Source organism: Oncorhynchus mykiss, chromosome 10 (genome assembly GCF_013265735.2).
Source record: "Oncorhynchus mykiss isolate Arlee chromosome 10, USDA_OmykA_1.1, whole genome shotgun sequence".
Taxonomy (NCBI): Eukaryota; Metazoa; Chordata; class Actinopteri; order Salmoniformes; family Salmonidae; genus Oncorhynchus; species Oncorhynchus mykiss.
This window is the reverse complement of record NC_048574.1, coordinates 15,468,335-15,538,958: the sequence shown is the minus strand read 5'-3', so window position 1 is coordinate 15,538,958 and position 70,624 is coordinate 15,468,335. Positions and strand designations below refer to the sequence as shown.

Genomic DNA, 70,624 nt, shown 5'->3' with positions numbered 1-70,624 from the left:
TGGCGGCACGAAGGTGGCATAGGAAGTGGTGAAAAAGTTCTAAATTCCCCAACTTTATGCAAATCACCAGCAGCGACCAGCGGGCGATGATCAATCATATGGAGTGGTTCCCATGACGAATTTGACTCTCTGCGACCCAATGTAACAGTATAACTTTAGTCCATCCCCTCGCCGGGCTCGAACCAGGGACCCTCTGCACACATATCGCTCCACAAAAGCCACGGCAGTACTTCAGGGTCTCAGAGCCAGTGACGTCACCGATTGAAACGCTATTAGCGCGCCTCACCGCTAACTAGCTAGCCATTTCACATCGGTTACACCAAGGCTGGAGACTTTCTTCAGCAAAGATGGCTGACAAAAATACTAGGATGGAAGCAAATATAAGTAATTATGTCATAACGAATCATGCAAAAACGGTACAATTGAGAGGAATATGTTAGTTAATGTAGAGACAAATGATTATGCATATTTGTCTTTGTTAATTTACGAAAATCGCTATTTAGCAAGCTAGTTGACTAGCTAACATTATCCGGCTAGCTTTATGGGTGTTGTGACATCAGTATGAAATTGTAATTCTGGTTGTTTAATGTTTTAGGGACTCCTTAAACAACCAGCAAACCAGGCTGACAAACAGTGGATGTAAAGAATCTAGCTAGCTAAAGCATTTACTGCAAATTGAATGTACAATTTTGTAGGCTTGCCTTGATATTTGCCATGCAATGCAGCTGAAGTAACGTAGCTAGCCAACTATTTTCTTGCTTATTGCGTAGCCGATCTGTGTATGGACCCTAAAACGTTTGGTATACATATTAGTTCAGAACCTAGCTACAGAACCTCAGCTATCATAGCCAGTTATATCAACTTCAAAACAGTCTGAATGACATTAATCCTATGGATTGAGTAGAATATATTATAACTTTGTGCCAAGGACACAAGTCATATATACATGTAGTTATTACCATGCATGAGATGGCAAATAAAGGTGCAGTTCAGGTATGAATGTCTGAGATTCAATCATATCCAATACCAGGAGTATCAAATTCCAGTCTTTGAATGATGCAGTGTCTTTATGTATGTATTACAATTATACACTTCAACAGTGTATACCAATCCTGGTCCAGGGACATCAATGGTTACACATTGTAACTATGTAAAAGACTAGAAACATGATTTGACTAGTTAAAGGCTGATTTGTCATTCATGTATAAAGAAATAGAATAAAAAAAACAGTACACTGCACTTCTTATGCATCATGTAAATACTCTAAAACCAGTTAATCTCAAAATCTAATTTCCTTAATCTGCATTGATCTGATAAACACAGGATAGGTGTAGTATTTCATCAAATGAGAGAATTAATTTCAACCAGTAGAGAATGTGAAACACTTTATTGAAAGAAGTTCATTGTCCAAGTGTTATAAATACATAATACATGCATTAAAAATATTATAATTGTAATATTATATTATAAATACAAATTAAATCTGTACTTCAATGCACATCTGGTGTGCATTATAAAAACAGAGGAAGAAAGCAGAGGTGATGAGAGAGTAAAATACAGAAAGGGAAAGAGGGGCAGGGAAGACAGCATATGATTAATGATTCATAATATACCATAATATTCTCTCAGTTCATCACAATTACATAATAGTGTCTCTAGTGGTGTCTCCTAACCAGCCTTGGGCTCCCAGTCGGCCCGAAGGTTATCTTAAGAGTGGGTGAGGTGGCGATGACGGTACTGGGGGTTGGCATCCTCTCTCACATCAAAACATACCTACAGACAAGAGACAGATGGATAGAGCAATAGCATGCTTAAGCCTTGTGTTTTTTTTATTTTAACACGGTCAATCAACATAATCTTCAGGAGGTGAAATGCAAAACTGACCTTGGATCATAAACTCTTGGACTACTACATCTCTATCTGTATTTCATTGTAAAGCATCTCTTTAATAATACTTCCTGTTGACCCGAACAAGTGACCTCTCACTTCTGATCATGCTGTGCCCTCTATGTAGCCAGTAGGGTTGGGTAGATTACTTTCTAAATGTAATCTGGTACAGTTACTAGTTACCTGTCCAAAACTGTAATCAGTAATGTAACTTTTGCATTACCCAAACTCAGTAACGTAATCTGATTACATTCGGTTACTTTTAGATTACTTTCCCCGTAAGAGGCATTAGAAGAAGACAAACATGTATGTTACCAATTCAACAACATTATTGCATGATAAATCAATGTTAAAGTTTACATAACTGGCCATATATGGATGTTAAATTTTACTTTATGTGTTGGTTGTGTAGGCTTCTTCTAACCCATCGCTTTCTACAACATATTATTAAAGTAGATCTTTACATTAAAAACCAAAGTCTATTAGAATTCCAGTCATTCCAATAAATGTTATACACCTTGATTTTAGGACTTGGAAATATGGGAGTATAGATTAGACAAATTGTTTTACCTGAGCATAATCCCAGAACTAAATATTTATTAGCCAGCCCTACTCTGTTGTTTATGATTTTGTTGTCATGGAGGACTGATTGGGCTCATTGATTCAAGTTAAAAAATAAATGCTGCGCTCATGGAATGGTATGCTTTGAGCACTACTGAAAAGAGCTATTTACATGTGAAAAATGAATGCCATATGCTGCATTCGCTGTAGGCCTATTGTTTACCTTTTAGTTGGTGACACTTTGATAATATGCAGCTTTTTAAAGGGCAAATCCACAGATGAAACAATAACAAAACAGTCACCCCTGTAAAAAGCTTAGGGATTGGCCTGGAGAAATGTAACCACTCTCAGATGAATAGACAGAGATATGGATGCAAGGATTGACCATCCATGATATCAAAATTATTGTTTTAACCAATGTTTACATATTTATTTACAAACATTGGATAAAAACAAGCTTATATTTTGGGTTCTCATGAAGTGTGACAGTTGAACTAAGCTCATGAGGCATTTATCAGTTATATTCCTCAAGAATCAATGGATGTACACTACCGTTCAAAAGTTTGGGGTCACTTAGAAATATCCTTGTTTTTTAAAGAAAAGCACATTTTTGTCCATTAAAATAACATCAAATTGATCAGAAATACAGTGTAGACATTGTTAATGTTGTAAATGACTATTGTAGCTGGAAACTGCTATTTTTTTTATGGAATATCTACATAAGCGTACAGAGGCCCATTATCAGCAACCATCACTCCTGTGTTCCAATGGCACATTGTGTTAGCTAATCCAAGTTTATACTTTTAAAAGGCTAATTGATCATTAGAAAACCCTTTTGCAATTATGTTAGCAAAGCTAAAAACTGTTGTTCTGATTAAAGAAGCAATAAAACTGTCCTTCTTTAGATTAGTTGAGTATCTGGAGCATCAGCATTTGTGGGTTCGATTACAGGCTCAAAATGTCCAAAAACAAAGAACTTTGTTCTGAAACTCGTCAGTATATTCTTGTTCTGAGAAATGAAGGCTATTCCATGTGAGAAATTGCAAAGAACAGCACAGAACAGCGCAAACTGGCTCTAACCAGAACAGAAAGAGGAGTAGGATGCCTCGGTGCACAACCGAGCAAGAGGACAAGTACATTAGTGTCTAGTTGGAGAAACAGATGCCTCACAAGTCCTCAACTGGCAGCTTCATTAAATAGTACCCGCAAAACATCAGTCTCAACTTCAACAGTGAAGAGGCGACTCCGGGATGCTGGCCTTCTAAGCAGATTTGCAAAGAAAAAGACACCAATAATAAGAAGAGACTTGCTTGGGCCAAGAAACACAAGCAATGGACATAAGAACGGTGGAAATCTGTCCTTTGGTCTAATGAGTCCAAATTAGAGATTTTTGGTTTCAACTGCTGTGTCTTTGCGAGATGAAGACTAAGTGAACGGATGATCTCTGCATGTGTGGTTCCCACCGTGAAGCATGGAGGAGGAGGTGATGGTGTGGGGGTGCTTTGCTGGTGACACTGTCTGTGATTTATTTAGAATTCAAGGCACACTTAACCAGCATGGCTACCACAGCATTCAGCAGCGATCCCATCTGATTTGTGCTTAGTGGGACTATCATTTATTCTTCAACAGGACAATGACTCAAAACACACCTCAAGGCTGTGTAAGGGCTATTTGACCAATAAGGAGAGTGATGGAGGGCTGCATCAGATGACCTGGCCTCCACAATCACCCGACCTCAACTCAATTGAGATGGTTTGGGATGAGTTGGACCGCAGAGTGAAGGAAAAGCAGTCAACAAGTTCTCTTCTTCAAGACTGTTGGAAAAGCATTCCAGATGAAGCTGGTTGAGAAAATGCCAAGAATGTGCAAAGCTGTTATCAAGGCAAAGGGTGGCTACTTTGAAGAATCTAAAATCTATTTTTATATTTGTTTAACAGTTTTTTGGTTACTACATGATTCTATATGTGTTATTTCATAGTTTTGATGTCTTCACTAATATTCTACAATGTAGAAAATAGTACAAATAAAGTAAAACCCTTGAATGAGTAGGTGTGTCCAAACCTTTGACCGGTACTGTATATATAACTTCTAAGTTATAAAATGGATGCAGCAACTACAGATTGCTCTTTTAATCTTTTAAGTCTATCAAAAGTGTACGAGTTTGAGCATGTGTCCATAACATGCTGACCAGACCGGACACATCGCGTGCGTGAGCGTCACAAAATAAATGTAGAAATCCATGTTATTCAATTATTGCACCCACACTGCCTGCGCGAGCCAATGAGTCTGCGATGCCAAGGGCTAAAATAGAACTCCTTTCTATTTCTGACGCAGATCGCACTGAAAGTCCTGCCTCTCCCATCTCCTCATTGGTTTATAGAAGCAGGTACCCACGTGCCATCTCCTCATTGGTTATAGCCATGTGGGTGATTGAAAGACGAACTGTTTTGCCGGTCGTCGTGGTAATACTATGAAAGTTTAGATGCCGATCACCATATAAGTTCAAAGATGAAAAAGCCTGGAAGGAGGAGAGATGACTTGAAACGATTCAGTTGGCCGTTTTATGTGTGGATTAATTGTCGGAGTTGAGGACCTTGTGCATTTCAGGTAAAGTAATAACTCAATGTTTATATCCCAGTACAATTTAGCTAGCAAGTTCACACTAACTAACTAGTTCACACACCATACATGTTTAATGCTTTTCGACCTGTCCCCAAATGAATGTCATTGGTTCAGAGTTTATTTTGATATTTTAACCTGCGTGTCGTGATCGCGTTTGGTGTGGGGGGACAAAATACATTTCTGCACTATAGCGCACGATGGTGCGCGCGCACAGCCAATTTGGGTTCCGAGTTAGGCCTATGTATAATTGTTTTTTATCAGCATGAATTAGATTGAGCAATAAAAGCCCCACTTTTATTTCATAGGCTGGGATACGCACAATGCAGCTGTTGCAAAAGCGTATTTTTCAATGGCTGTCCACTGGTTTCAAAAACAATGATTGAGAGGCAGCTTAAACTTCTTGAATTCAACCATTATTGGGTTGAAATATACATTTAGATTTGTTAACAGCCATCCACAACAACCACAATCCATGAGGCACAAATAGCTAAATGAGAGAGCAGCAATCTGATTCACATCAATGCACTATGTGGATATCAATAATAAGTGATATCCGTATCACAGTAGACTACACTACTACTGTTATCCTTACCACCAAGCGTTTATTCAAATTGGATAATCTTTGGATGCCGACAGCAGTCACACCATTGGAAGACATAGCTTGGACTGTAGCCTACAAAAGCCTATTCCTGCTCTTTTCCCTGGATCCATTAAACCCATTTAGTGTGTCATCATAGTGGTCTCTGACTTGTGGTCAGACTCGCTAATTTGGAACAAACTTAAACTTTCACCTTTTTTCAATGCTGATTTGAATGTCATTGAGAAAACAGAGGATTGTCAGAGGAGTTTCTGAATTTAAAAGTAATTGTCAACGAGATCAACTAGTTTTTCAGAAGTATCTGTAATCTGATTAAAATATTTTTGCTGGTAATGTAACAGATTTTTTGGATTCCCTTACATGTAACGGATTACATGTAATCCGTTACTCCCCAACCCTGGTAGCCAGTTCAGATGCTGGAGGGGTTCACCAACACAGCTGATATAACCTAGAGGATTTAGGGAGAAGGGGAGAGAGGGATGAAGTGAAGGAGAGAGACTGTTATTGAGAAAATAAGGTAGAGACAGGGTTCAACAGGAATCTGTGTGTGTGGCCTCAACTGGTGTCCACACTAAGTGGCTGCAGAGTACTTTATGCTGAATAACGTGTAGTTTTAGAAATAATGAAGTGTCTTACTATTCTCAATGGTTGGCCCTCTTGTCTATTCTTTGAAGGTTGAAGGAGCAACAATTGTACACCTGAGCCTGCTTACTGCACAACACAAGCCATCAATCAGATTGATACATGAGTGTGTAGGTGTGGGTTATAAGGTGTCTAATTGTTCTTCAATATGGGTAAATTAAAATAGCCTGTTTTTTTTTTTTACAGACATCACACCCTTACCTAAACACCCTCACCTGAGAAGTAGAAATCAAAGGGAGAGAAACTGTGAATTAAATAAATGCAGTTGCTATTAAATAAATGCATAGCTAAGTAGATGGAAGAACACTCTTATTGCAATGTGGATGGCTCTTAAAAGAGCCTTTGGTTCTGCATAGTTTAGTCTATGGTGTTGCCAGGGAACAGCACCCTCTTCGAAGAAGATCTCCCGCACACAGAATGCCTCTCTTGCTGCGTTGTTGGACCCCATCCTTGAAACATCCTGCAGAGTAGCAGATTCTCCTCTGGCACACGGCGGCGAGCTGCAAATCTACTCCTGGTCCTCGTGTCCATCCTCATGAAGTTATGCAGGACACAGGTAGCCTTCACACACCTGAATTCCCTCAGGAGGCAGTCCCAGATGGCCCTGGTCACCCAACCTTGCAGTGCCCTACACGGTAACTTTAGGGAATCGTTTTGAAGGAATATCCAGTTACAAGGCATCTGTAGGATTATGGAAGATAATGTCATTATTAGACTTTACATCACCAGGTCATTGTGGACTACTAAAGTATAATATCCCTCATAAAAAATCATGATAACATTGGATAGATAGATGCATGTGCATACACATGTGCATGTGTAGCAAGTGACAATAGCACGGATCATATCAAGGATGGCGTCACAAATGAATAAATAAATACTACTTGAAGCTTGATGATGACTTGATAATTTGAAACAGCTGCGTAGTGCTAAGGCAAAACAAAAATGTGCACCCCTTTGAGTTCCCAGGACCAGGATTGAGAACCACTGCTCTTCATTGGGACCTCTTCATCTGCAGGCAGGCTTTCACAGCTCTCTGTATCTGAGGACAGACAACCCCACAAGAAACAAGACTTCATTATACTCAAATTAGACGGCACTGAATATTATGTTACTATTATCTCCGGCCTCACTTCTATGGACTGGAACTACACAAAAGTACCTGTCTTATCCAGAATAACCCACTCTCTCACTTTGACAGTTGGAGTTGCTATCCTTTCACCCTCCTCTATGGCTGTTAGCTAGCTACCTACAAATGCATTTTGAGTTTTTGTTTTTACAGTGATAAATACATCAAGATAACTTCATATTAGCTAGCTATCTGGTGATATGTAATTCACTTAGCTCGCTATCTATACAGTATGTAAAGTTGGCTAGCTAGCTAGCTACGTTAGCAGCTCATTTGAGTTAGCCTGCACTGTAGCTAGTTAGCTAATAATACATTGTTTTTTTTACATTTTCGAAATGTATTAACTTACTTGAATAGGTTCTCCCAGACATGTGGATGATTGGAAACAGGGCAGCAAAGTTTGTTTGTCACCAGAGCGTTTTAGAGGATATTACTATTTACCTGTGAATAAATTCATTAAATGATGATTGGATTAAACTATTTACCCATTTAATAACCAGACCTTAATACAAACGAGTTATGCTGAATTCTTGACCCACAATCGAACGTGCTGCTATATGCTGCCAGCATGCCCACAAGCGAGCCACACAGGGCGGCCTAAACGGTACGCGGCAATTTACCGCGTGCTAGTGTTCAAACCAAAACGCATGTCTGGGTTCATAGCTCACTTGCTCCTCTCCGTGGCCTCTCTCTCTACATTCACTGGGTCCTCTTTACATTTACAGAGCTGCTATCCCATTGGTATCCCATTGGTATCTACGGCACCCCCTCACCACCCTTAAGCAGACCGGAAGTGTGAAGAAAAGAATTCAATGAGTGTCAGTGAAAATCAGTGAGTTCATGACAACTGGGAAGTCAGGAATAAACAAACTCCGACTGGGAAAATACGTTTTGAACAGTCATCCAACTCGGAATTTTAAATCCAGCCTATTTCTAGAGCTACAACCTGAAGACCACTGATGACATCATGATTCAACCTTGTTTTTTTTCCCAGTTGTTTTGAAAGAACCATAAATCCAGAGAATGCCAGACTTTGATGACAACCTTTGCCCACGAAGAACCGCCACTCCACCTTCTTGTTCAAGTGAGCACAGCTCAACAAGGTGAGTTCAAAAATGTATTGTATGCTGCTGCATAAATGATGCAATATGCCAGGGAGATATGTAAACTGTAGCTAAGAAAGTAATACTAAGTGTATGTTGTGTAGTAAGATGTTAGTAGCCCATGTGCCTCACCCTTATAATTTGGTCTACTTACCCCTCTTCATTTTGTCTACTGTTCTGACTTGGTGGTGCACATGTAGCCTATAGCCTGTTTTAGAGAAAGGTATGAATATTGAATATTGTAAGAGCTTTCATTGTCTGCTAATATGCCCCTTTATTTATTTTACGGTTCTGAATTGGTGTGGGAGGGAGAACACTATAAGAACGGCCCATATTCAGAATTATGTCGCTGTACATTTCAAAAGTGCTAAACAAATAGTTATATTGACTACATCCGTAATAGCTCACTCATTAATGTCTTAATCAGAATTCCGGATGGCCTCTTATCCGTTTGTCATCCCCTTATGCCATAGTTAGTACATCTCAATTGTCATTAGAAACCACATTTGTTTAAGCAAGTCAGCCATATCTGCTATGTTTTTTTAAAAGGCAGTAAATAAGGCTGAATGAACTGTTTCGCTGCCAGACAAGGCTCTACTGATTGCCAGGTGTAGCAGTGGTAAGATGTTGGGACTGCTGTTGGGACAGCTTTATGTAGACTCTTTGGTATGTGAGTCGCCATTTAACTCGGTCTGGTTTTCTCCCGCCCAATCTAGCTAATGTTCCTGTCAGTGGGCTAATCTAGCTAGCTCCCTGTCAAGTCTCACCGTATTCATAGTTGGTTGGTCTATTTTTTTCAGTAGCTATCTCCTTGGTTTCATACTGTTTCTTTCCTACACCACTATTCATAGCTGGTTGGTTTAAATAAACATATTTATTTTCCATTCAGTACCTCCTTGGTTTTATACTGTTACCAACCCCTACACCAGTATTCATGGCTGGTTGGTTATACTGTTACTAACCCCTACACCAGTATTCATGGCTGGTTGGTTATGCTGTTACTAAACCCTACACCAGTATTCAGAGCTGGTTGGTTATACTGTTACTAACCCCTACACCAGTATTCATGGCTGGTTGGTTATACTGTTACTAACCCCTACACCAGTATTCATGGCTGTTTGGTTATACTGTTACTAAACCCTACACCAGTATTCAGAGCTGGTTGGTTATACTGTTACTAACCCCTACACCAGTATTCGTAACTGGTTGATATACTTTTGGTTGGTATACTTGTCTCTATTGCCTCAATTTATCAGTTACACCTATCTGTAGCAGTTTGGTTTCTTTAGACTCACACAGGTTTCTATACTGAACAAAAACATATACGCAACATGTACAAATTTCAACAATTTTACTGATTGACAGTTCATACTGCATATGGCAATCAGTCAATTTAAATAAATGAATCTATGGATTTCACAGGACTGGGAATACAGAAATGCATCTGTTGAAAATAAAGTAGGGGCCTGCGACACATCTCCTTCGCATGAGTTGATCAGGCTGTTGTTTGTGGCATATGGAATGTTGTTCCACTCCTCTTCAATGGCTGTTCAAAGTTACTGGATATTGGCGGGAACTGGAACACGCTGTCGTACACGTAAATCCAGAGAATCTCAAACATGCTCAATGGGTGACATGTCTGGTGAGCATGCAGGCCTTGGAAGAACTGGGCCATTTTCAGCTTCCAGAAAATGGGGGAAGATCCGCGCGACATGGATTATCATGCTGAAATATGAATGGCACAACAATGGACCTTCAAATCGATTAAAATGCAATTGTGTTCGTTGGCCGTAGCTTATGCCTGCCCATAACATAACCACACCGCCACCATGGAGCACTCTGTTCACAATGTTGACATAGGGCAAAACGCTCGCCCACATGACGCCATACAGGTGGTCTGAGGTTGTGAGGCTGGTTGGACATACTGCCATATTCTCTAAAATGACGTTGGAGGCGGCTTATGATAGAGAAATTAACATTTATTTATCTGGCAACAGCTCTGGTGGACATTCCTGCAGTCATCATACCAATGGCACGTTCCTTCAAAACTTGAGTGACAAAACTACACATTTTAGAGTTGCCGTTTATTGTCCCCAGCACAAGGTGCACCTGTGTAATTATCATGCTGTTTAATCAGTTCTTGATATGCCACACCTGACAGGTGGATGGATTATCTTGGCAAAGGAAAAAATGTGCACTAGAAGAGGTGTAAACAAATTTGGGCACACAATTTGAGAGAAATAAGCTTTTTGTGTGTATGGAACGTTTATGAGATCTTTAATTTCAGCTCATGAAACATGGGACCAACACTTTACATGTTGTATTTATATTTTTGTTCAGTATATATAACTTTGGATCCATGTGACCGATTTATGACCGTCACTGTCCATTATCGCTAGGAACCTGTTTCAGCGTTCCAGATCATTTTTATTTATTTATTTTATTTCACCTTTATTTAACCAGGTAGGCTAGTTGAGAACAAGTACTCATTTGCAACTGCGACCTGCCCAAGATAAAGCAAGGCAGTGTGACACAGACAACAACACAGAGTTACACATGGAGTAAACAATAAACAAGCCAATAACACAATGAACAAATCAATGACACGGTAGAAAAAATAAAGTCTATATACAGTGTGTGCAAAAGGCATGAGGAGGTAGGCAATAAATAGGCCATTGGAGCGAATAGTTACAATTTAGCAGATTAACACTGGAGTGATAAATGATCAGATGGTCATGTGCAGGTAGAGATACTGGTGTGCAAAAGAGCAGAAAAGTAAATCAAATAAAAACAGTATGGGGATGAGGTAGATAGATTGGGTGGGCTATTTACAGATGGACTATGTACAGCTAGAGTGATCAGTTAGCTGCTCAGATAGTTGATGTTTAAAGTTGTTGAGGGAAATAAAAGTCTCCAACTTCAGCGATTTTTGCAATTCGTTCCAGTCACTGGCAGCAGAGAACTGGAAGGAAAGGCGGCCAAATGAGGTATTGGCTTTGGGGATGATCAGTGAGATATACCTGCTGGAACGTGTGCTACGGGTGGGTGTTGTTATCGTGACCAGTGAACTGAGATAAGGCAGAGCTTTACCTAGCATAGACTTATAGATGACCTGGAGCCAGTGGGTCTGGCGACGAATATGTAGCGAGGGCCAGCCGACTAGAGCGTACAGGTCGCAGTGGTGGGTGGTATAGGGTGATTTGGTAACAAAACAGATGGCACTGTGATAGACTGCATCCAGTTTTATTGATGGCGGTTATGATATCGTTTAGTACCTTGAGCATGGATGAGGTGCACCCGTGACCGGCTCGGAAGCCGGATTGCATAGCGGAGAAGGTACGGTGAGATTCGAAATGGTCAGTGATCTGTTTATTAACTTGGCTTTCAAAGACTTTAGATAGGCAGGATGGATATAGGTCTGTAACAGTTTGGGTCTAGGGTGTCACCCCCTTTGAAGAGGGGTATGACCGCGGCAGTCATTCCAATCTTTAGGGATCTCGGACGATACGAAAGAGAGGTTGAACAGGCTGGTAATCGATGTTGCAACAATGGCGGCGGATAGTTTTCGAAAGAGAGGGTCCAGATTGTCTAGCCCAGCTGATTTGTACGGGTCCAGGTTTTGAAGCTCTTTCAGAACATCTGCTGTCTGGATTTGGGTGAAGGAGAAGCTGTGGACTTTACAGTGTCCCAAAACTTTTTGGATGTTTTTGTGCTGGTCAAGGGCAGTCAGGTCTGGAGTGAAGCAAGGGCTATATCTGTTCTTAGTTCTGCATTTTTTGAACGGGGCATGCTTATCTAAGATGGTGAGGAAATTACTTTTAAAGAATGACCAGGCATCCTCGACTGACGGGATGAGGTCAATATCCTTCCAGGATACCCGGGCCAGGTCGATTAGAAAGGCATGCTCGCAGAAGTGTTTTAGGGAGCCCATTTGCAGTTGCAAACCGTAGTCTGGCTTTTGTATGGAGGTTTTGGAGCAGTAGCTTCTTCCTTGCTGAGCGGCCTTTCAGGTTATGTCGATATAGGACTCGTTTTACTGTGGATATAGATACCTGTTTCCTCCAACATCTTTACAAGGTCCTCCTGTTGTTCTGGGATTGATTTGCACTTTTTGCACCAAAGTACATTCATCTCTAGGAGACAGAACACGTCTCCTTCCTGAGCGGTATGACGACTGCGTGGTCCCATGGTGTTTATAATTGTGTACCATTGTTTGTACAGATGAACGTGGTACCTTCAGGTGTTTGGAAATTGCTCCCAAGGATGAACCAGACTTGTGGAGGTCTATAATTTGTTGGCTGATTTCTTTTGATTTTCCCATGATGTCAAGCAAAGAGGCACTGAGTTTGAAGGTAGGCCTTGAAAAACATCCACAGCTACACCTCCAATTGACTCAAATTATGTAAATTAGCCTATCAGAAGCTTCTAAAGCCATGACATAATTTTCTGTATTTTTCCAAGCTGTTTAAAGGCACAGTCAACTTAGTGTATGTAAACTTCTGACCCACTGGGATTGTGATACAGTGAATTATAAGCAAAATAATCTGTCTGTAATCAATTGTTGGAACAATTACTTGTGTCATGCACAAAGTAGATGTCCTAACCGACTTGCCAAAACTATAGTTTGTTAACAAGACATTTGTGGAGTGGTTGAAACACTTATGTTGGAGTCATTAAAACTTGTTTATGTAAACATCTGACTTCAGCTGTATGTATATTCAGTATTTTGGGGGTAAATAAATATATAAACATAGAGATATATATTATACAACTTTTTTAATTAATGTAATGTCAAAGCTAAGTGAGAAAACCACTCTGGAAAAGGGTGGAACAGCTCTTTCGGATGTGAGCATGAAAGAGATTTTAAATTCACTGTCTAGTGATATAAAAAGCCATTTCAAAGTAGAGGAGGAGACACGGGTGAAAAAGTCAGACGTGACCCCCACCTGTGGCCTCTGTTCTTAAATCTTCTATTCTCACATTGAGTTGTGTAAGGCAGATCAGGTTTCAAGCAACTGGTCAGCACTACTTGGCTTTGAGTCAAGAGACTCTGACAACAGTGACGAACGATGTCTTAGGCCAACCAGAACACAGGCTGTAAAAGGAAGGAAAGACAAACTTCTAGTGACAGTGATCACACATAAATCAGCATCTCCAAAACAAAGCATCCACGAGACGTGGTTATCAGAGTTATGCAGGTTCCGAGTGAAACCAACAACATTATCCATTCAGTTAAAAAGAAACCTGGTGTATGTCATTATTGCGGGATTTCTGGTCATCGGCAACGAGAATGTCAGAAAATTAAACAGGATTTTCTGAGAAGTGGCCACGAGAAGCAGGGACCGTCTAAGGGAAAATGGAATCAAGACAACAGCCCAAATTACACAATGTTAGTGCAGAAATGTAAGAAGCTCTGTCTGACTCAGCAGCAGAGTTTGCTGGATGCTGTGGAGGTAAAGTAATAGACTCCCTCTTACATCCCATCTCAGCTGGTGTACATATGAAATCAGGTGGAATATATGTGAACATGATGGTTAACAACTTTGCAGTAGATCTTTTTAGTAGATACGGGTGCTGAAGTCACAGATTTTTCCATACAGTATCTTGTGCAAAAAAGATATGTCCTCAGTACACGGGCAAGAAGATGAGAGCAACAGGAGTGGGACACACACACACACACACACACACACACACACACACACACACACACACACACACACACACACACACACACACACACACACACACACACACACACACACACACACACCAAACCATTATCAATTTATATTGGTCCAATAAAGATTGATGCAGGAATCTACAGTTCAGAACCATGCTATTTGGACTATGAAGAAACATTTGTGTGGAACTTTAGATATGGAATCAGTGTGCTTGACAGGTGTTGCCCCACCTTGCACAAAACAATATCCCATCAGCAAGGAAGCTATGGACGCTACTAAAGTATTGATTAAAGATCTATGGGACATGGGTATAGTTGAAAAGACACCATGTAATCGAGCTACTCTGATGTATCCTCCAGATACCACATTACTTGAACATGACTGTTATGAGTTGTTTTGGATCATCTCTCTGATGGGTTTATAGAGTTATTCGTTGGAAAACCCTGAGTTTATCTTATACACAGACGGCAGGCTACACAGGCAGGCTGGACATGGGTAGTTACTACAATGGACAACGTGATAACACAGGCATGTTAGATTTGAGAAAAGCAAACGTTCACTTTGAGTGACACAATGTTTAACTATTGCATACAACTCTCTAATTGGGAGTAACTCCCCAGGGGGGACATGATGTAGTGCCAGGACAGTGGGTGATGGTAAAAAAATGTGAGAGTCAGTAAAAGTTCAGGGTAAATCAGGATGGATACCGAAGTGTTCAAGATCACCGAAGTGTTCATGAGCGAAGTCCTTATCAACCAGTGGAACGGAAGAAGAATTCCTCAGTCCCGGCAGACTGTCAGAACATAATTTTTAATAGTTATGTGGGACTGATACCAGTGCGGAAGAGCTGGTCACTTTTAAAGGACTTTGTGAATGATTACCTTGACAATAGGAATCTTACTGTCTTGAAGATAGGTGAAAGATGTTTTCTTGTGAATTTCCACCTATGTACACTCAGCAGGCCTACACATTGCACACCCTTTGGTTTGTCCATTTTCATCCCACACGTTTTTACATACATTTTCCAAAATGTAACATTTCAATAGCTCCTTGGTCATGTGACCTACTAGACTCAAACAAGGTTCAGAATGGCCACTGATTACCCTTCTGTCACACCCTTTGGATTGTCCATTTTGGCCACTGATTACCCTTCTGTCGCACCCTTTGGATTGTCCATTTTGGCCACTGATTACCCTTCTGTCGCACCCTTTGGAGTGTCCATTTTGGCCACTGATTACCCTTCTGTCGCACCCTTTGGATTGTCCATTTTGGCTACTGATTACCCTTCTGTCAGTCCATTTTAATCTCACACATTTTTCATTTTCCAAACGTTCTAATTTCAATAGTCAGGAAACCTAAAACGTACTCTGCCCATCCATGACAAATCACAACTACGTTTAAAAAGTCCCAAACATTTTATTAGCGTCATTTCATCTTCATACTAAAATTAACAATTCTTTACCATTATAATGGAGTATTTTCAATATACAAGTATCAATAAGCATGATTAAAAGATCACAATGGCTTTGTTATATGTCCGTGTTAAAGAATTTCCCATATCCTATTATATTAAAATATTTAATATATAGTGTCTGTATTTAAACAGTTTCAATAATAAAAAGTGAGTTCCCATACAAGGCAATAACAGTATTTAATCAGATCGGGAATCTCATAAATTAAACTAAAAACAAAAAAAAGCTAGTTGTTTTGAATGTCCATGAGGAGAGGAGAATGGGTGAGTGAGTCTTTGAAGGAAAGACCTGACCCAAGAGATGAGACGGCATTCCATTGCTTAGGGGCAATTCCAATTCCACAGTAACAGACATCATGCATAGTTATGGTTTTGTTTAACTTTGCAATCACTGGTTTTTGTTTGAAATACTTTGTAAAGTGAAATATTTGAGTCTCAGTGTCACTGTTACCGTGGAATTCCCCTTAGTCAACAACATTCAAGGCAGGAAATTATAACGAGCTCTGTTCACCTTTAAAAACATCTACATTTCGGACTTTACATTAAGTCTAGAGATTTGTTCGACACAATAATAACCAAACTTCTGTCCTTTACCACTAATTGGTAGATGACTATTGTCATCATCGTAGCTGAGATATACTGTATTCTTATGCATAAGGGGACATCCAATAATAAACAGTCCGAGGTTAGACGATACTCCTTCAACATGGCCTTCAGCATGATACATATATTACTTTATTAACAAATACAACGGTGCTTTTTGAACAAGACTTCACATCCATAGCCAGAACTGTATCTGAAAAGATCTCTTAGAAAGCATAGTTCTATGAGAATAAACACTGATTTGCTCAATCACTGATGTACATAATATCGTGTCATGGATTCCCTGGTCTTGACAACATGTTCCATCTGAAAACAAAAAGAGCCAAATCAGAATTAGCCAAGTTGTCTCTGTCCATGTCCTGCTCACCACAAAGTTTGATCTGTTTGAGAGAAAGTCTGCGGATGGGGGGGCAATCTTTAAGAAAGGCAATGCTAGACAAGAATAGTGCGCCATAACTGAAGATGCTGAGAGAGGCAGCCGTCCCTGACAGGTTCAATCTTCCCAACGTTCGTTCACACACAGATGCACATCCTGTCAGAGTTCCCAGGGCTGACTCCATACGCTGCGTTTACTTGGAGACTTGCTGTTGGACGTGGAGTAAAAACTCATAGTAAGATAGGGCCGACTCTGTCCGATCCTCAATCATGTTCTGCATAAAGCTGGCTTTCAGTGGGCTCTCATCCCTGGAAAGGAACAGAAAAGGGAAGGTTGGATCCACAACATTTACACAGTCTCTTGCAGAATTGAACTCAGTCGTTTGACAGGTCAGCAAAACTCGCTGTCAAAGAGTTCAACCTGATCTTAATACTTCTCATTTAATTTTGGGCTTCAAACTCTAAACAGTGCACTACTTTTGTACCAGAGCTCTACGGGCCCTGGTAAAAAGTTATGAACTATTAAGGGAATAGGGGGCCATTTGGAATGCAGACATTGCCTCTGAACTCCCCCAGTGATCTCATCTAGTTACTACTGCCTACCTAATGACATGCAGGATGGGGAAAAAGGGCCTCTGTTCCCTCAGCCAGCCAACAAACGCTCTGGTTCTCTGGGACTCTGCCGTGTCCAACTCTGGGAGAAGGTTCTGGGAGATACAACACATTATAATAATATCTTTATGGTCTCCCTTTCAGGAAATGTGTTGCGCATTGCATTTTAAACAGCCTTATAGTGCAATATATACACACACACACAGTACAATATGTCACAAACAAAAGATACAACCAACACATGTGAATGAAGTGGTACATGGCCAATACACCAGGGCTAAGGGCTGTTCTTAAACACGACGCACCGCAGAGTGCCTGGATACAGCCCCTAGCCGTGTAATATAGGCCTTTTACAGCAAACCCAAGGTGCCTTATTGCTATTACATAAACTGGTTAACAATTTAATTGTAAAAAAAAATGGTGTCATACCCATTGTATATGGTCTGACATACCATGGCTTTCAGCCAATTGGCATTCAGGGCTCGAACCACTGTTTATTATACTGTGTTATAAACAGAGGTCTTGGTGAGCAATACAGAACCTTGTCAGGAGCAGGGGAGCTGGGCTAAGAGAAACAGTTGAAGGGGGAGCAGGTGCTTAGGTTCCTTACCATGTTCTGAGGCACAGCAGCGTAGTCTGGGACCCCCAGGACTTGCGTGAGGAAGTCGGGGTTGCAGTTTCTTCCGATCCAGATATAGATCACCTGTTGGAGAATGGAGAAGACTGAAGTCAGTCACATTGTGTTCGTGTTATGCATCTGTGTGTTTGTTGAGAAGAATCCACTGTAGATGTGTTGTAAGTCTATCTATTTTGTACGCCAAAATCATGCAAATTAGCGCAAGCTAAAGCATGATGGTAAAATGCATCCGACTGTTGATGATGCAATGTGTCAATGCTGTCATTGTAGCTGTCCCTAATAAATTAAACACCACATGACCAAATGTATGTGGACACCTGCTCATCCATCATCTCATTCCAAAATTATGGGCATCAATTTGGAGTTGGTCCCCCCTTTGCTACTATAACAGCCTGCACTCTTCTGGGAAGGCTTTTCACATGTAACATTACGTAAGGGACTTGCTTCCATTCAGCCACAAGAGCATTAGTGAGGTAGGGTACTGATGTTGGGTGATTAGGCCTGGCTCGCAAAGGTGTTTGATGGGGTTGAGGTCAGGGCTCTGTGCAGGCCAGTCAAGTTCTTCCACACCGATCGACAAACTATTTCTGTATGGACCTCGCTTTGCGCATGGGGGGCATTGTCATGCTGAAAACAAAAAAGGGCCTTCCCCAAACTGTTGCCACAAAGTTGGAAACACAGAATCGCCTAGAATGTCATTGTATGTTGTAGCATTAAGATTTCCCTTCACTGGAACTAAGGGAGCCTAGTCCGAACCATGAAAAACAGCCCAGACAACTGTTCCTCCTCCAAACGTTACAGTTGTGCATTGGGCCATGTAGCATTCTTCTGGCATCTCCCAAACCCAGATTCGTCCGTCGGACTGCCAGATGGTGAAGCGCGATTCATCACTCCAGAGAACACGTTTCCACGGCTCCAGAGTGCAATGGTTGCAAGCTTTATACCACTCCAGTCAAAGCTTGGCATTGCACGTTGATCTTAGGCTTGTGTGCGTCTACTCGGTCATGAAAACCCATTTCATGAAGCTCCCAACGCACAGTTCTTGTGCTGACATTGCTTCCAGAGGCAGTTTGAAACTCGGTAGTGTTGCAAATGAGGACAGATGATTTTTACACCCTATGCGCTTCAGCACCCGGCGGTCCTGTTCTTTGAGCGGCCTACCACTACGCTGCTGAGCAGTTGTTGCTCCTAGACGTTTCCACTTCACAATAATAGCACTTACAGTTGACCGGGGCAGCTCTAGCAGGGCAGGAGTGCCACATTGACAGTCACTGAGCTCTTCCCTTAAGGCCATTCTACTACCAATGTTTGTCTATGGATATTGTATTGGCTGTGTGCTCTATTTTATGGCTGAAATAGATGAATCCACTAATTTGAAAGGGGTGTCGACATACTTTTGCATATATGGTGTACATCATCATCATGCTACTAACCGAGCCAGCATCCATGAGGAAGGCCCCCTCTCTGCTCAGCTTCTCCACAGACAGCTGCTGGACTCTGGGCTGGGGGATGGCACGCTCACTGATGTTCAGGGCTCCCTGTGGAGGGGGTGGAAGGAGGGGGACGAAAAGAGAAGTTTGGTTAATAAAAGAGGAAAAGTGAAATATATCCACACGTCAGATGGAAGCCGAAGCGTAGACCTGAATATCCGTGTTCTTTCTTTAAATGATCTGAGTGTATAAGAGGTGATAAACTATAAAGTAGAGAGTGCTCTTCTCATTATCTATGCGCTGTTCCCCTAGCCCTCACCTCGTCAGTCAGGTCGTCCACGCGGTACAGCGCTGGGTGGATCATCAGCATGACGTAGGCCAGGGGCTGGTACTTCAGCTGACACATGGCAAACACACGGTCGTCCAGCCTGGTGCTTGTACCGGTTCGGAAGGCTTTCTGTGGACCACAGAGAATAAAAACAACAATAAGCCATGAAGCCAATAAAGGTAGCTTGGTCAGTTTCTGACTGACTGGATTTCTTATGGTGTTTTAAAGCTGGTTTTTATGCTATGCTGAGTTGTAATAACTACAGGAATAGCCTCTCTTCGGTGAAAGTTGAAATCCCAATGGGAAGTAGGCTTCATCCCACATGGCACCCTATTCCTTATATTGCACACTACTTTTTACCAGAGCCCAATGGGCCCTAGTCAAAAGTAGTGCAGGGAACAGGGTGCCATATGGGATGAAGCTGTAGACTGCCAGGGTACTAGCCAGGGAGTGGGTGGGTAGTGTACCTGTTTGAGCAGGGCCAGGATGTAGAGGGGGAACAGCCTGAGGCAGGCGGGGGCCAGGAGGCCAGGCTGCTGGATAGTGAGCACAGAGGTGCGGTAGGATGTCAGAGAGTCAATGGAAGCGTTGGTCATCGCGTCCCGGGCGTCACTCAAACTGGACGTCACCGAGCGATCCACAGCTAGAGGGGCAGGACACATCAGGAACATTTTTACCTCAGGGATTGGGATTCACAAGTTACATGATTGTACAGTACAAGTTTGCAGTCATGGCCTTCATTACAAAAGCAACCATTGGGTTCAATCATTTCTTGTTGCATATATAAGGGTAAACCAGCAATAATAGTACCTTATATTACAGTAGTTTCTCTTTAAAACAGGTAACACCATTTGGATAGTCCATCTGTAGATGCTCTACACACCATCTACTAACCCCCATTCTAACCCTAAACTTAGCCCTTACCCTAACCCTTATTCTAAACTTAAGCAACTGCTCGCTAAGTTTAGAGTTATCTGTAGAGCTTCAACAGATGGACTTTCCAGACCATCCAAATAATGTGACTGAATAACATGTAGAATAATAATATTTGATCAGTGACTGATACTAATAAAACCTCCAATACATTATAAGAAGATTAGTCTTCAGTCAGTTTGATTTAGCCACTTGGATTCCACAAAGGTCACAGTAACCAGGCAACCATCTGACATCACCATCTGTCCATGCAAATGAGGCAGCTATGGATGGCACTGTGTGGATGACAAGCGTGTTCTCACTAAAGACCACAGGATGATGGGACAGTCTAAGGACTTCACCTGGTACTGATGGAAATAAACATGCCTTTAATAACTACACCAACACTGCGTCCCTGGAACTACCTACCCATGCTAGCCAGCAGACCAGTGATGGCCTGGACATCAGCCCCAGCAAAGATGTCCGACAGGGAGTTGACAACAGGCAAACACATGGTGTGGACTCGAATTCTTCTCTCTCCTGTAGAAACAACACCAAGCGACAAGTTATTATTTCAGCATTACAATTGGTATGCATCGGAAATATATTTGTCAAGAAAGGAAACAAAACAAAACTATTTGGGACGCACCCAGTGAATCTAAACCAAGTAAATTCCACAGAAAAATAATGACAAAAGCTGTGTTTGAATACCCATACTAACATACTGTATACTACATACTTAATGAGAATATACACTACATACTATTAGTTCATTTTAGTTTACTGTATTCCAAAGGAAACCTTTCAGTTGAGTGTACTTGCACTTCGCCTGTCTACCGGAATTCGATGCAGTTACTATGCAACTTCTTGCTAGCATAACAAATACTAGCTAGACATCTTACGGACTTCATTAACAATGCCCATAGAGAAAGCACAACAACTATACCACGTAACTAAGCTATGTATGACGTGAATAATCAAGTCAATAAAAGTTATATAGTATATAGTTAATATACTGGCAAGTTCAATGTATTAGTAGCAAACCAAAGTTAGGTAGCTAGCCAACATACAAGCAACTGCTGTAATGATATGCTATGTGGTTCATAAGGTTAGCGTAGCTAACAAATTGTCAGACAACATAACATGTAATGTAACTTATTTGAAAAGTCATTACTTTATTACATTGCTCAACATTTTAACATTTGTCATTATTAGTTAAATGGATGAATTTGTATCCGCTCTCGGACTTCGGCAGCATCCCCCCCCCCCCCATTTTCTTCTAAATCTGAAAATGTGAAGCCACGCTCATTCTGAAGAATTGCATTATGGGCCCTAAAAGCATAGAAATAGTGTCCCACTTCTTGTATACTTTGAATTTTGGTGAATGTAGTACAACATCCAGGAACTTCTGGCATACTAACTATATTCATAGTATGAGCTATAAGCACACTACATACTCAAAGTACGTCACAAATAGTATGGTTAGTGTGAGTATTCGAACACAGCTAATCTTTTTATGGTAAAGCTCCCTACACCCCCATCACAGCAGCTCCAGACAGTGTACCTTTGCTGGATGTGTAGAGCAGCGCAGCCTGGAAGGAGACGGACTGCATGTCCACCAGGTTCTCCTCAATGGACATCTGCACAGCAAAGCCCGCGTCTGGGTTCACATTGGGCAGGGACAGCAGATCCGTGGAGCGCACAAAGAAGTTCCCATGGAACGTGTGGATGGACAAACCTGCATGGAAGTTGAGGGGTCAGAGTTATATATATATTATTTTCACAATAATCAACATACAAAAGAAATCATCCCTTTTTCAGGACCTGGTCTTTCAAAGATAATTCGCAAAAATCCAAATAACTTCACTGTAAAGGGTTTAAACACTGTTTCCCATGCTTATTCAATGAACCATAAACAATGAATGAACATGCACCTGTGGAACGGTCGTAAAGACACTAACAGCTTACAGACGGTAGGCAATTATGGTCACAGTTATGAAAACTCAGGATACTAAAGAGGCCTTTCTACTGACTCTGAAAAACACCAAAAGAAAGATGCCCAGGGTCCCTGCTCATCTGCGTGAACGTGCCTTAGGCATGCTGCAAGGTGGCATGAGGCAGATGTGGTCAGGGCTATAAATTGCAATGTCCGTACTATGAGACGCCACAGATAGCGCTACAGGGAGACAGGACGTAACGCTGATCGTCCTCGCAGTGGCAGACCACGTGTAACGACACCTGCACAGGATCGGTATATCCGAACATCACACCTGCGGGACAGGTACAGGATGGCAACAACAACTGCCCGAGTTACACCAGGAACGCACACTCTCCATCAGTGCTCTTACGGTCCGCAATAGGCTGAGAAAGGCTGGACTGAGGGCTTGTAGGCCTGTTGTAAGGCTAGGACTGGCAAAAAGTGCTCTTCACTGACGAGTCGCGGTTTTGTCTCACCAGGGATGATGGTCGAATTCGCGTTTATCTCCAAAGGAATGAGCGTTACACCGAGGCCTGTACTCTGGAACGGGATCGATTTGGAGGTGGAAAGTCAATCATGGTTTTGGGCTCTATGTCACAGCATCATCGGACTGAATTTGTTGTCGTTGCAGGCAATCTCAAAGCTGTGCGTTACAGGGAAGACATCCTCCTCCCTCATGTGGTACCCTTCCTGCAGGCTCATCCTGACATGACAATGCCACCAGCCATACTGCTCGTTCTGTGCATGATTTCCTGCAAGTGTTCTGCCATGGCCAGCGAAGAGCCTGGATCTCAATCCCATTGAGCACGTCTGGGACCGGTTGGATCGGAGGGTGAGGGCTAGGGCCATTCCCCCCAGAAATGTCCGGGAACTTGCAGGTGCCTTGGTGGAAGAGTGGGGTAACATCTCACAGCAAGTACTGGCAAATCTGGTGCAGTCCATGAGGAGGAGATGCACTGCAGTACTTAATGCAGATGGTGCCCACACCAGATACTGACTTACTTTTGATTTTGACCCCCCCTTTTTTCAGGGACACCTTATTCAATTTCTGTTAGTCACATGTCTATGGAACTTGTTCAGTTTATCTCAGTTGTTCGATCTTATGTTCATACAAATATTTAAACATGTTAAGTTTGCTGAAAAAAAACGCAGTTGACAGTGAGAGGACATTTCTTTCTTTGCTAAGTTTTGATATAGAAGTGGGTCCGAGAGATTTGAAATAAATACATTTAATCTGACAGTTTTTACTCCCAGATACTGAAATCAACTGGAGCACAGACAGACTCACAACCATACGTTTACAGGGTTCACAGTATCCTTCATCAATTGTCATTGAGATTTCCTTCAGCGAACACTTTCCACAAGGACGTTATAGAATATAATGTCTGACATTTAAAGTGCTGCTGCTTCCATGTGAAATAACATAATGCAAGGCAATCAACATAGTGAGAAAATATTGAGTGATGACTTGTTACCTTTAGTGCAGCGGATCCTCATTACAGCCTCCAAGCCAATCTTCCTGGTGAGGTACCTCTTGAGATCCTTCTGGAAGCACTCAACCCCGGCTGGGTTGTGCTGCTGCTGGTATGAGGGGTAGTAGTACACACTTCCTGCTGAGTACCTGGATATGCAAGCTGAGAGAACGAGAGAGAGAAGATGAAGCAGAGATTACACATGAGTCCAACCAGAGTAAGATGTTCTATACGAAGGGCCTTGTGGCATTTGAATAAATGAAAATTAAAAAACACAACATCTAACAATTTAAAAGGTTTTACTGGGTGAGACTTCATAAGAAAATCTGTCAATTGAAATAAATTAATTAGGTCCTAATCTACAGATTTCACATGGCACCGGGAATACAGATATACATACACCTGTTGGTCACAGATCCCTTAAGAAAAACCAGTCAGTATCTGGTGTGACCACCATTTACCTCATGCAGCGCAACTAATCTCATTCGCATAGAGTTGATCAGGTTGTTGAATGTTGTCACACTCCTTTTCAATGGCTGTACGGAGTTGCTGGATATTGGCAGGAACTGGAACACGTTGATGCAGAGCATCCCAAACGTGCTAAACTAAATGGGTGACATGTCTGGTGAGTATGCAGGCCATGGAATAACTGGGACATTTTCAGCTTCCATGAGGTGAGGGTGGCGGATGAATGGCACAACAATAGGCCTCAAATCTTGTCATGGTATCTCTTTGCATTCAAATTTCCATCGATAAAATGCAAAGTGTGTTCTTTTTCCATAGCTTATGCCTGCCTATACCATAACCGTACAGGCAACACAGGGCACTATGTTCACATCAGCAAACCGCTTGCACACACACCATATGCCCGGTAGAGTTGAAACCGGGAATCATCTGTGAAGAGCAAACTTCTCCAGCATGCCAGTGGCCATCAAAGGTGAGCATTTGGTGAAAAGGTGAGCATAACACTGAAGTCGGTTATTATGCCAAACCGCAGTCAGGTCAAGGACCCTGGTGAAGACGTCGAGAACACAGATGAGTTTCACTGAGACAGTGACAGTTTTTGCAGAAATGCTTTGGTTGTGCAAACCCAGTTTCATCAGCTATCTGAGTGGCTGGTCTCAGACAATCGCGCAGGTGAAGAAGCCGGATGTGGAGGCCCTGCACTGGCGTGGTTACACGTGGTCTGTACTGCCAAATTCTCCAAAACGTCATTGTAGGCAGCTTATGGTAGAGAAATTAACATGCAATTCTCTGGCAACAGCGCTGGTAGATATTCCTGCAGTCAGCATGCCAATTGCCCGCTCCCTCAACTTAAAACATCTGTGCATTGTGTTGTGACAAAACTGCACATTCAGAGTGGCCTTTTATTGTCCCCAGCACAAGGTGCACCTTTGTAATGATCGTGCGGTTTAATTGGCTTCTTGATATACCACACCTGTCAGGTGGATGGATTATCTTGGCAAAGGAGAAATGCTCACCAACAGGGATATCAACAAATCTGTGCACAGAATTTGAGAGAAAAGCTTTTTGTGCGTATGGAACATTTCTGGGATCTTTTATTTCAGCTCATAAAACATGGGATCGACACCGTAAAATGTTGCGTTTAGAATTTTGATCAGACATCAAAACAACATATGAAATCATGTCTTCACTATTATTCCACTATGTAGAAAATAGTAAAAATAAAGAAAAACCCTTAAGTAGGCATGTCCAAACTTTTGACAGGTACTGTATACAGCAACACAAACAGATAAAGAGCACTGCTGGCTGCTGAAATAAGGTGACTTTGTTAATAATAACACACTGAAGTTCAGATGTATCAGTCAGAAGGCACCACTCACCTAAAGAGGCCAGGTCACAGTACTGGGAGCTCAGTAGGAATAGGTCCACAGCCACCTGCTGTCCTGAACAGTCCAGGGCCAGCTTCTTATAGAAGTCTGTGGCAGGAGACAGGTTCGGGATATCCTGGGGAATCACCACCACACAATGAGCATAACAAAACATTTCTAAATGAGAATATAAGGCATAAGCAATGTCTGAAACTATATCTTGATTATTGAGAAAGATATCAAGTTTCAACCGCCACTGCAGAACAGATGTGCACACTGCATACTTCTCTTTACCAAGTAATTAAAAATAAATGTACAGCAAATGGTACCCCATTTCCTACACATGGGACCTTAAAAGTAGTTCACTGTATAGGTAATAGGGTGCCATTTTGGATACAAAATACATAAACCAGTGAGACCCAGGCTCTCGCTAGTCCCGACCTTGGCTGAAGCTCTCTGGTTGGGGTCCTCTCTGGACTTGAGGGCCCCCACGCCCAGTTTGGGCAGCTGGGTCTGGAAGACGGACACGCGCCCCCCGGTGGGCGACAGCAGCTTGAAGGCTGCCTGCAGGGCCGGGCCCAGAGCAGACTGGGTCTCCATGGTCTTGCCAAACATCTGGGGCAAGCTCTTCAGCAGATCCTGCACCAGCTGTACGAATAAAAACACATTTTTCAATAAAGTTATCAAATGCAATACAGTGTAAGAGGTTCAGGCAAAAAAAAGTTACCCAATGTGAGTGTGTCTTGATGCATTTTCACGATGTTGCTGTGAATAGTTTTACAGATTGGACTTGTAACATTTTCGTTTAACATTTTGTTGAGAGCCTGTCTCTGAGGAATCTGCACAGGAATGGTTTTAAGAGCTCCTTACCTCCTTGCATTCATTGAGGTTCACTAAAAGGCTGTCTGGTGTTGGTAAAAATATATCTGGGAGAAAGGAAAAAACAGCATAGAAGACCTTTAGACCACTGCAACCTCCTGAAATAAAGACTTTAAAAGTACAGCATCATTTATATTGCAGCCCTATCTATAGGGTGTTTTTCCATGTTGTCACAACTTATACACTGATGAAGCCCGATTGGGTGAGCATGTGTCACAAAATAACAAATACATTTTCCTTTCTTTCACTGCAAATAGTGAGTGTGGACCTTCCTCATTTTCCTAAGCATTTCTAGACAGCAAATTATTCTAATGACAAAGCTTGTAAGCACTTTCTGGTCTCTCACCTTCAATGTCCGAGACGATGAGCATCTGTGGTTGGGCCAGGCCTTCCTGGAGGTTGTAGAAGTGGATGGTGCTGTCAAAGGAGATGAAGCCAATCTTTGTCCTGGAGTCTCCAGGGAGCCTGGAACACACATGGTCAGTCAGCCGATACTCACAGGTTACAGTGATGTGTGGTCCGGTTCAGTTAATATTGACTTTCTTCTTATTGCTCAATACTTCTGTAAGTTATTTTATTTCTGTGTCTGAATCACTTTTTGTTATTAATCTTAATGACAAAAATGTGTATATAGTCACATTAAAAACTCAAATACACATTGTTTTAGGGCTATCTGATGCTAAACTGAAGTCTTTAAGCTACCTAGTATTGATCAGTACAGAATATGTTATTACATAGCTTAATAGGACAATACGTAATGAACCATCATATCAGGGCTGTGGACATTATCCCAGGAGTGTATTTAATCTGCATCCCAATGGCTTCCAGGTGCCATTTGGGAAGCATCCTCAGTCTGTAACTGATGTACACATACGCGTTGATGTTCTCCAGCAGTGACTGACAGACGACATCTAGGTATCCCGTTTCCACGGCGTTGTGGGATACATCCAGCACGAAGAGATAAACGGCAGGCTGGGGGGGTCTCAGCTGAGGATGACAGGTTTAACACTATCAATACAAACACACTGATACACCACACTCTCTTACCACATCCTAACAAAACATGCAAATGATTCCTAGATAAACAACTCCAAGAAATCATAAACAACATGGAGTCAGAAAGCCTGATGGAATCACTATGAACGTGGCAACAGTGGAACACTGCTCATTTCATCTGCATTTAAGTAGCAGATAAAAGGGGGGAATGTAACCACTTACCACAGATTCAGGCAAAATAACATGCAATGCTTTAAATAGACAAATCTTAAAACTATTTAATGTGTATTTACCATGTATTCTGAGGGTGCGATGAACTCGATGGTGGCGTTCTGGACCTCAGGTCTTTTGTGTGGCTCTCCGTACGATCTGGTGACTGGGTTGTACATGAATTCCTCTGGAACTGCACAACAAACATGGAGGTTGTCATCAGTCAGAAAATAACAGGACTGTCCATCACTACCGTCATCAGGTGAATGAAATTCTGAACGTTTAGGTCAAAGCTATGTGCTGGAATATATTGGTAGAGCATGGGTGAAGTTAGGCCTTGGTGCTCAAGTGAATGTCCTTTTTCCGCTTCAGACCAGCCTAAATTCTCACTTAAAACATGTGTTTGGAATTAACTTCAAATCTATGATACGCCCCCACTTAACATACTGCTTGACTAGTTGGGCCCAAGCTTGCTGTACAACATTAAAACCTATTCAGTCTGTCTACAAACAGCCTCTCAAAGTGCTTGATAGGAAGCCCAGTAGCCATCATCACTGTTACATCCTGAGAAAGCATGAGCTCCTGAGTTGGGAAAATCTTGTGCAATACACCGACGCATGTCTTGTATTCAAGATCCTAAATGGCCTGGCTCCCCTTCCACTCAGTATTTTTGTTAAACAGAAAACCCAAACATATGGCAGCATATCCACAAGGTCTGCCATGAGAGGTGACTATAGTTCCCTTAAGGAAAAGCACCTTTACTAAATCCGCTTTCTCTGTGAGAGCTTCCCATGTCTGGAATACACCGCCATCAGACACACAACTGCACCACCTTCACACTTTCACAAAATGTATGAATACATGGCTAAAGGGCAATCAGATTTGTGAACATAATCCCTAGCTGTGTTTTGCCGCTTTCCATGTTGTCTGTAGCTTTTGAGGTGTGGAAACAACTGTTGCTTTTATGAATTTTGTCTTGCTGCTTTTTGTTCTATGTTGCTCTGTCTGTATGCTTCATCTTGCTTGTCCTATGTTGCTCTGCGTGTGCTCACTGCTCAATGATTGTCTATATTGTAATTGTTTTTAATAACCTGCCCAGGGACTGCGGTTGAAAATTAGCTGGCTGGCTAAAACCGTCACTTTTACTGAAACGTTGATTAATGTGGACTGTCCCTGTAAAAATAAAATAAACTTAAACATTGGATGTGGTCAAAAGTGGTGCCGAATATGGGGAATAGACAGGGTGTCATTTAAGAGGAGCTCGTGGCTGTGGTCCTTACCGTCGTTGACCCGGTAGCACAGGTTACACTTCCATCTCCTCTGGTCCAGGAAGGTCACGAAGGGGTTGATATATGTCCTGCAGGAGCGACACCGCACTATAGTGCTGGAGGTGACCACAGGCAGTTGCTGCAGTGTACAGAAAGAAAAAAAAATAAAACAAATAAAGTACAATCGGATTGGTACATCATTTAAAAAAAAAAAGCTGTAACCATTGATTCTTGAAGAATAAAACTTAATACAGCTAGTTGCTGCAGTTCACAGAAAAATCATACCCTTAGGACATGTTAGGTTATGACAATCGTCAATGCCAAGTTCCATACAAATTAAAAACATAAAATTACATTTAAAAGACATGATCATAGATGCGTAGATTAAATACAGTTATTCTAGGCTAAATGCATTCTTCTATCTTTTACCAGAAGATGGAAGGGTTGAAGGAAGTCTACTGAGGGTTGGGAGATAGTGGGCAACATCTTACCGAGAGATCTTTGAAGGGGTGGAGCAGCAAGCCGAGTGGAAGCTTGGCTTTGTTTAACAGAGACTGGGTCTGGGGGATGTTGGTCAGGGTACTGCGGAAGACCCTGTAGAGAGATGAGGCAAGAGAAACAACAGGTCTAAACCAGTACATTTCACAGTAAAAGTACATTAACACTTTTGACAATATTCAACATTCTGGTGGGGATTGACATTGAAAAACAGTGCCAGACAAACTATCACTCACTCTGGGTGACAGTTGATTTTCTGCAGGTCCTGGGGCAGGCAGGGTGTAGGAGGGGTGATGGGGCCCGGGGGGAGCAGGTTCCTCTCCTGCAGCAGGTTAACCACCCTCAGGGTCTCAGGGGTCTGGGACTGCAGACTCAAACCAGCCAGGGAGGGGCTCAGCTGGGCTGGACCTGCAGACGGCTGTGGAGGAAACATAGTACAGTGGTGAGTACAATGAACAAAGGCCTGGTCAAAAGACATGCACTATATGGAATAGGGTGCCATATGGGACGCAACACTGGTAAGTTTCAATATTTGAACAGTCTATCCATGTACCATTTCAACATTCAGATTTCATTTTAAAATGTTTAAGTGTTCACGTGATCAGACAAGTGCTAAACTCTGTATATAATAGAGAAAGTTGAGCATTGTACTGTTAGTATGTCAGTCTTGGATTTGGTTTGAGAAAGCAGAGAGCAGTCTGGTGTTTTACCTGCTGGTATGACTGAGGTGCATGGCTGTAAGGCTGCGTCTGGGCCTGCATGGGGGAGGCGGAGGTGTTCTGGTACCCTGGGGGTAAAGAGGGGTAGGACAGACCCATGTGTCGAACAGGGGGGGCTGGCTGCTGGGGTGGGCCAGCTATAGGGACAAGTACCAAAACAGGCCTCATGTCAGTTCTGAGTGTTGCTAGCAGTAAATATAGGGGACTAAAATGTAATATTAGTCATTCATTTCTGATTAAACTATGGAGTAGTAGAGGACTTACCCATTTTAGGGCTTGTCTCCAAGTGATCAAAGCTGTTGGGAACTTGAGCGCCATTAGCAGGTGTGGGTATGTGTCCTGTTACAGAGCAAAGATTCCAGAGTCAGGATGAGTTTAGTTTAGTTTTTTTTTTTGGGGGGGGGGGGGGGGGGGGGGAGTGTTGACAAAATGTTTTTGGAGAACTTAGTAATTAGCATAGATGTTTTTGTTTTATGTTTCAGGTCACTTTGTTTCATTGCCACATGAGGGGAAATTTAGGATTTGCATCTTCAACGCACCTAATTTCAGTCACAATGAAAGACATTAAGACATAATTTAATGAAAAATCTGATACCCATGAGGTCACTAAAATGTAATAATGGCAAAAACTAAGACAGTATTGAATGTAAACACAGAATATCTGAAAGATCCATGGAAGTTCTCTAGGCCTTTTCTCTAAGAAACCATGCTAAAAATCTAATAGAGGACATCAAAAGTACACAGGGACCACATACACACAAGTACCACAACACTGATAGTTACTAAACCACACCTGGACACTCAATATCATTCTCCTGGTTGTCGTACTCAGTGTGGGCAGCATCATCACTAGCATCACTCCCACACTGAGCTGTCACGGTGGGAGGAAAGAGAAGGAAATGAGACCCCAAGGGTGGCTGCTGGAGATACTCGGATACAACCCCCCCCCCACTAAAACTTCAATTTACAACAAATAAACTACAAATATATGTGGATGCTTCAAAGACCAAGGTAAACAACATATTATTAGATGAGAGGATAAAAACAAAAAGTCTCAGAGTAGGAGTGCTGATCTAGGATCAGGTTACCCTCTAATTCATTATGATTTAAAATACAAAACTGAACATGGATCAGCACTCCTGCTCTGAGATGTAAGACTACGGTCCCTAAACTGATATTTACTTACCATCAGTCTTGGCGCCAAAGGGAAGGGGAGGGGTAGCATTGCCCATGGGGGGTGGAGTGGGTCTCATCGAGGGTGTGGGTCCTGTAGGTGGGTGGCCGTAAGGTGCTGTCATACCTGGCTGGTATGTGTGAGGAGCAGCCACAGGGTTCATTGGAGGAGGGGCAGAGCCTGGACAACCACAACAACATATCATTCAGGATAATTTGCCATACATATTAAAATGTCCTATCACAACCCTCAACACAAACCTTGGCCAATGTTAACATAACAATTAGATATTTACAGAAGTGGCTCCTACATAGTCTTGTGCTGCCAGCCCATGCATCACTGGCTTGGTCGAGGCTAACCTGTACATAGGCCTAACCTAAGGCAATAAAACTGGCACCTATAGGCTGCATGATGATACCTGATGCATATCATGACAATGTAGCCTATGGCTGCATTTACACAGGCAGCCCAACTCTGATTTTCATTTCACAAGTCTTTTGACTCTGAAAAAAAATGTGATATGATTTGTCAAAAGACCAATTAGCCATAGAGAAATTGAGTATATCGTATATGGTATGGGGACTATCGTGCATAAGAGGAAACTAGGCCCCTCTGGGGAGAGTAACATTATATCCCTACACTGGAGGTGACGAGTCCCATGACAGCTGATGCTGGTGACCCAGAGCTAGCTAATGTCACTGAACCCCAGTACCTACAGAGACTACACTGACTGGTGCATTTCAGACAAGAGTGAACCATTCTTCCAATAGCAAAAATCTGTCATTCAGATAATGTAAGTGTGAATATACTGTCATCAAATCAATTTGAATGAAAATAGTCAACTGGCCAAATTGGAGTGAATCCTATTCAAAATCAGTCATCAAGGAGTCATCCTTGATGCCTAACGTGATATTTCTTACACCACATTGTTACATAATGCGATGATCGTCATTCATGAATCACTGATGTCGTCTGACCACATAACAGCCACACACCAGAAATACCGCTAGTGGTGTGGGTGAGTCCTGAGTAAGTGACTAAACTGCCTATCTGAACCCAGGAAATGACGCTTACCCAGACTTGCACTGCCTCTACGGACATTCACAAGACTATATACGCACACACACTGACACTCTCACACACAGGTTTGCAAAGGGAAGGTGAATTACTAGAAACTTTACCAGATTTTTTAACCAGAATTTTATAATCTAAATCAGAATTATCCGATTTTTACAGACATCTAATTATCTCAGGTTCTCTGTGTGGGCTCATCACATAAAAATATATGAAATAATTAAAGAAGATGGTTTTCAATTTAGTGAATACTATTGGTGTTTAAAATGAGGGTTTCAGCATGATTCTATATAGCGCAGACATATTTTACTATGTTAATGTGTCTTTGTTTTGGTGGCAAACTGTTGTCAGTTGTGAAATAAGTCAATAGCTAGAAGGGTTGCAGAGTTAATTGAAAATAATGCCATTGCTGATTAGATGTTTTTTTTCATTAATTAGGCTATTTTCTCTATCTACTAGAAACTCATGAACAGACACAGATATAAAAAAGGAACACTATAAATGCATATTTATTTTCAGCTATTCCAGTATAAATTACCAAAATGTACTGAAGAACAGGCGCACACACCCCCTGCTGCTACTCTGTTCTTAATCTTATTATTATTACTACATATCCTGATGCCTAGTCACTTTACTCTGCCTTCATGTCCATATCTACCTCAAATACCTCTGCACATTGATCTGGTACACTGCCACCAGCCTATACCGTTGACACCAGGCAGGTTGGGGCCATGGACTCATGCTATTTACGCCATCAGCATGACGCAACAGGACCCGGGATTAGTCGGACCAGGCAAAGTTCTTCCACTCTTCAGTTGTCCAGTGTTGGTGATCGAGTGCCCACTGGAGCCCTTCTTGTGATCTATCCTGATGCCTTGTCACTTTACCCTGCCTTCATGTCCATATCTACCTCAAATACCTTATTACCCTGTTCATTTAATTCCTTGTTTTAATACTTGTATTTTGTATTATATGTTTGTTTATCTGCATCGTTGGTAAAGGTTTGTAATCAATAATTTCATGGTAATGTCTACACCTATGGTATTCAGCACATGCGGCAATACAATCTGTTTTTGATTTGATATTGGTGACGGATTTGAATATCACCAGAGGTTACTGGAACTCTCCATCGGTCCCTGGACAACTTTTCAAGAGTGTCTGCCAAGAAGATATGTGCAGCCAATTGGATGTGTGTGTGTGTGTGTGTGTGTCAGCAGGGGGCAATGTCCACTTCCAACATCAGCTTGCTAGAACACTTCTGGCGCTTCCCTGTGACATCATAGTGACCTGTTGTTACTGTTGTTACTCCTGATATGAAGTGTCACTACACAGTCAAACCACCAGTCAATGTCATAACATCATAATGCCTAAATGTTTTTCAACCAAGTGTTTTTCATCATAGGAAGTCAAACTGCTGTAGCATATGTAACAGTGTGTTAATCACAGAGCCCTTCTGCACTGCGTTTTACCTGGCTGGGTGGATCTGTGGAGGGAGGTAGGAGGCAAGGGAGGACCCGAGGGTTGCATGGCGTTGTGGTAGACAGGAGAAGGAGCAGCGCTGTACCCCGCCGAGGGGGCCTGGAGTGGTGCCAAGTTAGGCGAGGAGGTCACGTGATTATCCACAAACGCGAGGGGAGGAGTGGCCATAGGAGGCGGCGCCCCCATTGGTGGAGGAGCTCCCATCAGTGGAAGGGCCCCATACTGCCAGGCTGGGGGGTGCTGGTAGTAGCTGTTAGCAGACACAGGTAGAGCAGGGGTGACCTGCGCTGGGGGCATCCTGAGGCCTGGGCAAGGGCTGGTGGATTGAGGGGGTGTCATGGGGTGGGGAGGTCCCATAGGAGGCCTGTTTAACATGGGCTGACCTGGGGAGGCCTGGTAAGAGCTGACTGGTGGGATGGGCTGGTAGGGCCCAGAGTTATAGAGTCCAGGGCCAGGTGGCATGGGGCCCTTGGCTTGCATTGGGTTGTATGGAGGCTGGTGGGCCATGTTGTAACCCGGTCCTGGTGGCTGCAGCACTACTTGATTCTGTAAGGGACCTGGAAGACAGGATCATGACAGATTAGACTACAGGCCAGAATTTGACATAAAATACAGCAACACACTGACATCCCATGTGAATATCCCATGACTATAGTCTGCATTCCAAAGGCCTGAAGAGTAATAGCTGACTACCTCATTTGCCTGCCAGTTAATAAAAAAGATGAGAAAATGTTTCATTACTAGATGTAGAACTGCCTGGCAGTATTGATTACAATTGCAATTACAATTGTCCTACAACAGTTTGTGGCTCTGAAGAAGGATTTGGGCTAGATAACTTTGAGAGTATCAAAAACATCAGGCTAAATGCAATAGGGCTGGGAATTGACAGGGACCTCCCAATACAATATTTTCACAATACTTTAGGTGCCAATACGATATGTATTGCGATTCTCACGATTCTATATGTATTGTGATACGATACTGTGATTTCATTGCGTTTCGATGTCCAAACAATATGCTCACCATATATATGTCTGATGCAGAGGGACAAGAGAGCCATGAGAAAACAAGTTTAGATCAGTCACAGAAAGTGCTGAAAACAAATTGGCACCCCATTTCAAAAGATGGAGAATATGCTATAAAGGGCAAATACTGGAGTTTGTGCAGGTACAGCAAGCTTGCCCAAAATAATATTGCGATATTGTAAAAACTATATAAGTTATAATTTATTTAAATATATTGTCAAAAATAATATCCCGATATGTAACTATTGATTACCCCCCCCCCCCCCCCCCCCATCACTAAATAGCAGTGAGGGAAATTGGGATGAAAATACAGACAAAGTCTCCAAAATAAGGCAAACGATATGTGGACAGACTGACACAGCAATCACATTTCTCAACACAGTAACGGTGCAGGATATAGTCTAATCTCACCTGGACGACACTCCTGTACTGACAGTGAATGTAAATAGAGGATCTGAACAAATGATACTAGACACAAAAACAGAACAGAAAGAGCTTTTCCAAATAAATACTCCTCCTAACCTTGAAGATTGTTAGGTAGAAACAGGGTTTACTATAATTAAATAGTCATGACTGACTGGCGGCAACAGCGTGCTACATGTCCAACAAGTCTTGAGCTACATTACAGGCCAGGATAAACAGGTGGGATTAGAAAACAACTCCTCAATGGTGAAGATTAACACCCATAATCCCTGTCTTTCCGGGCAGCGCCAGTGAAATCACCAACATTAAGCTGCCTGCTGGCCACAGTGATTGTGTTGAAGGCTTCCCTCCAATCACAGTGAACCTGGCCTGTGCCGGGTACACATGCTCAGCCAATTAGAGGCAAGTATAAGAGTCAAACATGGAGACAAAATCTTAGCACAGCTGTACAGCAAACAGGTCACTGATAAAATATGCAATCATTTCGATAAGTGCACTGCTTAGGCAGTCAGAATGATCAGAGTTCAAAAACCTGTTGGAGTAGAGACTTTTTATTGCCTCGAATACAGAGACAAGGAAAATATGAAGCTTAATCATAAATCATCAATAGCCAAACCCAACAGCATAAAGAACATGTCCTGCTCTAATCGAAACACTCTCTGGTTATCTATAGACAAAGAATGAGTACTACTGGTTCTGTACAAATAACACAGTTTGACAGTTATGTTTAATTCAGTCCAGTTGGATGGTTAACATTCCCTCCAGAGATTATTGATATGAAACAGTTTTCAAACTGTACACAGTCAAAAGTTTATATACACATACTCATTCAAGAGTTCGTCTCTATTTTGACTTGTGTGTACTACATAATTTTTTACATTGTAGAATAGTGATGACATCAAATCTATGAAATAACACATATGGAATAATGTAGTAAGGAAAAAAAAGTGTTAAATCAATATATCGTATATTCTTCAAAGGAGCCACCCTTTGCCTTGACAGCTTTGCACACTCTTGGCATTCTCTCAAGCAGCTTCACCATCTCAAATTGGGTTGCGGTCAGATGATTGTGGGGGCCACGTCATCTAATGCAGCACTCCATCACTCTCCTTCTTGGTAAAATAGCCCTTGAACACCCTGGGTCATTGTCCTGTTGAAAAATAAATGATAGTCCCACTAAGCACCAACCAGATGGGATGGTGTTTCGCGGCAGAATGCTGTGGTAGCCATGTTGATTAAGTGTGCCTTGAATCCTAAATAAATCACTGACCGTGTCACCACCAAAGCACCTCCACATCACACCACCTCCACCACGGAGGGAACCTCACATGCAGAGATCATCCGCTCACCTACTCCGCGTCTCTCAAAGACGCAGCGGTTGGAACCAAAAATCACAAATTTGCTCTCATCAGACCAGAGTACAGATTTCCACCAGTCTAATATCCTTTGCTCGTGTTTCTTGGCCCAAGCAAGTCTTCTTCTTATTGGTGTCTTTTAGTAGTGGTTTCTTTGCAGCATTTTCCACCATGAAGGCCTGATTCACGCAGTCTCCTCTGAACAGTTGATGTTGAGAAGTGTCTTGTTACTTGAACTCTGTGAAGCATTTATTTTGGCTGCAATCTGAGGTGCAGTTAACTAATGAACTTATCCTCTGTAGCAAAGGTAACTCTGGATCTTCCTTTCCTGTGGCGTTCCTCTTGAGAGCCAGTTTCATCATATCGTTTGATGGTTTTTGCGACTGCACTCGAAGAAACTTTCAAAGTTCTTGAAATGTTCCAGATTGACTGACCTTCATGTCTTAAAGTAATGATGGACTGCTGTTTCTCTTTGCTTATTTGAGCTGTTCTTGCCATAATATGGACTTGGTGTTTTACCAAATAGGGCTCTCTTCTGTATACCAACCCTACCTTGTCACAACACAACTGATTGGCTCAAACACAATGAGGAAAGAAATTCCACAAATTAACTTGAGGCATACCTGCTAATTGAAATGCATTCCAGGTGACTACATCATGAAGCTGGTTGAGAGAATGCCAAGTGTGGGCAAAGCTGTCATCAAGGCAAAAAGTGGCTACTGATGAATCTCAAATATAAAAAATATTTTTATTGTTTAACACTTTTTGGTTACTACAAGATTTCATGTGTTATTTCATAGTTTTGATGTCTTCACTATTATTCTACAATGTGGAAAGTAGTAAATAAATAAAGAGAACCCCCTGGAATGAGTAAGTGTGTCCAAACTTTTGACTGGTACTGTATGTATGTATGTACTTTATATGTCATTCAGGGAGAGAAATGCCAGACAAAAAGTATATTTATACTACTGAATTTAAAAGTAAAAAAAAGTAATGCAACTAAAACGGATCGTCCCAATGTGCCACATGTGCACAGAGGTAGAGCACAAAAAAAGCGCTGTGGTACGTCATTCACTTCTGAGTAGATGTTGCAAAGCATAATACGATTATAACTATAATTTTACATTTTATGTGACACCAGCCAAGTGATTCGAAAAAGGCAACGAAGTACGCAACGAAGTCACGCGACCCTTACACAAAGAACCTCAACAAATGAGAGGAAGGTTTAGCCCTAAACAAAGACTAAATCAACTAGAGGATGAAAGTTTAGCAGTCGACAGGGTATCAATCAAATTACAAGACTCAAATTGTATAGCTAATATTTTTGGTCAATTACCCAAATATAAGATCCACGTACGCGTCAACTAGTTATAGCTAACTACAGTAGAAAATTGGCTAGCTCAACTGACAACTTGTAGCATCATCATGACCCAAACTATCAGTCTCTCCCCTGAACTTGATCTTCAATTGAGTTGACTAACGTCATTCAAGGTAGCACTAGTCGCTAGCTAACGTTAATTATCAGTTAGACTAGAGACTGACACAAATTGCAGCTATAACTAAGTGTAGATAGCTAGATACGTCAGTAAATTTGTCAACGACTAGCTAAAACAGATTATCCTAGCTAGCTCAAAGTTAGGTATCAATCAAAGCGATCACTTATATCCAAATGCTAACTTAACTAACATGAACAATGTTAATTTAAAACTGTAGTCTTGATAAGCGTAAATTAGCTCACCACTAACATTAGCCATCTTTTAGGTTAGCATTATTCGCAAGGCAGCAAGCTAATGTAGTTAGCTAGCCAGCTTGCTAACCAGCCAAATCAGATTAGGATAAAGTAAAAGCCTATCTTGTTAACGCGCTAGTTACTAAACAGTTGTGATTAGGTAATGTTAGCTAGCTAATATTAATGCGAAATTGCTCACCATTTGCGTATGGCTGTCCTCCTGGTCCATTCTGAAAGTTGAACCCCGTACTGGACATCTTGAAATAGACACCGACCGTAATCAAATTTAAAAGCTTCGTTGGCGAATAGTTAGCTGCGTCTTACTTAGCTAACCAGCTAAGATAGCTGTTTAGCTAGCAATGGGATATGTTTGTTTAACGGAGCGTCTTTCAGGTTGAAAAAAAAAAAAAGTGAATTAGTCGACTCGTTAGCTATCACAGACCATGGTTAGGACCGTTCCCCGTCCAACTACGGGTGTAGGCCTTGTCAATAAAATCGTGTGAGACTGTCCTTTCCGTAATATCTGTGTTCCTTCACTCTTCTTGGGATTCCCCACCCAGCACGAACACGTAAAACCTCTTCAAGCATGCGCAGTTGGTACACGTGGCACTTCCTGTGCATAGTGGATTTCTACAGTACTGGAAACACTCGCAATGTTGTACTGTCTTCGCTTCCTCTGATGTTTGAGTAAAAACATGTAGGATCGGTTAAATAGATGGTGACAGACTGTGTATTACAAATACAATTAGTTTATATAAAACCAGACTAATGGTTAACTTTTTAATTAATTCGTTTCTCCAGGGTTTCTCCTGGAGTTGAAGACTCTGGACTGGTAGGAGAAACATGTTCAGAAACATGTTCAGAAGAAACATGTTCAGATCAGAAATATAGACATACCAAACTGCCTTGTTATCAAATAACATTGCAGGATGAATATTATTATTTAAATAAAATGTGTTCTGTGTTAACACGTTTAGATGACATAAGTGCTAGAATATGGTTCACATTTATGTTCCCCTACCGGAAAGATGATTGTGAAACATAAACAGGAAGCGGCTATGCCTGGGCCTGGAGAGTTATTGGACACAGGTTGCATTGCTGTGTCGTGGCTCTGTAACATAACGCGAAGGTGGAGAAGAAGACGTGAATTGCGTGCTCTCATTTGACCGTAAAGCAAATTTTCATGATTCTAAGAGCAAACATATTTCCTCAATTGATCTACACTTAGATAACGGGTAAGTGTAAGCATAAATTATTTCAAATATTGGGTTTGCGAAAGTGTATTTGAACGTTCGGTATTAAGGCTAGCGCGGATAGCTAGCTAACGGTATATGCTAACGTGAGTTAGTCGGTCAGGAACCCTCAATCAAATTGCCGACGGTAGCTAATGAACAATTTCAAGTTACTTTGACATGTAATGTGGTAACCTTAAAGTAGGCCCATTTGTATGTGCATTTTTATATTGCTATGTTCTCTAGCTGTAACAAACAGCTTTACTGTCAATACACCTAGCGCTTCCTTATGTTTGCAATTAACTCGATGCTACTATAACTTAGTTATCTATGAAACTGACACGTATCTATGAATTCAGATGCACTAATTTAGCTAATAGCAATTTACCTGTGTAACTATGTCAACGCTACTGTAGCTAGATTTTAATGTTAGTTAGCAAACTAGCAAGCTACAACAATTGTGAACAACAAAACATATTCTCGCTGCCAGCTAAAGGTACAATTTGTGACTCACAGCTCGCTATCCTTTAGCTAGCTTGGCTATCAAATGTTAGTTAGCCAGCTGGATATAGTCGTCATAACTATATTATTAATCATAACGGTTTTGCATCGTAAATTAAAATTCAATGTTACGGACAGCCACCATTTCGAGCTCAAATTGTTTTTATTTGTAGTAAAAAAAAATCTAAATCGATAGGTGTCGGAGACATAATCCACATTGTTTGTGTGTGAGTTGGTGAATTCTTGCATTAGTTGGACACTTCTGCTCGCTGATTATAAATAGCTAAATCAGTCAAATACATGTTTATTACCAGGTTTTCCGCTATGTGACTGTCCTTTGTCTTCCAATTCCTGCCAATGTTAAATGTTTCAGATTAGTTTGATACGGACTACACTGAATTTAATCCCAGTAACATTACCTTTCCCCCATTTATAGCAGCTATTTTTTAGCTATCTGCTCTCACCTCAACTTCTACTAGGTCTAGAAAACGGTGACTTGATTGATCAGTGTATGTAAATTATAGCGAGCTGTCAGAACCTGTAGTTTGCTTCCGTTTTATAATTCAAATCCTTCAATTTGAGAGGCTCGAGCAACAAGGTGAGAACACGAGCCAGCTGGGCTGGCATTTAGATCTGTCAGGGAGTCTGGGGTGTAATCATTCGTCCAAACTGTAGAAAACGGTTGCATTAAATATTATTGTTGGGTTTATATTGATCAATGACATAAAGGACTGTGATGTTCAGAGGAATTAAAATAATTAAGTAGAACATTATTTAACCCCCTAGACTCTATTGATGTAAAAAATACTATCAAAATCTGCCAGTTTAAGCTAGAGATCCACCGCTTCTGCCTATGGTGGCTTTCTGCATTTGCAGTGTTAGGTGGCTGAGATACAGCTGTCAGACCATGAAACATCCCGACAGTCTGTCTTCTCATGAAAACGTCTGTAGCGTCCGAACGGTTTGGCCCCATGGTACTCGGCTGAAGTTGGTACCGCCGAGGTGCCAACCTGTTTGTAGCATCGGAACCGTTTGGGCAGACTAATGTGACCCCACTGTGGAAAGGGGAGGTTCTCTCCGTTTGGTTCTGTGAGTGTCACAGGAATCGTCTGAAGGTAACTGGTACTAGGTAAAAAAGTGTATGGGGGTGTAGTTGGTGAATTAGTTGGACACTATTCTGCTCGCTAATATACATTTGCAACCCAGTATCTCTACTTGCACATTAATCTTCTGCACATCTATCACTTGTGTTTAATTGCTAAATTGTAATGACTTTGCCACTACGGCCTATTTATTGCCTTTCCTTCCTAATCTTACCTCATTTTCACACACTGTATATAGATTTTGTTCCTTATTGTGTTATTGACTGTATGTTTGTTTTACTCCATGTGTAACTCTGTTGTTGTTTGTGTCGCACTGCTTTGCTTTATCTTGGCCAGGTCGCAGTTGTAAATGAGAACTTGTTCTCAACTAGCCTATCTGGTTAAATAAAGGTGAAATAAAAATTAAATAAATAAAGTAGTTTTGTGCCTACCCCCAAAAATGGGTTAAATATCTGTCATATATATTTATTTACTCCATGAGCTTTCTTATATCTCCTAGATATAGGACAGACACTTGAAAACCCTATTCCTTATGATAAAACATTTGACTGTCTTTTTGGCTATTTATGAATGTGTTATTAAATGCATTTCTATGGGCTATAGTAGTAAAGTCCAAAATCAATATTTTATATTTTTTTTATGGGGGATACCTAAAGGGGTCCTAAAATTCTAAGTCAAATATCAAATAGCCAAGTGATCCATGGTAGGATCATTTTAAAGCAATTCCATATGTCAGCATAGACCCCCCCCCCAAGCTGATGAGTGCCGTGCAGCAGGGCAAAAAACATTTTGAAATAGATATTGGGCTCACCTATCGCGTGTGCAGTGATGTCCAAGTGGGATAAAACAGTGTTTGTTCATTGTTTGCAGCTTCTTTGTTTTAATATCGCAAACCTACATGGCTGTTTCACCATTAGAGGTACACTCTAGCTATTTTTTAAAAACTTTTCCTGTTGAAAAACAATATCACATGTAATACAGTAATGTACATATAAATAGGTTGGAGTGTGCCATTCAAGGAGTTGGCTTGATGGTGTCCTTTGTCATCGGCCTCACCCCTTGCTTGAGAAGAAATAGTAGGACTTAAGGATTCCAGTTTTTTAAAACACAATAGAATACTAAATATATTGTATCTCTATGCAGGGTGACTACAGTAGTCATTTAAAATCAGAATGGTATGGTCGCCAGCTTAAAGTAATCAAGGTAACTGTTCAGAGTAGGGCTCTGTTATCTTGCTTTGATAGCTAGATGATACATCTCCACTAGCCTATATCTGCTGGCTACACTGTTAGACCAGCATCTTCTGCTGGATCACGTCACACACAGGGAGCCAGCCAGGAGGAGAGCTCCTGCTGACGTGTAGCCTAGTTCAGCTGTATTTCAAATCAAATGTATTTATATAGCCCTTCTTACATCAGCTGATATCTCAAAGTGCTGTACAGAAACCCAGCCTAAAACCCCAAACAGCAACAATGCAGGTGTAGAAGCTATTTGCATGGTCTTGACCTTTAACTCCCTTATACTTTAGCCCTGGAGCTGTTTGCATGTTGTGTAACTAGAGCCACAGGTTGGCCAGCCTACCTGGCACATTGTGGTGCCACACTAGCTAGGGAGAGAGTTGAGTCTGAGTGCTGAGACAAAAGTCTTGGTGTCGTGGAATTGCGGTGGAAAATAGCCTCCTCAGCCAGCCACGTTTCTTTCTTTTTTTCTCCCCCAGATATATTTTCTCCTGCTCAGTGCTCACTGAAGGAAGCGTTTATGTGTAGATGTTAGAGCACGTTTCATTTGTTGCAGTGAAAAATAGGAAAGGGAATAAGATATTCAAGGGTAACTGACCTTTTGAGTGTGAATTGCAGTTTATTTTAGAGGACAAACTTATTTTAGAGGACTTTTAGATGGTCATTGGTTTGTTTAGTCAAACAGTTTTTACGGATGTGCTATGCAGAAATCTTTGTTCTTTTGTCATGGAAAGTACAATAAGATAAAGTTTGGCAAACAAAATCTGGTGGGGGTTGGGATTATCCCAACTAAGACCCATGGTCCACTTCAGCATGCTCTGAGTCAGTGTTGTTAAGGCTATGTTCAGGAACACACGTTTTGGCTGTTAGGAAAGAGACAGTGTGAAGATTGGTCTGAACTGCATGTACTTCTGTCCAATTAATCCGACTGGAACAAGATGATACTTCCTGAGGAGAGCCAATTATTGTCATGGTTCTTATCACGTGTGGCTAAATCCTTCAGATAGGAGGGCCTCTCTCCTTGCAACTGTGCAACATGTACCATGTTCTTCAGGCTGAACTCTGATAGCAGGGATTGTATTGTCTTCTAGGTCGTAGACTCTTGGTTAATTGTTAGTTTATCTTTGGAAAGTCAAATATACTATCCTAATCGTGTCTTGTTACTTTGCCTGTGTCACTGATACTTCTGCTGGTTGACGTAGCCAACTCTTAGACTTGTAATATGGATTGATGATTATCAACAGTTTTGGAATCCGGGGATAAATAATTAATATTTAAAATCCACTGTTGGATTTTTAATAGATTTTTTAAAATGTAACCTTTAATTTAACTAGGCAAGTCAGTTAAGAACAAATTCTTATTTACAATGATGGCCTACATGGTGAAACCCTCACCTAACCCGAACGACGCGAGGCCAATTGTGCGCCGCCCTATGGGACTCCGGATCACGGTTGGTTGTGATACAAGCCCAGGATCGAACCCGGGTCTGGAGTGATGCCTTTAGCACTGCTATGCAGTGTCTTAGACCGCTGCGCCACTCAGGATCGCTGTCTTTGTGGCTGATTACATCATCTCCCTCTTTGAGATTTAGGAAACAGCTTCTACTAGGCCTAATGTTTTTTTGTGCATGTGTCAAAGGAAGTTTACAGAGCCAAGTAATCAGTCAATCGTTTTGTCATGTGCTGTACTTGCATGCCTGTTCATCACTTCTGTTCTTGCTTTCTTACAGGATTCACCAGCTCCGGATATGTCCTTCATATTTGATTGGATTTATAGTGGTTTCAGTAGCGTATTGCAGTTTCTAGGTAAGTACCATGTAAACATCACCTATTCCACTTTCAATACTGTCTGGTGTCTGAATGGCTTGAATAGGAAGCTGGATCTCAAGTTACTCTGTACTGATAACTTTTATTTTTCGTATTTCCTAATTACCACTTGTTGTAAAGACTGACAACAAGTGTGGTGCTGTCTGTCGTTCCTAGAAATCCATATGGTCCCTCTTGTGGTTGAACATGGTAGCTGGTGATTTGAGTAGTCTGGGACTAGGCCTATGTGTTGTTTTACAACGTGTGCCCACTGCCTAGCTACAGTGAAACACAAACAAGCTCACTTCAGGCTGCTGCTACCACTCCCTTTAGCCTCCCTCTAGAGCCCTCTCTAGTTTCTGTGACACTTGCTAGCTCTTATCTCAGAGAGGTGTGGTGGCACTCCTGCTTACCTTGTTAAACAGGTACTGCTGAGGTTCTCTTGGTGTTGCGTAATGATGATGACGAGGCCTAAGAGCTGACTCAGAAAAGACAGGCATTCATCCAGGGCTCTAGGTATAATGTTTGTGTGTGGTAGTGCAGGTCAGCAGTGTATTTTGAATCTCAGATAAAAAGTCTGGTTCACTATATTTTATGCACACCTGTTTTAACTTGATACTTTCAACTTTGACTTCTTTTGTTGGTGAGAAGATTTATTTCTTAGACTTTCCAAAGATTTGGTTTAATTGTGAATACATTGTTAGGCAAAGGACAGACAACAGGTCTCAAAAGGACAAGGTGATAAAGTCACAGCTTCTTTGTTTTCAATGTACAAAAAATGTTCAGAAACACATTTAAATGACATTTTAGGACTGTACAAGAAATCGGGCAAGTTAGTATTTCTTGGACTGGACAATGCTGGCAAGACGACGCTACTGCACATGCTCAAAGATGACAGATTGGGACAGCATGTGCCAACTTTACATCCAAGTGAGTAGATATTTTATAGTCACGTTTTTATCATTTTTCAATCCTGCTTCTTGACAGACCTAATGGTTTGACAATCAAGTGAAGTATGGATCATCCTCTCTGTTCATAAAAGGCAGCGCTATTTGATGGTTACTCAATTGACTGAGCTTGTCTAGTAGTTTCCCAATGTAAACATGACCCATTTTACCCACCAGCCTCGGAAGAACTGACAATCGCTGGCATGACCTTCACCACCTTTGACCTTGGAGGCCATGCACAAGGTATGTGTGCCCGACTGCCCGTGTGTGAGAGAGAATTGATTAGTTAATTTGTGTATCCCAGAAAAACTGCACTAATCTCTTTTATTTTGTGCGTAATGTTCACAAAGCCCGCAGAGTGTGGAAAAACTACCTCCCCGCCATCAACGGCATCGTCTTCCTTGTGGATTGCATCGACATCCCTAGATTGCCAGAGTCCAAAACAGAACTTGATGTGAGTGTCATTGATTTACAACCACATTGGAAAAACCTCATAAGATGGATAGGACTGAACACATTTCAACTTAAACCATGCCAAAGATGTTCTATGAAAAGATGGCCTTTTCATAAGCAGTTAATTTGTTTCATACTCATTTCTTTATATGCTTGATGAAAGAATGGTTTCTTTACCATTCCTAAAGTCTCATGAACCCTCATGATATCTGCTAAAAGTTAGTCAGTTGAGGGGCCTCCCGAGTGGCGCAGCGGTCTAAGGCACTGCATTGCAGTTCTTGATGCGTCACTACAGCCCCGGGTTTGATCTCAGGCTGTGTTACAGCCGGCCGTGATCGGGAGACCAATGATGCAGCGCACAATTGGCCCAGCGTCGTCCATGTGAGGGGAGGGTTTGGCCAGCCGGATTTCCTTGTCCCATCGCACTCTAACGAGTTGCAAGCTGACTTCAGTCACCTGTTGTACAGTGTTTCATCCAACACATTGGTGCAGCTGGCTTCCGGGTTAAGCGAGCAGTGTGGCTTGGCAGGGTTGTGTTTCGGAGGACGCACGGCTCTCGACCTTCGCCTCTACCGAGTCTGACCAGGAGTTGCAGCGATGGAACAAGACTGCAACTACCAATTTGGATATCACAAAATAGGGGAGAATAAAGGGGTAAAAATAAAAATATACAATTTTCAGTTGCAATGAAGGCATGCCTTGCCATTTCACAGGTAGATAATGTCGAAGATGTTTAGTGGACTATTGTGATAACTAACCAGACATTTCCGTCCTGTGATCCACGCAGGCTCTAATGACAGATGAGACCATTGGAAACGTGCCTATCCTGGTCCTCGGCAACAAGATTGACAAAACAGAAGCCGTCAGTGAGGAGAAACTACGTGAGATGTTTGGATTATATGGTCAGACAACAGGCAAGGTAAGGAGATCCCTGCACGAACACACATCTTCTGATACTACTGTGCCACCCACTTCTCCTCCCAGTAGAACTACTGAACTCTACAACAAATAACAGTGCACCTGTTTTCAGAATTATACAAACCCTCATCCATTCAAGGGTCTATATGTGCTCATAGGGACAAGACATGGCTATAACTAGGGCCTACAGTTTCACCCTGTCGGCTCCTGGCCCCACCATTAACCAAAGCAATATCCTGTTGAAAGGCCACCTCTGATGTAGTTAAGGTTTTTAGAACAGAAGAACAAAACAAACGGAGCCCCACAGCTGCTTAGAATAACCATACATTTTAATGATGTGGTTCCCTGACAATGGTTGTCTGGTCTCCAGGGCAACATTCCCATGAAGGAGCTGAACACGAGACCACTGGAGGTGTTCATGTGCAGCGTGCTGAAGAGGCAGGGTTACGGCGAGGGCTTCCGCTGGCTCTCCCAGTACATTGACTAGAGCCCCGGCACCAGGAGGTGCTACAGGGAGACACCCCACTTCTACCGCCACCATACTCAGTCCCATGTTTGGTTTATAAAGTCTGCCTCCGCCACCAGAAAAAAACAGTACAACTTGAACCCAAGACTTTTATTGGTCTCCAGAACACTTTTTTGGGGTTACACTGTCTCTTTTTTTCCCAAGAGAATTAACATAGCATTGGTTCTGCAGAAGTGTTAAAAAAAAATTCAAGCGGATTAATCTTTTCTATTTTGTTTCCATCTATTCGTGTGACAAATGCAGTATATAATTGTAAATCTGTAAATTAATCTAATCTGCCACCTTCCAACACATTTTGAGCAGTGAGACAGCTGATTAGTTGTACACATCGCTACACTTTTTTAACAGGAAAGGCAACATACAGACATGACTCGTGTTTAGTTTCATTAATGTCTTTTCTTCATCCTATATTTTTTACATAGTAAGAAGTGTGGCCAAGTAGACAGCAGCACTCACCTTAAAGAAAACACTTCCGTCTCTCTGGCTGTGTCATTTTCTTATAATAAACCGAGCCCTGCATTGATCTACATTAATGTATTGGAAATAGTTACATTTCTTAAGAGTTTGTCACTTGTATTGGCATTTAAGGTAATCCCATTTCCAAACAGCAATGTGTTGTCTGTGGACACGGACTAGTCCCATGCTCCAAGACTGGAGTGTAGGTAGGCCAATGGGTTGTAGGCAGCATGGAACTCTGGGGGTCGACATGCTGTGGTAAGATCGAAAGGACCATATACGACAATGGGAGAGGACATTTTAATTTGGAAGAATGAAAAGGAATAATATTGGCTATATAACCATCTCTCTGGGGTACGAGGTTCAAATTGTTAGCTAGCAGACAAGATCAGAAAGATATTTAACTGTGAATGAAATGATTGATGATAATATGCAGTAAAAAGTGGTTGGAGCTATGTAACATCTCAGTAGTTGGCAATGTTAGAAAGCCAGATGAGTTCCCTCAAGCAGAGCTGGGCCCAGGTTCACCTTAGAAACATAACATCCTTTTGGGAAACTGACCCTGAACAGGATGAATATAGTGTCCAAGTTAGATATGAGGAATAGTCCACGAGTGAAAACCTAGCAGAAAGGGACCATATGGGATTTTTTAAATAAGTGGTTTCCTTGATCAATGTGCATTATAAAACTATTATGCATGCCTTGTTCTTTGTTTTTTATCGACCATATACAGAAGTACAACGAGGGAGCAAATGCCAAATTACAGTGTAAGGAATTGAGTGCTTATCTCAAAACCTGTCATTTTTTTCCTGTTCTGCCCTTTGGTGTTTTCATTTCCTCATATTCCATGAACTGTTCCGATAAGGGAGAGACTTACTGTTTGCATCATAAATTGTAATAAACATTTGCAATGAATAACCGAATTAACAGTGGTCTGTAACCAACCGTTATTTTGGTGTGGCTCAGTCGGTTGACTTTGCAAGAAATTACACAACTGTTTTCTGCTCTGATGGACTCTTATCAAGGTATACCAATAGACCAGGAACATGATTTACTTTCTACTGACAATAGATCTGTCCCAAATGGCACCCTATTCTCTATAGTTTGCTGAATTTGTTCTTAACTGACTTGCCTCGTTAAATTAAGGTAAAATATAAAAGAACAGAGTTTTGTGGGACCTGGTCAAAAGTGGTGTACTGAATAGGGTGCCATTTGGGGGGGGGACACAAGGTGGTTTAGATCATTTGGTTGTTTACCCTGGGGAACTGTTGACGAGTATAGGGCAATATGATTTGACCTGTATTTGCGGAGGGGTGTGGACACAACAGTTAGCAGCAGTACATGGTCATGCCGATGCGTTGCCACATTAGTCCACTAGAGGGCATAGCTGATAAGGCAGAAAACTGATAAATGTTGGACTAACGGTAGCCTTTAAATTACATTTCAGACAGGTAGTCAGTAAACAATATATTTGATAGGTAAACATTGCTTCTTTAGTGATGCAATTTTCAAATGATCAAATACAGTATCAAACAGTTTAAGTACAAATGTAAGTGTTTTTACACATTTCTTTAGACTTGCCTGATTCAGCTTCTCTCTCACTATGCTACTGTCTCTTGTGAATACTCCCATCAGTCTCTTTAAACATATACAGTTGACAGTGATTTCCATTTTCTTTAAAATAAAAATGAATCAATTATGTGTCCTCATCTTGCTTACAACAGTCCTCTTTAACAACCATGCACAGTCCCACTGCTATGGCGGGAGAAAACAGCCAGGAATTACCGCCAGGAACATGTGGCCACACTTCCCACAGTGCCTCTGGCTGTTCTGGTCACCTCGGCCCTGCCACCTCCACCACCCCCTCACAGGGTTGCCCAGTCGGGAGTCCAGGGGGATGTTTCTGGGGCTGGGAGATGGCCAACATCTGGCTCTCCTTCAGGGTCACCCTGGTGGTCTTTCCTCCATATTGAAAATATGTAATTATTCATTATACAAAGACCAAAAGTATTCCTACCTACTCCTGTGAGTCTGCCATGATGTCTGTCCTGCTGCAGAGAGTAGTGTGACTGTTGTGGCGCATATAGTGACAGCACAGGACATACAGTACGACACAGAGGTGACTTCCCATTGATTATGATATTCCCTTTGTCCAATTTCTGATTAAATCAGCATGAAGAGAGCACCATCCTTCCTTCTCAACAACTCGCCCATGTCTGTATTTTATTACCTAAAGCTATCTCTAGCAAACTACCTGCCCTCCAGGACACCTACACCACCCGATGTCACAGGAATGCCAAAAAGATCAAGGACAACAACCACCCGAGCCACGGCTTGTTCACCCCGCTATCATCCAGAAGGCGAGGTCAGTACAGGTGCATCAAAGCTGAGACCGAGAGACTGAAAAACAGCTTCTATCTCATTGCCATCAGACTGTTAAACAGCCACCACTAACATTGAGTGGCTGCTGCCAACATACTGACTCAAATCTAGCCACTTTAATAATGGAGAAATTGATGTAATAAATGTATCACTAGCCACTTTAAACAATGCCACTTAATATAATGTTTACATACCCTACATTATTCATCTCATATGTATATACTGTACTCTATTCCATCTACAGCATCTTGCCTATGCCGTTCGGGCATCACTCATTCATATATGTTTAAGTACATATTCTTATTCATTCCTTTACACTTGTGTGTATAAGGTAGTTGTTGTGAAATTGTTAGGTTAGATTACTTGTTAGATATTACTGCATTGTCGGAACTAGAAGCACAAGCATTTCGCTACACTCGCATTAACTGCTAACCAATTATCTGCTAACCATGTGTATGTGACAAATCAAATTTGATTTGATAGTGAACTTCCTAAACTTCTGATGACAGTTATTGAAACTCATGAATACATATGAGACTCATCAGTAATGGTTGAACGTAGAAGACACATTTGATATAATTCCATTTTAGTAACTTTAGCTATGTTTCTTATACAGTGCCTTGCGAAAGTATTCGGCCCCCTTGAACTTAGCGACCTTTTGCCACATTTCAGGCTTCAAACATAAAGATATAAAACTTTATTTTTTTGTGAAGAATCAACAACAAGTGGGACACAATCATGAAGTGGAACGACATTTATTGGATATTTCAAACTTTTTTAACAAATCAAAAACTGAAAAATTGGGCGTGCAAAATTATTCAGCCCCTTTACTTTCAGTGCAGCAAACTCTCTCCAGAAGTTCAGTGGGGATCTCTGAATGATCCAATGTTGACCTAAATGACTAATGATGATAAATACAATCCACCTGTGTGTAATCAAGTCTCTGTATAAATGCACCTGCACTGTGATAGTCTCAGAGGTCCGTCAAAAGCGCAGAGAGCATCATGAAGAACAAGGAAAACACCAGGCAGGTCCGAGATACTGTTGTGAAGAAGTTTAAAGCCGGATTTGGATACAAAAAGATTTCCCAAGCTTTAAACATCCCAAGGAGCACTGTGCAAGCGATAATATTGAAATTGAAGGAGAATCAGACCACTGCAAATCTACCAAGACCTGGCCGTCCCTCTAAACTTTCAGCTCATACAAGGAGAAGACTGATCAGAGATGCAGCCAAGAGGCCCATGATCACTCTGGATGAACTGCAGAGATCTACAGCTGAGGTGGGAGACTCTGTCCATAGGACAACAATCAGTCGTATATTGCACAAATCTGGCCTTTATGGAAGAGTGGCAAGAAGAAAGACATTTCTTAAAGATATCCATAAAAAGTGTTGTTTAAAGTTTGCCACAAGCCACCTGGGAGACACACCAAACATGTGGAAGAAGGTGCTCTGGTCAGATGAAACCAAAATTGAACTTTTTGGCAACAATGCAAAACGTTATGTTTGGCGTAAAAGCAACACAGCCAAACACACCATCCCCACTGTCAAACATGGTGGTGGCAGCATCATGGTTTGGGCCTGCTTTTCTTCAGCAGGGACAGGGAAGATGGTTAAAATTGATGGGAAGATGGATGGAGCCAAATACAGGACCATTCTGGAAAAAAACCTGATGGAGTCTGCAAAAGACCTGAGACTGGGACGGAGATTTGTCTTCCAACAAGACAATGATCCAAAACATAAAGCAAAATCTACAATGGAATGGTTCAAAAATAAACATATCCAGGTGTTAGAATGGCCAAGTCAAAGTCCAGACCTGAATCCAATCGAGAATCTGTGGAAAGAACTGAAAACTGCTGTTCACAAATGCTCTCCATCCACCCTCACTGAGCTCGAGCTGTTTTGCAAGGAGGAATGGGAAAACATTTCAGTCTCTCGATGTGCAAAACTGATAGAGACATACCCCAAGCGACTTACAGCTGTAATCACAGCAAAAGGTGACGCTACAAAGTATTAACTTAAGGGGGCTGAATAATTTTGCACGCCCAATTTTTCAGTTTTTGATTTGTTAAAAAAGTTGGAAATATCCAATAAATGTCGTTCCACTTCATGATTGTGTCCCACTTGTTGTTGATTCTTCACAAAAAAATACAGTTTTATATCTTTATGTTTGAAGCCTGAAATGTGGCAAAAGGTCGCAAAGTTCAAGGGGGCCGAATACTTTCGCAAGGCACTGTATACATCCTTTAAATTAACTGCATGAAATAATTCATATTTGAATATAACGGAAAGGAGTTCTCTTCATTTTTACATAACCTTTATTTATCCAGGTTAGTCTCATTGAGATAAAATCTATTTCGCAAGAGACACCTTCATTCAGTGGATATAAACTGCTTTATATTCTGTGGGAAAGAGACTTATTTTGTTCTCTACAGACATGAGCATGTCAACTCAATACATACCCTACACAGGCCATAGACAACAATGGTACTTCATTCCTATTTGTCGTTGCGCTGGGGAAAGCGGTACATGTGTAAACTGGTCAGAATGTCCCTCCCTATAACTTTGTGTTATATGTTTAACTAAGGATGACATCCCCAGTGAGATGTCAACCATTCACAGTGCTAGACATGACCTCGTGTCTCTGTACTGCACTCCGAGTCTGGATTCAGTCTGTTATTATTACAGTAGCTGATTGATCGATGGGTGAGAGAACGGGTATTTCTGGCATGGGGCTCGTATTCTCAGCTCAAAAAAAGGAGACCAGACACACAAACACTACACAGGTGACTGGAATGTTTGAGGAAGTGTTCCATAGATAGTGTCCGAACGTGACGATGACACTCGTGTGAATGAGTATACTGTATGGATATTTAATAATGGCTCTGTGGTTATTGAGACTATTGAAGTTCAGTATGATCTATGTTGAGCATTTTATTTGTTTGTATTTGTACCAAATTCATGGTTTATCTCGCCTTCCGTGGCCTCCAACTGCTCTTAAATGCATGCTCTTCAACCGATCGCTGCCCGCACCCGCCCGCCCGACTAGCATCACTTCTCTGGACGGTTCTGACTTAGAATATGTGGACAACTACAAATATCTAGGTGTCTGGTTAGAGTGTAAACTCTCCTTGCAGACTCGCATTAAACATCTACCATCCAAAATTAAATCTAGAATCAGCTTCCTATTTCGCAACAAAGCCTCCTTCACTCATGCTGCTGAACATACCCTCGTAAAACTGACTATCCTACCGATCATCGACTTCGGCGATGTCATTTACAAAATAGCCTCCAACACTCTACTCAGCAAATTAGATGTAGTTTATCACAGTGCTATCTGTTTTGTCACCAAAGCCCCATATACTACCCACCACTGCAACCTGTATGCTCTCGTTGGCTGGCCCTCGCTTCATACCCGTCGCCAAACCTACTGGCTCCAGGTCATCTATAAGTCTTTGCTCGGCAAAGCCCCGCCTTATCTCAGCTCACTGGTCACCATAGCAACACCCACCCGTAGCACGCGCACCAGCAGGTATATTTCCCTGGTCATCCACAAAGCCAACTCCTCTTTGGTCGCCTCTCCTTCCAGTTCTCTGCTGCCAATGACTGGAACGAATTGCAAAAATCACTGAAGCTGGAGCCTCATATCTCCCTCTCTAACTTTAAGCATCAGCTGTCAGAGCAGCTGACCGATCACTGCACCTGTACACAGCCCATCTGTAAATAGCCTACCCATCTACCTCATCTCCGTATTGTTTTTTATGTTTGCTCTTTTGCACCCCAGTATCTCTACTTGCACATCTATCACTCCAGTGTTAATGCTAAATTTAAATGATTTCGCCACTATGGCCTATTTATTGCCTTTACCTCCCTGATCTTACTACATTTGCACACACTGTATATAGATTTTTCTATTGTGTTATTGACTGTAAGTTTGGTTATCCCATGTATAACTCTGTGTTGTTGTTTTTGTCGCACTGCTTTGCTTTATCTTGGCCAGGTCGCAGTTGTAAATGTGAACTTGTTCTCAACTAAATTATTAAAGTTATTTGACTTAACTGGAGCCTAACTGTTTGCTGAGGCAAAAGTTGAGACAAAAATCTGATAGACTTGAAAAATTTATATTCGTAACTATAAATCCAATCTTTGTTTGAAGAGACCTTTCCCACAGGGCAAAAACTGATTGGATCAATGTTGTTTCCACATAAAAAATGTAATGTAATGATGTTGTTTCCACATAAAAAATGTAATGTAATGATGTTGAATCAATGTGGAAAACAGATTTAATTTGCAAACATTCATCAACATAAAATAATTTTGTATTAACCTAAATCCAATGACATGGTTACTTTTTTTGTTTAATTCACGTTAGTTGACAACAACCAAATTTAAATCAAAACTATACCTTGAAATTACAGCTGTGCCCAGTGGGTTGTGAGTTTGGACAAACCTCATACGTCTTTGTTGATTGGAAAGGCCACTAATTTACTGTATTTCAGTGAAAGCTGGCAGTTAAAAGGGTCAGCACTACATTATAGGGCCAACAATACATTATGGGGCCAACACGACATTATGGGGCCAACACTACATTATGGGGCCAACACGACATTATGGGGCCAACACTACATTATAGGGCCAACACTACATAATAGGGTCAACACTACATAATAGGGTCAACACTACATTATAGGGCCAACACGACATTATGGGGCCAACACTACATTATAGGGCCAACACTACATTATAGGGTCAACACTACATTATAGGGTCAACACTACATTATAGGGCCAACACTACATTATAGGGCCAACACTACATTATAGGGCCAACACGACATTATGGGGCCAACACTACATTATAGGGCCAACACTGCATTATAGGGCCAACACTACATAATGGGGCCAACACGACATTATGGGGCCAACACTACATTATAGGGCCAACACGACATTATGGGGCCAACACTACATTATAGGGCCAACACTACATTATAGGGCCAACACTACATTATAGGGCCAACACTACATTATAGGGTCAACACTACATTATAGGGCCAACACTACATTATAGGGCCAACACTACATTATAGGGCCAACACTACATTATAGGGCCAACACTACTGAGAATGAGGCCGGACCAAGTCTTTTCAAAACACATAAGACCTGTCTTCTTGCCTAGCAATAAATCATTATGACAAAATCAAGTTCAGACATTAACAACTTTCCATTAGGTGAAATGCAGATAAAAACACACACACACACACCACTTATTATATGCATATAAAAACCACAATGTGACTGGGATCCTATCCCTCACTTCCTAGGATGAGTGAGTTTCGGTACACCTTGTACTGAAGTATGTGCTGAAGCCATGCCCATTTAGAAACTGTGAGCCGTTGCCAGAGAGACAGTACTTCACTCACTATGGCAGGTTGCTGCCCGTTTCCGGGGGCGACACTGATTTTGCACCACAGTAACCAAAAATAGATATACAATGTTTTCAGGCTGGACAGACTTGGACTGGCTCTGACTATGACACATCCACATCAATGAGATCACTGGCTCTGACTATGACACATCCACATCAATGAGATCACTGGCTCTGTTTGGCTTTAGTGAAGAGAAAGAGAGAGAAATAGGGAGAACGAAAGAGAGGGTGGGGAAAGGAGGAGGAGAGGGTTCGAGCCTCTCCTGATTAATGACGCAGTAGTAAATGGAGTCTTTTGTTGTTCACGACAAAAAATAAACAAACTAGAAGTACAAAGTAGGAAGAATTTACACCACTGTACAGGCATGGATGGAATGCCCCTCATGTAGTGAAAGCCTATCGTCTTCCTCACTGAAGAATCACTTCCTTGTTACCATGGGAAGAGGCTAGGTGGCTGTTGGCGGCACCACACCGGTTAACATCTCTGAAAAGGTGAGCAAAAAATAGAGAAGGGAACTGCAAAAGCAGCGCTGTATTTTTAGTCTCTTCGAGAAAGGGGGATAGGCCAGTGGGGGTCCTTGAGTGAAGGCACTCAGAATAATGCTGCCTGGATCTTTTTCACGCACGGACACACACAATCCCAGAGGACACCGTCCCTAAATATACAAACTTAAACAGTGGAGACAGCGCTATCGGAGGGGGACTCACAGATCTGTCAGCCCAGACACTTCAAAAGAGCCAAGAAGGAGAAAGCCCAGGGCTATGACAGAGGATAATGCAACCGGTTGAAATACCCTCCCCTGATGATAAACAGAGACCCACTGTAATTAATTATTAACCTACTATTGTACAGCTTAATAAACACTTAGACTGAAGGCTACAGGTCCTAGGCATCTTTGAAAGTGATAGGTTGGTGTTGACAATAGATCCAGTGTCAGGTTTGGGACTGTCGATAGAGCTTATCTCAAAAGTAGGACAGTATTGTAGCTAGTTGTCCTCAGTGGTGTATTGTAACTGTAGCCGAGTACTAGGTGAGGAATGAAGGAGCCATTGATTTTGAAGTCATTTAATATGGCCACAAGAGGTCACTAGAGGTGGGTAATTGAGTGTTTCACTGTCAACACCTCCCTTCCTACGTACACTGTTCTGCCAGTCAGGCCAGTTGATGTAGACGTCCTGTCATGGTAGCAGCCACCATTTATGTTACTAAGTGATGCTCGGCTATAGCATTGGCATAATCATGGCAGCAAATGCCACTCCGAAGTTACTTTTTTCCACCTACCCTGCAGGAGACAAAATGATGGCTGCTCCCTCGTGTGGCAGGATGACCCAACTGCAACCTGTTTCTGTTTAGGAATGTTACACAAGAGGAAGAAGAGGACATGGGGGTTATTCACCAACAAACACATTACAGTCACATCACATTTACCAACTGTTTGTTCATACTGACCGACTGAATGACATCAGAGGTATCAATGAGTCTATCTAACCAGCAGTGAGGCTATCAAAAAATTATACTGAACAAAAATATAAATGCAACATGCAACAATTTCAAAGATTCTACTGAGTTACAGTTCATATAAGGAAATCAGTCAATTGAAATACATTAATTAGGCCCTAATCTATGGATTTCACATGACTGGGAATACACATTTATCTGTTGGTCACAGATACCTTAAATAAAAAGGGTAGGGGTGTGGATCAGAAAACCAGTCAGTATTTGGTGTGACCACCATTTGCCTATTGCAGCGCAACATCTCCTTCACACAGAGTTGATCAGGCTGTTGATTGTGGCCTATGGAATGTTGGCCCACTCCTCTTCAATGGCTGTGCCAAGTTGCTGGATATTAGTGTGAACTGGTACACGCTGTCGTACACGTCAATCCAGAGCATCTCAAACATGCTCAATGGGTGACATGTCTAGTAAGAATGCAGGCCATGGAAGATCTGGGACATTTTCAACTTCCAGGAATTACAGATCCTTCTTACATGATCAATGTTGAAACATGAGGTGATGGTGGTGGATGAATGACATTGCAACGGGCCTCAGGATCTCGTCATGGTATCTCTGTGCATTCAAATTGCCATCAATAAAATGCAATTGTGTTCATTGTCCGTAGTTTATGCCTGCCCATACCATAACCCCACCGCCACCATGGGGGACTCTATTCACAACGTTGACAGCAAACCGCTCGCCCACACAACGCCATACAACTGGTCTGCGGTTGTGAGGCCTGTTGGACGTACTGCCAAATTCTCTAAAATTACGTTGGAAGTGGCTTATGGTCGAGAAATTAACATTAAATTATCTGGCAATAGCTCTAGTGGACATCCCTGCAGTCAGTGTGCCAATTGCACGCTCCCTCAAAACTTAAGACATCCGTGGCATTGTGTTGTGTGACAACATTTAGTGGAATTTTATTGTCCCCAGCACAAGGTGCACTTATGCAATGATCATGCTGTTTAATTAGCTTATTGATATGCCACACCTGTCAGGTTGATGGATTATCTTGGCAAAAGAGAAATGCTCACAAACAGGGATGTAAACAAATTTGTGCACAAAACTTGAGGAAAACTACATTTTTTGTGTGTATCAAACATTTCTGGGATCTTTTATTTCAGCTCATGAAACATGGGACCAACAGTTTACATGTTGCGTTGATATTTTTGTTTAGTATATGTAAAAAGAATAAAGCGAGGCCTAAAGACACCCGTACCACTACTTATTGAATCAACTAACTTTTAGTTTTGATTGATTTTCTCTCAAGGATTATTTGTCTGTACAGTCCAACACACTGTTCTTAACTGACTTGAAGGGTTAAATAAAGGTAACCCCCCCCCAAAACACACACACACACACACACACACACACACACACACTACATTGAGGTAATTTAGCAGCTCTTATCCAGAGCGACTTACAGTGCATTGAACAAAGGTAGCTACGACAGCCACATATCACTTCCTTAAAAAGCAGCTGCTCTACTCCCACTAGTTTCCCACATGCAGGCTAGAGGCAGCCATGCTGAGTATTTACTAGGGGTAGTATGGGAAGTCATACGTCACTTACAGCAAAGTGCCCTGCCTGGACCCAGGTCAAGAGCAACAATAACAAACTAGCTTTAATTTCCAGCAGCTTGGTGTGTAGGATACTTTAAACAAGCACTCCACAAAGTCAACGCCTGTTTCTTTAAGAGCAGCGGGATACTCTAATTCATAGCAGAGCATACAGACAGACACGCTCTTAACATTTAGCCTTTATGGATGGGAACAGGCGATTCCAGATAATGTAAGAATGATTTATTCAAACTAGCCTTTGGGTTCATCCCAAATGGCATCATATTCCCTAATTTAGTGCACAGGCCCAAAGGGATCTGGTAAAAAGTAGTACACTATAACGGGAATGTGGTGCCATTTAGGACGTATCCATTGTGTTATGTTTCAACCCAGAGTTGCTCTGCATGCTGGATGTCCTGGTGGTGTTGTATGAACATGGCAGAAGTCCATGAACATTTTGTTATAAAGATGATCTTGCTTCATCGATTCTTCAATTTATGGTATGTTTTGGTTTAGATGCTAATTTGGAAACGTCAACTGTTGATATAGGGGCATGGTATAGTTAGCTACAGAATGTGCCATCAAGCACTGAAAGTAACTAGCTGTATGAGGATTCTATTGTAAATGTATTAATACCAACTAATTCATCACCTTAAGCTATTCTTACACATGCAGCTATGATGTCAACATTCACTAGGCCTACAACTTGGGATGTTTTGTATGTTATGGGGCAATCGATCTCACAACCTACATGTGAAATACAAGTGATAGAAACAGTCTCTGACAACAATCCAGGGAGTATCTAGTCTAGTTACCGCCGAGTCCAGATAGAGTCGCACTGGTTGAATAAATCAACCTGGAATGCTCTTTAAAGGGGAATTCTGGCAATGATACATCCATTTTTTGGACTTCTAAATGAATGATATCTAGCCATTGATTCTTGAAGCATATAACTTATAAATGCCTCATGAGCTTAGTTCAACTATCTTACCCTATCCCTCAAATGTTTACCAAAAAGGGTTGGGGTGTCTGCTTTGTTGTGATTTCAATCGCAGATTGCCCTTTAAAAAGAAGAGATGAGCTGTTGGGATGGTGACCTGAACAGAGAGACGAGCGAGAGCATGTGTACACAGAAAGCACTGCTTTATTGACTACGCTGGTCAACCACTCTAGAGTGCCGGGGGGAGGAGGGGGGAACAGGGTCATAGTGGACGCAGCCGTCGTCAAGGCAACACAAACAGCATGCAGATACAGTCACATGGAACATCATATTGCTTTTTAATGTTTTGCTTAACATTGAAATTGTACAAAAAGGAAAAATAGGTTTTTGCACTAATGAAAAATACATGTTTAATTTTTCCTCCTACAAAGAAGATTCTAATACAAGAAAATAAATATTGCAAAAAAAAGCCCCAAAATAATTTAAAATAGCTTTCCTTTTTAATATATGTTCAATATTTATCTTTGCTATTAACAAATGGCACAATATTCTTTGAAACAAAAAATACAGCAGGATAAACTCCTGCAACATTCATATTATCGTATTGTATAACTGATGCAGATAGAGCCAAAATGGGTGAGGAATTGAATTGTACACGGCAGCAGTAGATTTCAGCGCCTTTTAAGGACAAATAACACAGGCAGGTGGAGGAGGGAGGAGGAAACCATGTCAGAGTCTGCTTCGATAAGAGAGATCACTGACTCCTATCAAAATGATGGATGTGACCAGTAGGAGATACAGGACAGGTATTTAGAGAGTTAACATCCCAAATGTCACCCTGTTCCCTAGTGCAATACTTTTGACCAGAGCCCTAAGGGCCCTGGTCAAAAGTAGTGCACTTCATAGAGAATACAGTGCCATTTGGGATGTAGCCTGAATTTGGAGGCAGAAAAGTGATGCCAGATCAGTTACAAAAACTGCAAAAAATCTGAGCTTGGCTCGCTTGCAGAGACACTAATGGTAAATTGGCCCAACCTTAGGAGGAGCAGCTGTGGTTCTGGATATTAAACCTTATCTCCTGGAAATGGACTCATAAGTGCATACAGGTCAGGAAACGAACATCGCAAAAAACATTTGAAATGTCATTGGATTACATTTTTATTTTATTTTTAAGTTTGAGCCTCTAACTTCTGGAGGGGAACTATTGGTTTTAATGAGAGCAACACATTCTGTGACCCTGCTGGTCAGAAATAGTTTGTGTGCATCCCAAATGGCATCCTATTTCCTTGATAGTGCACTACTTTTGACCAAGGCCAGTAGTACACTATAAAAGGAATATTGTACCATTTGAGACCCGGCCGCTGTGCTGCCAGAGAACAGGGGTTAGTTTCCTGTGAGCGTTCGCCATGGAGGAAGTGAGAGGACAAGAGGTCTCTATCAGGCTTCAGCTGCACGCTGTTCACACACTGGAGAGCCGGCCTGGCCAATTGAACTATCAGCCCACTGGGGAGCCGGCCTGGCCAATTGAACCATCAGCCCACTGGGGAGCTGGCCTGGCCAACTGAACTATCAGCCCACTGGGGAGCCGGCCTGGCCAACTGAAATATCAGCCCACTGGGGAGCCGGCCTGGCCAACTGAACTATCAGCCTACTGGGGAGCCGGCCTGGCCAACTGAACTATCAGCCCACTGGGGAGCCGGCCTGGCCAACTGAACTATCAGCCCACTGGGGAGCCGGCCTGGCCAACTGAACTATCAGCCTACTGGGGAGCCGGCCTGGCCAACTGAACTATCAGCCCACTGGGGAGCCGGCCTGGCCAACTGAACTATCAGCCCACTGGGGAGCCGGCCTGGCCAACTGAACTATCAGCCCACTGGGGAGCCGGCCTGGCCAACTGAACTATCAGCCCACTGGGGAGCCGGCCTGGCTAATTGAAATATCAGCCCACTGGGGAGCCGGCCTGGCCAACTGAAATATCAGCCTACTGGGGAGCCGGCCTGGCTAATTGAAATATCAGCCTACTGGGGAGCCGGCCTGGCCAACTGAACTATCAGCCCACTGGGGAGCCGGCCTGGCTAATTGAAATATCAGCCTACTGGGGAGCCGGCCTGGCCAATTGAAATATCAGCCTACTGGGGAGCCGGCCTGGCCAACTGAACTATCAGCCCACTGGGGAGCCGGCCTGACTAATTGAAATATCAGCCTACTGGGGAGCCGGCCTGGCCAACTGAAATATCAGCCTACTGGGGAGCCGGCCTGACCAACTGAAATATCAGCCTACTGGGGAGCCGGCCTGACCAACTGAAATATCAGCCTACTGGGGAGCCGGCCTGGCCAATTGAACTATCAGCCCACTGGGGAGCCGGCCTGGCCAATTGAAATATCAGCCTACTGGGGAGCCGGCCTGGCCAATTGAAATATCAGCCTACTGGGGAGCCGGCCTGGCCAATTGAAATATCAGCCTACTGGGGAGCCGGCCTGGCTAATTGAAATATCAGCCTACTGGGGAGCCGGCCTGACCATTTAAACTGCAATTAGCAATTCCCCCTTTTGTTTTATCAAATAATTTTCTCTCTGGTTGTATAAAACAAATGCAAAGAAAGCAAATAAAATGAGCTCCAGTAAAAACAGAAGTGTTTGCACTGAGTTTGTGTGCCACACAGAAAAAGGGAGAGACGGGTGTTGTTCAGATTCCCTGCCTGTTTAAGTACACTGTGTGGACAGGGCGCAAACACTCTCTCTAAGCAGCAGAGTGACAAACGCTCTCTCCACTACACATGCATGTCATTATTTGACCTTAAAGTCTGTTCCTTTGATCCTGCTGTGCTTCAAAACAATGAAGGAGTCAAGGCGGGCTGGCGGAACACTGAAGCAGGGAGGGGAGTGAGACAGAACCCTAGTCTGTGGGGTGGGTGTTGGATTGGAACCATACTTCACTGTGTGGAAGCAGTCCGTCAACTGTCAGAGTGCTAAAGCGCCAATAAGGAAGCAGTTGGTCTGATTATGAGTCAGCATTCTAGTTATATGAGCCGCGGCAGAAGCGTTACAAAAACAGCTTGCGAAGGCTTTTAACAAGGAAACAAAACGGTCTCTAGTACAGTATTATACACTATTGTTGGTGCATACAAAAACCAGATAGGTAAACGGCAGTCAAACTACTACAGCCTTGAACCAGTTCCCTATGGGAGGAAGTAACTAACACAGAAGAGGAGATCCTTCTCAATGACGTCATCGTTGTGTTCTGTTAGTGTGCTGATGGCCTTTTCACGCTACAAACGACAACAACAACAACAGCAGCAGCAGTTCCTAGGTGGTACGGAGACAGCACTAGGACATTCATCCACAGCTACACCAAAGCATCCTTTCTCAACCCTATTTCAGGGGACCAACCGTCCGAATGTATGTTTTGTTCCAGCTCAGCACTAACACATCCTAAATTCAACTGATCATCAATTTGATGATCTGTATCAGGTGTGTTAGTGTGGGCTGGAACAAAACACGCAACCCTGTGGGTGCTCAGGAATGGGGCAAAGAAACCCTGCTTGAGGAGGATAATAGTAATCCATAGGTACTCTGTCGGATATTACTGTCCATCGAGGATATAATACCATCTATCCCTCCATCCATCTATAATCTGTATGAAAAGTGCAGTCACCTGCTGGACTAAAAGACCTCACCACCTCACTAAAATGCCAGCCTACTGTTTCTGAGAGGAAGCGGAGGAAGAGGGCGTAGATGCCCCACTCCAATAATAACAACCTGTTTTCTATTACGTTAGGGGCCGTACATGAAGGGCTCCGTCTAAAACACTGTCTAGTCTAAATTGGTGTATATATTGAATATTGAAACCAAGTTTACATTTCATCGTCTTAGCAACACGTAAACGACTAGGTGTTTGGGTGGATTCGGTGAGGCTACTACAGCGCTAACCCTATTCATCCACCCAGACGACCTATTTGCAGACAACAATAAGCATGGTTGTTGTTATTGCGTACGTTGCAATCATAGAGTAAGAATGAATAGAATGTGCTACTCATTCTATTTCTATGGTTATACTGGTCTGTCTCCAAGGGTTACGGTGGATGGAAAGGAAGTGGCCAAAGGAAGTAACCGGACTGGCTGCAGACAGACAGACAGACAGACAGAGCCACCTGACCAATACACTGTTTTAGGGGGTTTCATCCTGAATATGGGTCCCATCCGGGGACCGGACAAAAACACAAAAATCCAGTCATCTTCTACATTCCAACTCTGTGATAACAGCACTGGGGGTGTCAGTGGGCTCTGAACCATCAGCCACACACACACACACACACACACACACACACGGTTCAGCAGCATTCAACTCTTCCCAGGTAGGGGGCAGGGGGGAACTGCGACACTCCATCCAGAGTAGGTCAGTGGCACAGAGGGCCAGTAAGTAACAGCCTTAAGGGAGCAGGGAATGGGAGGGTCCAAGGTGGAATAGTGGTGGTGGGTGTTAAAGCCGAGCCACACCAGGCCAGAGCAGGCCTGAGCAATGCAGAACTCCCAATTGAATCGACTAGAACAGCGCTGCTGGCATCAGGTAGATTTCCGTATTCATGTCCTTCAGCGGATCCCATGGTGACACCGGAGAGTGAGGCTGCGTCCCAACCGGCACCATGTGCACTATCTAGGGAATAGGGTGTTGTTTAGGATGCTACCAGAGTGAGTGCATGCTGCCCAGTTTGTTTTACACTGTTCTTTGGCATCATCAACTCAGGAGACAGCCAGTTGGGTAGTAGAAGTAGCAGTAGTAGTGTACTGATTGAGACAGGAGAAAAGCTCTCAGTACAGTAGTAGTCAGTTCAAACAGTGAAGCTTTGCCAAAGGAACTTTTTCTATACATACTTATATGTATAAAATAGCCTTTTTATAGTATAATATATTTACGGTTTAACTTTGATTTCAATACATTTTCAACCCTTCTTATATATCTTCTTCGATTTTTTTAAACCCTGAGAAAATACTGTGGACCACTTTAAGTATAAAATACAACTCTCTGAGACGAAAAAACAAGAGTTAAAACACATTTACAAAGAACTAAAAAAAGAAGTCAGAATCCAGGAGTCTGTACTGTAGCTGATTATACCACTCGTCTGACGGGAGCAACAACGACTCCAGAAGTTGCTTTGTTGGGGCAGCAATTTGCACAAATATGGTAGAACTGTGTATCTGTGTGGCTTTGCGTGCGGTTGGGTTGATTCATGGCAAAAGCTGTATATACATCCTTTTTTAGGCACTACAATTAAGGTCATCTGTTTCGGTACGCTTGATTACCAATACAACAGGTTTCCCTTTTTTGATTGTAACAAATCAGATTATAGAAGTGATTGATAAACTCATTTTGGGGGAGCGACAGAAGGCACACAATTCGTTAAATATTGTTTCTCCAATGATTCAAACGGAAGAGGAGGCAGAGTCAGTGAAGAGCTGACGTAATTCTCAAACAGTATGTTACAACAACGGCTGAATGCAGAGGGAGTAGCTTTGAGAATGTAATCATGTGTGTGTTTGTGTAATGTGTGTGGTGTATATGTATGTGAGTGTGTTTATGCACAATGTTTGCATTACAGTTCCTGTTAGCTATTTGTGCTTTTAAAGGCTAATATTTGTGTGATATTTTCTGTATATTTCTCAGACTGATGGGTCTGTTCTGGGTCTGATTCTGAACTGAAAGGCTTTTTAAACATTATATCCCAGGGATTGCATCATGGGATCCATCTTAGGTCATTTGAAAATAAGTGATTCACCTGAACTAGCTTATAATGTCCACAAAGTATTCACCCCAACTCTTGTGGTTAGTTACCACTGACCCCACGTTGCTAGAAAGGGTTGATGACATGGTTAACCACCGTGTTATACATCTAAACCAAATAAAACCTAAACGTAACGTAGTCCAAATCCACTTTCTCTTCTTACATCATCATACAGCCGTTGTTACTTTAACTACTAACATCTAGAGCCTCATTGTTTAACTATGTAGCAGCTACATTCAAATCCCCAGAACAGAGCAGATAAACTGATTCATGACTAGTGATGTACCGAGATTTGGTTCATTAAATCAATCTAGAAAGAAAATAACTACAATTTGAATATCAAGACAGAAGCCGTGGCAGAGGGAGCTGGGATGGAGCTCCAGTCAGTCTGAGAAAACAGTGTGTGTTCTGGTCGATGGTGTGTGTATGTGTGCGCGCGTCTCAGTTTTTTCTACAAAGCCAGCACGCTCCTCCTCAGCAGGTCCTCGCTCCCAGAATGCAACTGAGCCAGACGAAGCTTGCGGGCGCTGGAGTGTGTGTCTGAGTCGCTCTGCTCGGCGTCAGAGAAGTAGCAGTCTGTCTCGGGGTCCAGCAGCGATGATGATGTCTCCTTCACTGGGTGGGAGACGGGGTGGGGGTCCCTCTCTCTCTCCCTTTCCAGGGGGCGCTCCACAGCTTCCTGCAACGCCCCACCTTTCCCCCGGGACTTGCCCTGCCGATGCAGGCGGAGGCGTAAGGCCGTGCGGGGAATGGGACCCCCCCCTGACCCCCACTCAGGCACTGTCCCAGGACTACTGCATGGAGGGAAACAGGAGGCCAGGGGGGAGGACGCTACCCCAGTACCCGTGAGGCTGTCCCAGGGGCCACGCTCCTCCGAGATGTGACAGGAGTCCATTTTGGAGGTGGGCGGCTGCGGTGGCGGGTCCAGGGGGGCCTCAGTGCTCCTGGTCTGGGGGTGGCGGTGGTGGAGGGCCTTGGTGCCCCGGGACCTTTCCCCTCTACGAGCCCCATGGCCTGGCCTCTCCTCTGCCAGTAGAGCCCCCTTGGCTGTGGAGGCTGCGGTGGCTGCAGCAGCAGGGGGGGTGTCGGTTGTTGCTGCGGCGGTGTTGGTGGTGGAGTGATGGCCCCGGGTTCGGGGCTTGCCCCGGGTCTTGCGGCCCAGCTGAGGGGTCTTCCAGGTGGACTTCATGGAGTGGTCCATCATAAGGCTGAGCAGGTTCTCCTCTCCCTGCAGCAGCTGGTCAGACAGCAGGCTGGCCGTCTTGTCACGGTGCTGCCCGGCTTCTAGGGCCCACTTGCTCAGCATGTCATCAGCCGTGATCTGCACCGACTGGGCCAGCCAGCTGTCAAACAGGGAGTTGTCCAGAGGGAAGGTCTTGGGGAATCCTGGGGGAGAGATAGACAGACGAAAGGTGAGAGGGACCATAGAAACCACACTACAGAGCAGGGGTGTCAAACTCACTTCCTGGAGGGCAGTGTGTCTGCTGGTTTTGTTATTTCCTTTCAATTCATGTCCAATTAAGACAGACAACTAGGTCAGGGGAGATGCTAATTAAACATTGACCTTAATTGATCAATTAAGTACAAGGGAGGACTGAAAAACAGACACACGGCCCTCCAGGAATTGAGTTTGACACCCTTGAGATTCACAGTGCTTCGGTTGATCTGACTATGACCATGATTGTAATGAATAATGAATGTCTGTGGGAGGTTAGTAACATCAAATGTTCCATCCAAAATATAAAGCCTTCTGGGAGGAAGTCTGGAAGAACCTTGGAACCCATAGGGAGAGGAAGTCTGGAACAACCCTGGAACCCATAGGAAGAAGAAGTTTGGAAGAATCCTGGAACCCATAGGAAGTATACGTCTGGAACAGCCCTGGAACCCATAGAAAGAGGAAGTCTGGAACAACCCTGGAACCCATAGGAAGAAGAAGTTTGGAAGAATCCTGGAACCTATAGGAAGAAGAAGCCTGGAACAATCCTGGAACCCATAGGAAGAGGAAGTCTGGAACAACCCGGGAACCCATAAGAAGAGGAAGTCTCACAACCCTGGAACCCATTGGAAGAATCCTGGAACCCATATGAAGAACTGAGACTGCACTTGTGAAGGTGGTAAATTACCCTTTTAATGGCGTCAGACCGAGGCTCTGCACCTGTCCTCGTGCTCCTAGACCTTAGTGCTGCTTTTGATACCATTAATCACCACATTCTTTTGGAGAGATTGGAAACCCAAATTGGTCCTGGCCTGGTTTAGATCTTATCTGTCGGAAAGATATCAATTTGTCTCTGTGAATGGTTTGTCCTCTGACAAATCAACTGTGTTCCTCAAGGTTCCGTTTTAGGACCACTATTGTTTTCACTATATATTTTACCTCTTGGGGATGTCATTCGAAAACATAATGTTAACTTTCACTGCTATGCGGATGACACACAGCTGTACATTTCAATGAAACATGGTGAATTCCCAAAATTGCCCTCGCTGGAAGCCTGTGTTTCAGACATAAGGAAGTGGATGGCTGCAAACTTTCTACTTTCAAACTCGGACAGAACAGAGATGCTTGTTCTAGGTCCCAAGAAAAAAATAGATCTTCTGTTGAATCTGACAATCTTGATGGTTGTACAGTCGTCTCAAATAAAACTGTGAAGGACCTCATCGTTACTCTGGACCCTGATCTCTCTTTTGACCAACATATCAGGACTGTTTCAAGAATAGCTTTTTTCCATCCACGTAACATTGCAAAAATCAAAAACTTTGTCCAAAAATGATGCAGAAAAATTAATCCATGCTTTTGTCACTTCTAGGTTAGACTACCGCAAAGCTCTACTTTCTGGCAACCCGGATAAAGCACTAAATAAACTTCAGTTAGTGCTAAATACGGCTGCTAGAATCCTGACTAGAACCAAAATATTTGATCAGGGCTTTCTCCTAATTTGATCATATTACTCCAGTGCTAGCCTCTCTACACTGGCTTCCTGTCAAAGCAAGGGCTGATTTCAAGGTTTTACTGCTAACCTACAAAGCATTACATGGGCTTGCTCCTACCTATCTCTCTGATTTGGTCCTGCCGGACATACCTACACGTACGCTACGGTCACAAGACGCAGGCCTCCTAATTGTCCCTAGAATTTCTAAGCAAACAGCTGGAGGCAGGGCTTTCTCCTATAGAGCTCCATTTTTATGGAACGGTCTGCCTACCCATGTCAGAGACGCAAACTCGGTCTCAACCTTTAAGTCTCTACTGAAGACTCATCTCTTCAGTGGGTCATATGATTGAGTGTAGTCTGGCCCAGGAGTGGGAAGGTGAACGGAAAGGCTCTGGAGCAACGAACCGCCCTTGCTGTCTCTGCCTGGCCGGTTCCCCTCTCTCCACTGGGATTATCTGCCTCTAACCCTATTACAGGGGCTGAGTCACTGGCTTACTGGTGCTCTTCCATGCCGTCTCTAGGAGGGGTGTGTAACTTGAGTGGGTTGAGTCACTGACGTGGTCTTCCTGTCTGGGTTGGCGTCCCCCCTTGGGTTGTGCCGTGGCGGAGATCTTTGTGGGCTATACTCGGCCTTGTCTCAGGATGGTAAGTTGGTGGTTGAAGATATCCCTCTAGTGGTGTGGGGGCTGTGATTTGGCAAAGTGGGTGGGGTTATATCCTGCCTGGTTGGCACTGTCCGGGGTACCATTGGATGAGGCCACAGTGTCTCCTGACCCCTCCTGTCTCAGCCGCCAGTATTTCTGCTGCACTATTTTATGTGTCGGGGGGCTAGGGTCAGTTTGTTATATCTGGAGTACTTCTCCTGTCTTATCCGGTGTCCTGTGTGAATTTAAGTATGCTCTCTCTAATTCTCTCTTTCTTTCTTTCTTTCTTTCTCTCTCTCGGAGGACCTGAGCCCTAGGACCATGCCTCAGGACTACCTGGCATGATGACTCCTTGTTGTCCCCAGTCCACCTAGCCGTGCTGCTGCTCCAGTTTCAACTGTTCTGCCTGCGGCTATGGAACCCTGACCTGTTCACTGAAATTACTATTATTTGACCATGCTGGTCATTTATGAACATTTGAAGATCTTGGCCATGTTCTGTTATAATCTCCACCCGGCACAGCCAGAAGAGGACTGGCCACATCTCATAGCCTGGTTCCTCTCTAGGTTTCTTCCTAGGTTTTGGCCTTTCTATGGAATTTTTCTGAGCCACCGTGCTTCTACACCTGCATTGCTTGCTGTTTGGGGTTTTAGGCTGGGTTTCTGTACAGCACTTTGATATATCAGCTGATGTAAGAAGGGCTACAGTGCCTTGCGAAAGTGAACTTTGCGACCTTTTGCCACATTTCAGGCTTCAAACATAAAGATATAAAACTGTATTTTTTTGTGAAGAATCAACAACAAGTGGGACACAATCATGAAGTGCAATGACATTTATTGGATATTTCAAACTTTTTTAACAAATCAAAAACTGAAAATTGGGCGTGCAAAATTATTCAGCCCCTTTACTTTCAGTGCAGCAAACTCTCTCCAGAAGTTCAGTGAGGATCTCTGAATGATCCAATGTTGACCTAAATGACTAATGATGATAAATACAATCCACCTGTGTGTAATCAAGTCTCCGTATAAATGCACCTGCACTGTGATAGTCTCAGAGGTCCGTCAAAAGCGCAGAGAGCATCATGAAGAACAAGGAACGCACCAGGCAGGTCCGAGATACTGTTGTGAAGAAGTTTAAAGCCGGATTTGGATACAAAAAGATTTCCCAAGCTTTAAACATCCCAAGGAGCACTGTGCAAGCGATAATATTGAAATGGAAGGAGTATTAGACCACTGCAAATCTACCAAGACCTGGCCGTCCCTCTAAACTTTCAGCTCATACAAGGAGAAGACTGATCAGAGATGCAGCCAAGAGGCCCATGATCACTCTGGATGAACTGCAGAGATCTACAGCTGAGATGGGAGACTCTGTCCATAGGACAACAATCAGTTGTATATTGCACAAATCTGGCCTTTATGGAAGAGTGGCAAGAAGAAAGCCATTTCTTAAAGATATCCATAAAAAGTGTCGTTTAAAGTTTGCCACAAGCCACCTGGGAGACACACCAAACATGTGGAAGAAGGTGCTCTGGTCAGATGAAACCAAAATGGAACTTTTTGGCAACAATGCAAAACGTTATGTTTGGCGT

At 42.5% G+C, this 70,624-nt stretch overlaps 3 protein-coding genes across 7 annotated transcripts in view; 1 reads left to right on the top strand and 2 right to left on the bottom strand.

The window, feature by feature from the left end:
- Window positions 1-15,619: 15,619 nt before the first annotated feature.
- On the bottom strand, window positions 15,620-39,326 carry LOC110533411 (protein transport protein Sec24A). Of its 2 annotated transcripts, XM_021617569.2 has the most exons (24): window positions 38,902-39,326; window positions 34,161-34,727; window positions 31,630-31,797; window positions 31,237-31,314; window positions 30,708-30,782; window positions 30,435-30,580; window positions 29,961-30,142; window positions 29,718-29,820; window positions 29,239-29,365; window positions 28,042-28,151; window positions 27,627-27,739; window positions 27,099-27,217; window positions 26,744-26,799; window positions 26,315-26,521; window positions 25,886-26,009; window positions 24,045-24,203; window positions 22,156-22,329; window positions 21,021-21,131; window positions 20,147-20,322; window positions 19,671-19,808; window positions 19,355-19,459; window positions 17,895-17,987; window positions 17,276-17,379; window positions 15,620-16,981 (listed from the first exon to the last, which is right to left on the bottom strand). In XM_021617569.2, the coding sequence occupies exons 1-24, from the start codon at window positions 38,957-38,959 to the stop codon at window positions 16,867-16,869; spliced, it is 3,408 nt and encodes a 1,135-aa protein (XP_021473244.1). In that variant the 5' UTR covers window positions 38,960-39,326; the 3' UTR covers window positions 15,620-16,866. The 2 variants fall into 2 exon arrangements, with proteins under 2 accessions (XP_021473244.1, XP_021473245.1); XM_021617570.2 differs by lacking the exon at window positions 31,237-31,314 and having other exon boundaries at window positions 38,902-39,325.
- Window positions 39,327-39,822: 496 nt separating this feature from the next.
- Window positions 39,823-47,956, top strand: sar1a (SAR1 gene homolog A (S. cerevisiae)). Its single transcript, NM_001160665.1, is given in 7 exon segments — window positions 39,823-39,937; window positions 44,506-44,581; window positions 45,392-45,511; window positions 45,706-45,771; window positions 45,879-45,982; window positions 46,769-46,900; window positions 47,270-47,956. Coding segments are annotated over 6 exon segments (597 nt in total). The 5' UTR covers window positions 39,823-39,937; window positions 44,506-44,523; the 3' UTR covers window positions 47,387-47,956.
- An 8,784-nt stretch (window positions 47,957-56,740) lies between these two features.
- The window catches only part of LOC110534855 (protein Jade-1), a 274,043-nt gene continuing 260,159 nt past the window's right edge, over window positions 56,741-70,624 (bottom strand). For 3 of the 4 annotated variants that reach the window (XM_036989744.1, XM_036989745.1, XM_036989746.1), the window contains one exon: window positions 59,872-66,851. In XM_036989744.1, the coding sequence (XP_036845639.1) occupies window positions 65,917-66,851 (935 nt within the window). In that variant the 3' untranslated portion in view covers window positions 59,872-65,916. Of the gene's footprint in view, window positions 57,035-59,871; window positions 66,852-70,624 lie in introns of those variants that run through there. The other variant, XM_036989747.1, reaches the window with a different exon arrangement.

What these genes read in the sequence shown, in the direction of transcription:
- LOC110533411 (XM_021617569.2), bottom strand. Translation starts at nt 38,959, where the DNA reads ATGTCCAGTACGGGGTTCAACTTTCAGAATGGACCAGGAGGACAGCCA. An exon ending in ACCCCTTCAAAGATCTCTCG is followed by an intron (nt 29,366 to 29,717) that starts GTAAGATGTTGC and finishes TGTACACTGCAG; the next exon opens with CAACTGCCTGTGGTCACCTC. An exon ending in CTGCTGTGCCTCAGAACATG is followed by an intron (nt 17,380 to 17,894) that starts GTAAGGAACCTA and finishes TGTATCTCCCAG; the next exon opens with AACCTTCTCCCAGAGTTGGA.